This window comes from Panthera uncia, chromosome C2 (genome assembly GCF_023721935.1).
Source record: "Panthera uncia isolate 11264 chromosome C2, Puncia_PCG_1.0, whole genome shotgun sequence".
NCBI classification, from domain to species: Eukaryota; Metazoa; Chordata; class Mammalia; order Carnivora; family Felidae; genus Panthera; species Panthera uncia.
The window spans coordinates 103,636,381-103,707,729 of NC_064810.1; the positions used below are offsets into that span (position 1 = coordinate 103,636,381).

Below are 71,349 nucleotides of genomic sequence, written 5' to 3' on the forward strand. Positions count from 1 at the left end.
ACGGTCTGTGGGTTCGAGCCCCACGTCGGGCTCTGTGCTGACAGCTCAGAGCCTGGAGCCTGTTTCCGATTCTGTGTCTTCCTCTCTCTCTGCCCCTCCCCCGCTCATGCTCTGTCTCTCTCTCTCTGTCAAAAATAAATAAACATTAAAAAAATAAGATAAAAAAAAATAAAAACAGAACAAGTCTGCTTCAGATGGACTTCTCCTTTCCTGTAGAATTTTCAGTGACTTTTTTCCCATGCATAGTGCTTGCCAATGCTGGTATTAAACTCAAGAGAAATTCTAAGGATTTTTTATTATCAATATATTCTCCTGAATGAGAGCACACATCTGTTTTACAGGTACTGACTTAAAGATAATTCATAATCATGAATTCATGATTCCCTTTATATTAGGTGTCACTTACTAAGTAATACTAAATTTAGATATGTCTAAAAAACATGGTAGGAATTTCTATTAATCTGATAAGATAATTAACTTTATACCTATTATTGTCTTATGATAGCAAAAATGAAGCAAGAATAAACAGACATATCACCATTCGTAAAGAGGAATAAGTGGGTGTTAGGGTGCGACCTGATTCACTTAATCTCTACAATTCTAATTTCAGGTTAGTGAGAGTTAATAAATATGTATTGATCATGTGTCCTAGGAACTGTGGGGATCGAGCAGAGAATGAGACCAACACAGACCCCAGAGAGGGGGTCAGGGCAGATGTCTTTAAAGAAGCACTCAGAGCTGAAGGGAGATGAGGGATAAGAGTAAGCCAGGCAGAGCTGCTGACCTGTGAAGACACTGAAGGAAGAGAACAGGGAATGTGACAGGAGAAGACTGATGCCCAACAGGGAGGGGAGGAGACTGGGCCGGATGCTGCAGGGCTGCAGACTATCTGGGGCTTTATTCTGAGGACAAGAGGAGACCATCAGAGGATTCTGAGCATGGAGGCGGCACAAGTGGGGGAAGAGCCTCAGGTATGTATGCAACAAACCACTGTGAACAAAAAGGCCCGGACTGTCCAGCTCTTTTTCAAAACCAATCTCAAATCTGAGTTTGAGGTGATGTTTTTAAACTTAACAGAAAGAAGTCACCTTCTCCAAACCACGTGAAGTAAATCCGGTCCTCTAGAAGTTGTTTTTCACATGGAATGCTACTACATCTCTTGGAGGTTGGTAGGAGGAAGAGGGGGATAATGGGGAAGGGGGATGAACTGGGGTATTTCCCATATACCCAAAGTATAAAGAAATAATTAGTACCTTCATGCTCACCAGCAAGATTTAGCCAAGGTTAACATTTTACAAGATTTTAGGTTTCCTTTTTTTGTTGAGAAATAAAATATTACAGACATAAACTGATCACTCTGTGTATATCTTCTCCTCCTTCCCCAGAGGTAGCCATTATTCCAAAATTCTTGTGAACCCTTATTTTACATTTTATTTTTAGTTTTATTATAAATGTATCTATATATAATATGTAGTCTTGTATTATGTTTTTAAATGTTAAGTAAATGGTTTTATACTGTATGTATAATTCTGCAACTTGCTTTTTTTAACCCAACATGTTTTTGAGATACATTCATATTGATACATGTAGTTCTAGTTCATTCACTTTATTTTATTTATTTATTTATTTATTTTACAGAGAGACAGTGCGTGCGAGTCAGGTAAAGGGACAGAGGGAGAGTGAGAGAGAATCCCAAGCAGGCTCCACCCTCAGCGCAGAGCCCGATGCAGGGCTAGATCATGACCTGAGCCAAAATCAAGAGTCAGTCAATGAGCTAAGCCACCCAAGTGCCCCTCTAGTTCATTCACTTTAACTGCTGCATGAATATTGTAGGATTATAGTACAATATATTTATCAATTCTTCTGTTGATAGATATTTGGGCATTCTTTTTTTTTTTTCTGATCACAAACAATATTGCAGTGGATATCCTTGGCCTTATCTTTCTCCTGATGCACATGTGTGAGAGTGTCCCTGAGGGATAATATCTTTGTAAAAAGTTTTAACACATTAGAGGAAAGTAGTGCACGAAATTGAAGTAATATCCTAACTGCTATGGTGACAAGAATGTCAGCGATATGTTTAGGTTACAGGGAATAGTCCAAAGCCACCATTTTTAGGAAACCTATTCAAAAATGTATGAAATCACTTATATTGAGATGAATGAGCATGTAGAGGTCAACAAGAATGGTCAAGTTTTAAATTCAGTGGCTGAAGCTCTACAGAGTCTGATCTAAGCTGAAAACCTGGCTGAAAAGAGCTGAGTGTTTCTAATTTAAGACATATGCCAACTAGATCTAAATAGCAAGGAAAAACAGGAATAGATGTACTGAGAGAAAAAAATCTTGACAGGTTCAGGTTAGCTGCTCACTGAACAAGTCTCCCATAAATCCTGAAGCTCATCCAACATGAAGAGTTATACAGAATTAGCTGCAGATAGATGAGATTTTCAAAGCAAGGTTTCTTTTTTCTTAATTTTTTCTTTTCAAAAACTAACAATTTAGGGCCAGGATAGAGTCAGGATTTCCATTCACATCTTCTTGCTTGCTGCATTTTTTCATCATCACTCATCGACAATACTCAAACAGCCACCTTGTCAGAACTTGCCCTTTGGCTAAGTGAACTGAGAATGAAAATTCCTTTTAAACTGAACAGTAATCTCATGTGGGCAAGGGGCAAGACTTCAGTGGGAAGAAATCAGGTACAGGATCCATCCCCTCGAAGTTGGCTGAGGGTGAAGGTCTTAGATATCCTCACTTGCCAGTAAAGTGCAGAGCAATGCTTTTGAACAGCCCTAAGACACCCCACAAATGAGCCTTCAATACTGCCATCACTCAGACACACTACTCATCATGTACTTGGAACCAGAAGAGCATAGACATTTTTTGTTTATAATGAATTTGAAGGTCATCTAATTTAAACCCCTTGTTTTGCAGAAATAGGAATCCAGAAATACTAAATGTCTTGTCCAAGCTCACACAGTAAACTGTTGGTATACAAAGACTCCAAATTCTCCATTTCAGGTTCTTTGTCCTATATTATGTGACTTGCACATAATGCTAACACATCAGAACAGTTAAAAACATTCATTCTTTTGGGGTGCCTGGGTGGCTCAGTCAGTTAAGCGTTCTACTCTTGGGTTCTGGCTCAGGTCATGATCTCACGGTTCATGGGTTCAAGCCCTGCATTGGGCTCTGGGCTGACAGTACAGAGCCTACTTGCAGAGTCTCTGTCCCCTCTCTCTCTCTGTCCCTCCCTGGCTTTCTCTCTCTCTCCTCTCTCAAAAATAAACATTTAAAAATATATAAAGCATGATTTTAAAAAACATTCATTCTTTACTAAATGTTCATTCATTACATATTGCCAAAACTTTCCAGCAGCAGTATTTTAGGTCTTCATTAGAAAACTCCTGTGAAAGATTATATTAACATTTCCAATCATTTGCTCTACCTTTCTGCAAGAGGATTAAACCACCTTATTGGTATCAGGCTTGACTGTGTGAATTACTCTGACCAATGACATGTGACAAAAAGTGAAGCATGCTATTTCTAAACAGAAGCTTTAAAAGCTATTTCATGTTTCCTTTATCTCTCTTTTTCTCTCTGCTGTAAGATAAGCATGTCCCAGATTGGGACTACTCCTACAACCTGGATCCCAGGATGAAGAGGAGACACAAAGAAAAGCTGAACCTGACTCACAATTAACACATTGTGAGTGAGAAACAAAACTTAGCTGTTGTAAGCCAGGAAGATTTCAGAGTTCTTTGTTATTGCAGCACACCTAGTAAAAACTGACTGATACAGTTACCAACAAAAAGCAAAAACAACAAAAATGTTTACTCAGTCATCACAAACAACTCATAGAATTGTGAATAGAGAAACTAACCTCATACACCATTTCCAAAGATGAGAACAAGCCATAATTCATGTTTTCTACTCTTATGTATTCACTTCCACATTGCACAGAACTTCCTTTCCAAGAGCAGTGCTGAAAGTTGGTTATGGGATCACTAGTGGTGCTTTTTACTTACCTTTCTCAAGAATGCATATCTCATATCAAAGGAATCAAAACCTTTGCATGAAATTAAGATGTTCTATCTCAGCATCATTTGCTCTTAAAAAGGAGGCCAAAGAGTACAGGCCATAGAGAGGCCCAACACTCCCAGAGTCAAGGCCTTGGGGGCTGGAGGCTCAAGCTACTTCTCTTTATGCCTATCCATGATGGTAGTCATCCAACAACCACTGTCTTAGAAGCCAGCCTATCACCACCTGTATGAATCCAGCAATTAAGCCCATCCTGCTGGGGTGAGAAAGGTGGCATCACCCTCAATAGAGCAAGTCACTTGTATCCCTCCCTTTTAAGACAGTAAACAGAACAATCCCTCATTCCACTAAGATCTGTTGAATGCTAATTATGTGCAAGGCACTGCTAGGCCCAAGGATATAAAGAACAAGACAGACATAGTCCATGACTTCAATTAATTTACATTTTAGTGGTAAATGGACAAAAACCAAGCAAAACTATAAGCAAAGATTTTGTAAAAAAAAAAAAAAAATTTATATATTTTTATATATATGTATACACACACATATGTATATGTATATACACATATACATATAAACAAGGCGCTATAGTAAGGGATTACAGTACAAATTGTTTTAGATAATACAAAGCCCTCTCAGAACATGACATTTTAGCTAAGATCTGAAGGATAAGATGAATTCAGCCATGCAGAGAAAGAGCTGTGGAAAGTGTGCTCCAAGCAGGGAGGGGGATGGGGAATCGCAGAGACTCTGGGGCATGAATGAGCATGATACAATCAAAGAACACACAGGTTTTCAGAAAAATGGACTTGTGATTTGAGTCCTAGGACCAAACTCAACATCAGAATAATCCAGACGGAGTGAAAGTAATGGAATGGACTGTGGGGAAACAATGCTATTTACTGAACTTACGAAGAATGTTGTACAGAGACACAGATTTGGTGGGGTGGTGGGGAGGGAAGAGGAAATCAGGAGCTCACTTTTAGCCAGGTTAGGTTGGTGGAACCTGTAAATATCCAGGTAGTGCCAAACGGTCAGTTAGATACACAAGACTGGAGCTCACAGAACTGAGCTGTGAGTATGGACTGGGGACTTATCAAGACATGGGTAGCATGAAAAAAACAAGCTTCACATACTAGTTAGAAATTATTCTTATAGAGCCACAAATTTATTTTTCTCAAGTAAACTTATAATAAGAAAGCCAAGACAAAGGGTTTTAATGGTTCCTGACTAGAAACTGGGTTTATGAATTTATGCAGAAATGGAGTTATAGAATAAAGTTAGTGAGGTCATTAACAGTGCTGGTTGGCTTGTAACACCTTAGGGTGCATAAATCCAATCTCCTACTCAGACATACTCTAATATATACAATTTCTTATAATAGATACATAGTGAATAAATGCAATTCCCCACAACAAATATGTAAAACAAGTTTTGCAGTAACCACAGCCTCAGGGTTAAAGATTTTATTCCATGGACTGGATAAAATCACCTTGAGAGAGCAAATATAGACATGGAAGGGGAGAAGGTCTGGAGCTGGGCCCTGAGGATCAAGTTGAGGAGGGCAGGTGAGTGAAGTAGGAGGCATATTAGGGCACTGTCACATCAGAGAAGTTGTTGCAGGTATTTGTTAATTTTGCTGCCTGGTATTCACTCCCTTTCTTGTAAGAGGACCCCAAATATGCTTTAGGAGACCCACCCCTCCTTCAACTCTAAATACATGGGATTTGGATGAAGCCAATTCTCTCCTCAGGGTCCTAGGGTTGGAGCATTTAACCAAGGCCTGCTCCAATCAATGCATTCCATTCCCCTGGCCACAGTGGTTGGTTCAGAGATAGACACAGAACTTAGAACAAGACAATAGGACCAATCAGTGCTAATCCTAGGAATTCCTGGCTGAGGCATAATTTTTCCTGCTGGATCTGCATATCATTAAATGAAAGAGTAGAGTCTCTGACAGCCATCTTGTCACTATGACAAAAGAGTACATATGAAAATGGAGCCAATTTGGAGAAAATGGAGCCAGGAAATATAGAGAAAGCAGTCTTGGTAGCACATCTGTAACTAAAGCCACACTTACCAGGACAGTGATTATATGAGCAATAAATTATTGTTTTACTTGGTCCCCCCTATGGTACGGGCTTCCCTCACCAGCAATGAAATCCTAACTAATGGAGAAAGCAAGAGAAGACTGTTTCAACGAATGTGGCCTATGCTGATTAGAGGTTTAAATGGAGTCAGAAAGTTTCCATAGGATGTAGCAACATGGAGGCCATTGAGAGCCTTGACAAGATCAGTTGCAGTACAGTGGTGGGTTGGAAACCAGATTCAAAACGTCCTGTAGACTATCCTCCATGAACATATATTATCAGTCATGACTCCTATTTGATAAAACGGAACAGAAAGAGCACTGGACAGAGAATCAGAAGATCTGGAACCTAGACACAGCTCGGCCACTAACCATCTATATGACCTTGGACAAACTGCTCACTTGACAGTTTCCTCATCTATCAAGTGACTACAGCTGCCTGGCACCCAGGGGCCCCTCTGGCTCTAAAAATCTCAGCACTTTCTTATTTTCAGCAAACTTTATTCTGTTCTGGAACTTAGTGGCTTGGAACTCAGGTCTTACAAGCATACTCTCCTTTGCTGCTAAATTAAACTCTCCCTGGCTCACTCTCCATTTGGTAGAACCATTTCATAGAAGGTCCTATCACTCTTGTGGTTGGCTTGCACAGAACACAAGGGTGTATACCTGTCTCTGGAACTCCAGACTGAGTCTCTCCTCTGTGGTCACCCTTGGCCAACACTGTCCCCAAGTTCCTCTACATCTTGGGGCCTCATGCCACTCTGTTTACTGAAGATACAAGGTATGGGCTCCAAGGCATCTAACCCAGAGAGTTTTCCAGGCCTTTTGATCCTCTGAAAGGCAAAGATTCTTGCTGATTAGGTTTCATTCTTGTCAAAGTTCTTTTCAGAAGGAAGTCGAATATGAATATGCGTTGCTCTTTACTTCACACCATGGGCCAGTCCCACTGCAAACTAAACTTTGGCCATGAAGAAAAACATGCACAAAAGGTCAGCAGTGTTGAAATGCATCTGTCCTATTAGCTCAATCGGGAGCAGAGCAGGAGAGGTTAATTTTTCAACACGGTAACATACCATATATATCAGCACTAACAATGAGGTTTTATTTCCCTGAGTCAGCTTTAAAAATAATGTTGACTTTTATGGTCGATACATTATAGATCACCATATTTATGTCAGAACATATTGGCATGAAAATAAATCAATGAAAATATTAATACAGGAGCCTCGTGTTTAAATGAAACCCCTTGCAACTTCACATCTTCCCCTCGTATTTCACCCTAGTGCTTTCTGAGACATCACTTCTGACATGTTTTACTGAACATGACATCAAGGCCTGTTTTCATTCTCTATGACTACTGTTTTTAATCTGTCTTCATATAATAAGGTTCAAAAATATTCACTATGTTCTTTTACCATAAACATACATAGCTGCATTCCATCATTAATAGGACTATCAATTTAAATTTAAGGTTTACATATGAACAAAATATCTCAAAGTTCTGACAGGCATACTATTAACAAATAAAACACTCTGTGTTGGAGACGAGCTTCAAATTTTATATTTGCTACCATAATTGTTTTAGAGTCATAAGAAGCTTCTATTATAAGTATGTATTGTAGAAAGCAAGTTCATAGTTTAGACATTATTAAAGAAAAATGGGGTTTGGTGGAAAAGAAAACCCATTCTCACACGTGTATCTTCTCTTTCTGAATAACGATAAATACCTGGGTGAATCAGAGTCTCGGGAAAAGTTCTTTGCTTCCGGGTGCAGAGTTAGCCATCTGCAACAGTAGTAGAAGCCAAAGGATGCCCAGAGGGAAAGCCAAGTCAGAAGAAGCAAAGAAGAAGCAGAAACTAAAAAGAGAGAAGCAATAAAATAGAGAAATAATAGACAAAAGAATGAAAGCATTGGTTGGTAGCAGGAGATAATAAAGTCACTGGGGAAACCCTTAACCCCTCCCTCACTCCCATATTTAATTATTGCCAGGTCATGTTCATTTACCTCCTAAATATCAACTGAATCTGTCCATTTCTCTTCATTGCCCCCTCACGACTCAAGTTAAAGCTACCATATTCTTCCTCCTAAACTAGAGCAAATGCCTCCTAACTAATTTGCAATGCCCCTTGCTCTCCAATCTCCAAAAAGCATCTGATCTAATCATGCTTTCCTGTGTTTTTCACGCACACACACACACACACACATTAAATCCATTAGTAGGACAAAATCAATTAGATATAATTGGGAAAATCTTTCACATGCTAATATAGACGATTATCTTTATGATATCAAGATAGATTTTTTTTATTTTTGAGAGAGAGAACACAAGCAGGGGCTTGATCTTAGGGCTGTGAGATCATGACTTAAGCCAAAATCAAGAGTCAGACACTTAACCGAATGAGCCATCCAGGCACCAAATTAAGATTTTTAAACCAGATACAAAAAGCACAAACTGGGGCACCTGGGTGGCTCAGTCGATTAAGCGTCTGACTACTGGTTTAGGCTCAAGTCATGATTGCATAGTTCATGGGTTTGAGCCCTGTGTTGGGCTCTGTACTGACAGCATGGAGCCTGCTTGGGTTTCTCTCTCTTCCTTTCTCTCTGCCCCTCAAAATAAATAAATATCTCTCAAAATAAATAAAATAAATTTTTTAAAAATCACAAACCATAAAAGAAAAATTGATCATTGCAACTATGCTAAAATTTACAACTTCTATTCCTTAAAAAAAATACATATATATACATACATATATATACACACTTATATACAAGTCATTAAGTCAGCAAAGCCACAGAGTAGAAAAAAATATGTATAACATAAATAGCTGAAAAGACTTATCCAAAATATGTAAAGAACTCTTTAAATCTTAAAAACTCTTTAACTCTTTAAATCTTAAAAATCAATAACAACAAAAGCAAGACAACTCAATAGAAAAAAATGAGCAAGAAAAAACTGCAGAATGAGTTCACACAAAAGGATGGGGGGGATGAGACACAGAAGGAGTCCCTCATCTCCCATGCAAAAGCAACACAGAAATGTGTGTAAAGGAAGAGGTAACACCTCTTAAGGCAAAAGAAAAATGGGGCTTGGTGAGAAAATGCATTCTCTTCAGTGTGTCTCCTCTTTCTGATGTTCTCCTGTGCTCACAGGACATACCCACCAGCATGACCTGGCCAGTGGGAGATAGAAACTGGTGGACAAATGCCTACTTTTTTTCTGGCCCGGGGAGGGCCTTTTGGGATGCAGTTGATTCAGGTTTTCAGATGACAGTCTGTTGGGATTGAGTACTCAGTTGCCTTTTGTGGGGGCCAATTCAATAACCCACCTTTGAGTCCCCCTGTTAGTTCTCCCTCATTCACCAGGTTATTCTCCTTTGTCCCTCACTCCTGCTCCCTAGGACTGTACCCTCTAATAAAATGGTATCACACTAAACCTCGGCTCTGCTTTCTCGGTGACTCAAGCTAAGACAACAGCATTCTTCCACCTCCCGCATGTGCTGAGTGTCCAGAGCCATTGGGGATTGTTTCCACCACTGCCCCCCACCTTAGCAACATCCTAGCAACAGGAAAGGCTTTGGTAATGGACAGCATGTCTGCACGTTACTGCTTTAAGCAGCATTTTAGGCGAAGGCTGTGAAGGGAACTTGCTGCCTGAGGGTAAGAGTGGATGGAAGGAGGTATCCTGGGACACAAGCCCTCCACTCTACAGATGCCTTGGGCAACTTTACCACTAGTCAGAGAGCCCCAGGCTCTGTTACTGATCTCTGCTCTTGCCCCAAACCAAACCAGCTTTCTACATTTCTTGACACAAAACACAGGGAAAGATAGATTCGGTCCTGGTGCATTTAAAGATCTTTGTCTGATGCCAAATGAAAGGAAAAGGAAAAGTTTCATAAAGATCCCTTTCAAGGTTGGGAGCCCAAAGGCAACGATGAACTTCCACAACCACAGGACAATACAGCTACAGTTATTTTTACTGCATCATTAATGTTAAAAATTTGGATTTCAAAGTCAGTTTGAGCAATCACACAATTGTGCAGATGGAGTAAAAGGTTATTTTTTTCAACAGTGATTATTTTTCTAGACAAAGTACCATCAGTTTCAGAACAGCCACCTTCTCTGTTGTGATGGTACAATGTCAGAGCAATGTTTCCCTATCACTCCCCATGTTTACACTAATTTAAAGCTGCCAATTATGTCAGATCCTTGTCAACAGAAAACAAAAATGTGCAAGCTGCTATACAAATTAATTATTGAAATTAAGTACTCACTGTCTCTAGACAGTCCTCTAAATTATTTAAAGGATCCAATTTGCTTTCCTTGAGTGTGGGACGGAGGGGGGAAGGCCCTTGGTCTCCGGTGTGTTAAGACAATTCAAATACGTGAGACAGGTCCAGGTATATAGCAGGAGTCAGTACACTGTAAAAATATAGCATAAAATCATTAAAAAGCTAATGTCAGTGCCTTTTATCTTCAGACCCAAGGTATAGTTTAAAACCGGGTAGAGGGTTTCTATGTAGGTCCCATTCTTGATAGTTTTGTTTTTTCTATTCATTGTTCTCTCTTTACCGTTATTTTCAGATCATGCTGTTTAAACTGGGGCTCTATCACTTATAGCAAGGGCACTAGATATAGAACTTCAGGGATGATCTGCTCTTTTATTTCCATGTCTTCTTTCTGTGTTTTATGACCTGGGGGCAGGGAGAGGAGGTACGTAGGTAAGAAACCATTCCTGGAAATCTGGAAATGTGCTGAGTCTCTGCTCTGTAAAAGAAATGCAGGCTTTCCCCAAATCACAGCAGATAGGACTTTTGCTGAGTCTCTCTGAAACTCAGTTTGCTCAGCTGTAAAATGGGGTAAATAATGCCTGCCACTCTTTTTAAAAATCAATCACAATAACAGGGTGCTTTTGGCAGACTGTAACTCTGTATCATTGTGTGAACCTAGCATCCTTAACTGTAGACAAAAGACAAAAATAAGAGATGGTTTGATTGGTGGCGTTTTCTCTATGTCCTCGATGAATTGTACCTCATCCACAACTGCTATTCCTGGACCTGAGCCCAACCTCGATTCCTAATTCCTTGGGGGCGAGGGGGAGGAGACTGTAACCTGTCGGTCTTCATCTGCCACCCAGTGGTCTACTGGCCAAATGACACCAAATTATTGAGCCAATTTGAAACATTTCAGAAAAGCAATTCAAAGTAAACCTCCAACTACTTTAATCCACCACCAATTAAATGTACCTAGGGGACTCATATTTTAAAAACTTGTTAAAAAATCAGGGGCACCTGGGTGGCTCAGTCGGTTGAGCGTCGGACTTCAGCTCAGGTCATGATCTCATGATTCATGAGTTCAAGCCCCCACATCAGGCTTACTGCTGTCAGCACAGAACCTGCTGGGGCGCCTGGGTGGCTCAGTCGGTTAAGCGTCCGACCTCAGCTCAGGTCATGATCTCACAGTCCGTGACTTCGAGCCCCGTGTCGGGCTCTGTGCTGACAGCTCAGAGCCTGGAGCCTGCTTCGGATTCTGTGTCTCCCTCTGTCTCTGACCCTCCCCCGTTCATGCTCTCTGTCTCAAAAATAAATAAACATTAAAAAAAAAAAAAAGAACCTGCTTTGGATCCTCTGTCCCCTCTCTCTGCCTCTCCCCCCACTGGCATTTCCCAAACATAAAATTAAAATTAAAAAAAAATTAAAAACTTGTTGAAAAATCAAATAATTTTGTTGTGATATGAATAATAAATCCTGAATTTATCTTTGTAAATTAAGAAATACACATATTAATCAACAGTTTTTCAGAATAACCTGTATAAATGAACTTTTACTGCCTGAAGGCATTGAGACTCCATTACATAGCTTCAGCTATTTAAACAAAAAGTCTCCAAATATAGGTAAAATATTAAATTTTAAAATCGATTCAGTGATTTAAACATGTATAATACAATAGTGGCATTTTATTTAACATTTATTTTTAAATTTTTTAATGTTTATCTCTGAGAGAGAGACAGAGTGTGAGCAGAGGAGGGGCAGAGATGGAGACACAGAATCCGAGGCAGGTTCCAGGCTATGAGCTGTCAGCAGAGCCCAACATAGGGCTCAAACCCATGAACCATGAGATCATGACTTGAGCTGAAGTCGGGTGCTTAACTGACTGAGCCACCCAGGCGCCCTTGTTTATTTATTTTGAGAGGAGAGGGGCAGAGAGAGAAGGTGAGAAAAAATGGCTCCACACTCAGCTCGGAGCCCAACGTGATCATGAGATCATGACCTGAGTGGAAATCAAGAGTTGGACACTTAACCCACCCAGGTGCCCCAATAGTGGCATTTTAAAATGAAAATGAGCAATGCCCACTCCTTTGGCACAAAATCTTTTTTAAAGATATTCTCTTTCAACAACCACTCCTCCACAACTGAAAGGCAGTAACACTTTGCAGTTATTCACATTTATTCATAAATTTCCCTCTTCTGAACTCTTAAAATATGTATCTCATAAACACTTCTAAACACTAAAAGGAAGGAGAACACTTCTTTCATTGTAGGTGTGTCATTTTCCTGGGTGGTGATAACTATTTTAGACTACTGAGATGACAAAGACTTCCCCATCCCCTTTGGAAGATGTCCAGTGTGGTCCGCAGACATCACGACTGCTCCTGGGATGGCTTGCTGAGGCCCCTGTTCAGCAGGGCCAGAAACAGCCCCAGGCTCTTGGAGACTCACAGTGGGAAGAACCCTGGGCTCAAGGTCAGAAACTGTGGTACCCATTTAATAGCACATTGAGGACTCCTGCTTCATTCTTTCACGAGGTCCATCTTCCCACTGAGCCCATTTAAAAGAAACAAATTCCAAGTCTAAATTGTGTCAGTCTTGTTGAAAGTTCTTGAAGAAATGGCGACAAAGAGGGGAAACTGCATTATGCAATACATATATTGTAGATGTGTGGACTTCTCCTTAGAATCCCATTCATCGTGGCAAATGTCCCTCACGTTCCCTTCTGTTGCAAAACCCCAACCTGCCTCTCTTCCACTCTTTTCCTTTCTTCTATGAAGTTACATAGCCCTTCAGTTCTTCATCCCAGTGAATGGAGAGAGTTAGACGTTGTAGGGAGGCAGAGGAAAAGCCAGCGGATGACAGAAGCCAGAGAAGAGCAGCTTCAAGGAAAAGGAGGTGGTGAAGACTGTCACAGCTTTTGCCAAGCCAATTACCCCTTTATGGCCTGACTTTTTTCTCCCTCTTTCTTTCTCCACAACAGCAACCTCAGTAATGCACTAGTCCAAACACTACAGTTTTCTACACTTATGCCTTGACTAAGATGATAATCCTCTCACTTAAACAGCTATCCCTCCAGAGCAGGTTGGCCTTGAAGTCTAAGTAAGGTGTCTTAGCCTGCTCAAGCTGCTGTAAATACCAGACTGAGGGGCTTAAACAGGAGAAACCATTCTGGAAACTGAGATCCGAGATCTGGAAGTCCGAGATCAAGAACGAACTGCAAGGTTTGGTTTCTGGTGAGCGCTCTCTTCCTGGCCTGCAGGCCATCTTCTCACCATGTCCTCACATAAAGCAAACTCTCTGCTGCCCTTCATTACAAAGGCAATAATCCTACAGAATTAAGGTCCCACTCTTATGACCTCATTTAACCTTAATCATTTCCTTATTCCAACTGCAGTCACAGTGGGGGTTAAGGGGTCAACATATGAATTTGTAGGGGACACAATTGAGACCATAGCAGAAGGTAACAGCCATGAAGAAAAGTCACTTTCTCTAGTTACAGGGTAGCAAAGGCACACTTGCCCTCCCGTCCTCCCAAATAAACAATAGAGCTCAGGTTTTCAGAGCACTATAATCTCTAGGGCAAGAGGGAGGAGGGTGTGGGATGAGAACTAAACTAAAATGTGCCAGGTCCCTCCCTTGTGGCAGGCCTGTGGGGACTGTGTGCCTTTCTTCCAGCTAATTCTCAGCAATCTCACCAGAGAGACTGTCCCGTCTTATAGCTGAGGAGACCAGGGCTGAGACAGACAAGGTGGCTTGTTTCAAACTATACTAGCAGTTCCTGGGAGAGCCAGATCTGAGCACCTTCCACCACACCACAATGTGCTCTGAGGGAGCAGAAACCCACAATCCACATCAGGAACAAGCATACTAGATTAGAGGCCCTAGTGAGCCCTATAGGGGTGTCTTCTCTGACTCTCAATTTCCTCAGCAGTAAACTAGAGCTAATAACACTTCATCCACAAGGTTATTCTGAGGATTAAGTAAGATCACAGTGTGAACTGGCTGGCCAAGCCTATACTAAGCCAGGCTGGTTCCCTTCTTTGGCTTCCCTCTGACAGCCCACACCGAGCTGGGAAGGCAGCTTTGCTGGAAATAACTAAGCATTTTCCAGCCCCCCCCCCCCACTCACATGAAAGATTACGGGGAACAAAATGAGAGAAAATGATATTCTTTTCACTCACCTAGCCAGAAAGCTTTGCTCTGCTTTGCTCAAGTAGATTGTAAAGCTAGTTAGCAAGGTGGCGAGCCCGTGTGCAAGCTGCAGCATAGACAGCCACCGTCCTGCAACCTCAGAACATCAGTCCCAACCTTCAAGCTTCAGGCTTCGGCTCAGACACTGGCCTCACCGCCCACTCACCCAGTCTGAGGGACACCCTTAACTCCTCTTCTGGTGCATGCCCCAAGTCCACTCAGTCCTGTCATTCTTGCCCCAGCAGCATCTCCGGGGACAGGTCCTCCCCTCCATCCATGCTGCACGGCCTCACTGGGAGTACTGAGCATCTCTCACCTGCATGCATTGCTACAGTCCCTTACAGTCCGACTGCTCCAGGCCCAGTTCCAGGCTGCTGGGTATCTCCTTCAAACAGCCTATCCCATCACCATCCTGCTGAAGAACATCCATCCTCTTTATGATGGCATCCCCCACGCTGGCTCTCCTGCCACCCCAGGACACACCGTGCTCTTAAGCTCCATTCCCTTTCATGAGCTGCCTCCCCCACCCCATGGGAAGGCCTCTTACCCTTCTTTGTCTCTGTTCTTCTCCCAAGCAGCTCAAATGGCACCTCATTAGGAAGCCTTCACTCGACTCCCTTAGCAGAGAACTGCTGCATCCTGCTGGTCTTCACAGCATTTTGTTGACCACTCTTTACACTGTTACAATTAGCTGTATTGGTTTCTGTCTTCCCCACCAGACTGTGAAATCCTGGACAGCAAGAGCCATATTTTATTCATCTTTGTATCCCTAGTGCCAGACCCAATAGATATGCTCAATAAATGTTTGTTGACTGACAGAGTGAATGAGGTCTCTGCTCCTTTTGTTGTGAATAAAGCTGTGTTATATAGGCAACACTCAATTTATCCCAAAATTACCTATCTTAAACCTTTCTCTCTTGCCTTGTATTAACTTATCTTTCTGAATGTTAGACCCTAGAAATAAACTTTTCATTTCTGTAGACTCCATGCTGATTGGCTGACTGACCCACTGACTTCCCAATGGGACAGAAACCGGCAGGCTCCACACACAGCTTCCTCGGCTACATGGATCTATTAGGTCTGCTTTGTCAGCAGAAATGGGAATATGGAAGAAGTTGCACCTGGCTTCATGGCTCACATCTGTTTTCTTGGATGTTCGGGATGCTGAGATGGTTAATAAGCAAATCAGCCTCAGTATTCAAATAGGCAGTTAATAAATCCTGAAAGAGATACAAATAAAAATCCCCTTGGAGATTTCCTGACTCTATGCAAAGGACTCTAGCCAGAGGAGCAGTCACACTGTTCCAGGTTGTATGCCCTGTTTAAATGACAGGAAGCACCATGTGTGTTTGAGCCGCCTGTCACAACCCAGCCTAGAGCAGCAAGCATACAAGATAGTGTAGGGCCAGCCCTCTGGACCTGGTAAGTCTACAAGCTCGGCTTTTAAAGGCTGCTGTGCCCTTGAATTTACATTTTCTTTCCTGGAGTTAGCCTCTTTCAAACAAGGACTCTGACCAGACTTTGGGAACACAGAGTAAAATGCCAGATCAAGGGAGAGGCTGACACTCAGCCAAGGTCATGATGCTATGCTGCCCATTTTCTTTCCTCCCAGGGGAAGCACAAGCAGGAGCAGTTATGGTCCCAGAGGGAGCTTCCCAGGAGATGGAGATGCTGGATACTAATGCCTCAAAGGAACAGAGATTCTGCAAGTTCTCGGAGGACTACAAGCAAATCTACCTCTCCCTGACCTACAGTATCATCCTTGTGCTAGGGCTGCCCCTGAATGTCATGGTCTTGTGGCTCTCCTGCCGTCAAAGCAAGCGCTGGAGCTGTGCCACCATCTATCTGGTGAACCTGATGGTAGCTGACCTGCTTTATGTGCTGACGCTACCCTTTCTCATCATCACCTACTCGCTGGGTGACAGGTGGCCCTTCGGGGAGCTGCTGTGCAAGCTGGTGCGCTTCCTGTTCTACACCAACCTCTATGGCAGCATCCTGCTACTGACCTGCATCTCTGTGCACCGCTTCCTGGGCGTGTGCCACCCCCTGCGTTCACTGCCCTACCGGACCCGCTGGCATGCCTTCCTGGGCACTGCCACCACCTGGGCCCTGGTGGTCCTCCAGCTACTGCCCACACTGTTCTTCTCCCAAACAGACTACATCGACGGCCAGATGGTCTGCTACGACATGACAAGCCCTGAAAATTTTGATCGGTTTTTCACCTACGGCATGGTTCTAACGTTGTCTGGCTTTGTCTTTCCTTCTTTGGTCATCTTGGTGTGCTACTCGCTGATGGTGAAGAGACTGATCAAGCCAGGAGAGACCCTCATGAGGACAGGCAATGCAGCCCGGACCAAGTCCATCCGGACCATCTTGCTGGTGTGCGGCCTCTTCACCGTCTGCTTTGTGCCCTTCCACATCACACGCTCCCTCTACCTCACACTCCGCTTCCTATCTTCAGAGGACTGCCAGCTCTTGATGGTGGCCAGCTTGGCCTATAAGCTATGGAGACCACTGGTGAGCATGAGCAGCTGCCTCAACCCAATCCTGTACTTTCTATCAGTGGGGAACAATGGAGTCAGGCTCTTTCAGGAACTCAGGCATAACAAGGTGGGTGAGCACCCAGCTGGAGCCAAGGGAGAGAGACCCAGGGATGGGCAGATCTGGGTACTGACAAGATGAAGTTTGGAGACAATGAGCTCCAAGATGTTGACAATGACTGGTTTGAACACAGTCATGTGCTACTAGGAGGGCTCAAGGTCTCATAGTGGTGTCCTGCTACAAAGGATTTTATATTGATGTTAAGAAATTTTAAAATAAGAATATGGAAACAGCCACCAACACAAAAGAAAACTTTTTTATTTTAATCAAAGCTGATGTTTATCTCATCACTCAGGCCTCAGCTTAACTATCACCTCCTCAAAAGCCATTTCTACCCACCCTAGTTAACAATGACCTCTCTCCTTACAACCCAGTCACTCTCTATTTCCCTAGCTATTGTCTTTTTAACACTTAGTACCTGAACTTGTTAATTTTAGTTATTTATAGTGTGTCTCTTCCCCCTAGAACTTAGGTTCCAATAGGACAGGGACCTCATCTGTTTGACTCCTGTACCCCTAACACCAGTCTCCACAGCAGGGCCCAGCACACAGTAAGTGCACAATAAATAGGAGCGGAATGAATAAGTAATGGATGGATGGATGGATGGATGGATGGATAAGTGAATAAAGCCCTTACTATGTAAGAGCACTTTACATGAAGGGACTCATTTAATCCTCACAACAACCCTTGGAGGTGGGAGCTAATGTTAGCCCCATTTACAGATAAGAAAACTGAAGCACAGAGCTTTAAGTAACTTGTCCAAGGTCAGCCAGTTGGAGAATGCCCAGATCACAGTGCTAGATGGAAGCTTTGGACCCAGGCACTGACCTCTGAAGCATACACTCCTAAGACTGAAACATATATGGCCCAATCCAAACACTGGTCAAAAGCCAGCCAAGTTCTCCTCAATAACACCAGCTCATTGTTTTAGATCAGCTCACCTTTCACAGAATTGCTCTCATGGGCAGACCACTGGGGGTATACAGTAGGTGTTCTTTTCCTACACTTCTTACAGAGTTCTGATTAAGGTTAGAAAACGCTCTGCAGGATAAAGTGGGGAAAACAGGATAATGTGGCTGCATGAATGATAATTCACCTTATTCTTACTTGAACATAATGTCAGTTTATGACAGAAAAGTTTTACTACTATCTTTAATCATAATATGACGTTCATTCAAAAAAATAAAGATCCAAAGTAATCCAAAAAGATAACCTTAAAAACCTCTCATATTTGAACAATAATGATCTCCAAGGAGTTCTCAAATCTAAACATACATTATTTAATAATTCATTATAATCTCCCTATGAAGAGGTGGATAAGCCTTTTTAATAAAAACCAAAATGTAACCCCTCATTACTATCCTACTCTAATTACAGGAAGTGTCTGAGTAAGCCATGTAGATGTCTAAATTATAAAATTTTATTCTAAAAGTGCAGTTTATTGCTTTCAAGGGCACATAATAATTAGAACTAGACAAAGTGTTGCCTAGCAGAATTCCTTAGGATAATTAATTTAATGAATAGGCAAGGATGTTTTCTAATTAGCAGGTCAGCTGTTTCCACATAAGTGCCTCTGTTGCAGCTAAAAGAACTTACAACTGTTTGCTCTTTCGAACATTCTCTCAGTTCTCTTGCTTGTATTTTTCATTTTTGTCCCTTTCTTTGCATAGCAGCACACAGGGAAGAATCAGCTAGCCAACAGTCCCAATTATCACCCCTACAAATTAATATGGCTTATGTTAATGGAAAATTGGTGCACTAGGTTCCTCAATAAAAGCATAAAGCCACCCCATATTCCCCACTTAGTCCTTACCTCTAATGCACACCAGCCTGCCAACCCTGGAGGTGAGAAGAAAACTAATCTAAAATCTTCAGAATATATCACCTTCATCTAAAAAGCAAGTGTTTCAACACCCCTGACCAAAGTTTTCCAGCCATTAGTCTTTGTTAACTTAGGTGCTTGCAATTATTTCTCTGATCCATATAATGCTAATTTTGCTCTGCAGACCTTCTGACCTACTTAACAGCAAAGTGTAAGCATCCATTTTTAACTTACTTCTGGATAGTTGGGATCAAAAAAGTTTAACTTAGTTGATATTAAATCCCGGTTTTCAGGGACAATTATATCAAGACAAAAATCTCAAGACAAGAATCTAAGTAGATTCTTCCCTTTGAAAACAGGACCGCCTTGTAAGGGGAGCTGGGAACCCACTGCCCAACATAAGTCAAGGGGATGTTCCTGACTCCCTTGTGGTCATTGAAAACCCATCTATAGAAAGGGACAAGAAGACTAGAAGAAACGAAAGTTCTTCCTAGATCTACTCATTCAATGCCCACCACCCTGATAAAAGCTGGGACCTTCAAATGTGTTATTGCCCTGAGCCCCACGAATCTTGCATAATCTGCCTGGCTGTTTTGACAAGCTAAAACAAAACTGAAGGTCAGCAAATATTACCATGTTCAAAATACCATAACTGGGGCAGTAGTAGATACCAATATAATGGCCGTAGCCACCTACAAAAGGGTCAAGGATGTTACAGACTGTTGAAGAAACAAAACAAAAACATACAAACAACAACATGAATGCTAATTAAACAGTTTCTGCAGCTACAAAAGAAATGTCAGTTGTTGATTAATCAAAAATGAACAGTACACGCAGTAAGTATTAGGGAAGTTTCACAAGCAGGGGTAAGAATACTACTGGCTGAGAGGCCATGAAAGGCATTATGAGCATGCGGAAGATTGGTGAAATTTCAAACAGCACAATTTCCCACGCAGGTTCAAGAAAACGGAAAATCTGTATGAGAGCCAAATGTTGGTTCCTGAAGGGGAGGAGGTGGGCTAAAGTGTGATTACAAAGGCCACCCCAAACCCAGCAAAGAACCACTCAAGGCACAGAGAATCTTCGAGGTCATTTGAGCAGGAGAGTGTATGGTCAAAACTGTGACTCAGGAACTTAATCTGGCAGCTCCCGTGTTTTGAATGAATTAAGGAAGAGGAACAAACTGTCACAGAAGACTTCTGTGAGGTCTCCTAATTCCCTCCCTTCAAAGCCAGCCTACACACTACCTCCACATTTTCTTTACAAGAGCATTTTCCATACATCACACTCTCCCCAATTCTGTCCATGCCCCTCCTATACCCTCACTTCCACAGGACAAAGCCCAGACTTCCCATATGGGCGTACTACACCCATCAGAGTCTATTCCCAGCTTAACTTTTCAGCTCACAGCTCTCCTACCACTCCATGTGGATTTCTAGCCCTCACATGTTTACCACTCAACACCTTGCCCAAAACCTTCTCCACATGCTTAAGTGCTCATCTTCCCAAGCCTTGGATTCTACTTCCTCCAGCTGCCTCCCATCTCACTCTGCACTGCTGACTCTCCCACTGGTTTATCACCTTGGAGTTAATGACGGGCTCCTTTATCATCCCAGGTCTGTTTTCTCTCCCCCAGTACTCCCTTTTCCAGTCTATAGAACATGGCATGCTAGCAACATTCTGAACATAGTAGACACTCAGTAAGCAATGGTGACACTGATAATGAAGACGAAGGCAATCCACATTTAGAAGACCACTGCAGTGATCCAAGCACACAGATAATGGGCATGAGTAGAACTAAAAATATTTTAAAACATATTGGAAAGAATGAACAGAAATAAAATACTTATTTAGACAAGAGTGGTAAGGGAGACAGAACAAAAATGACTCTGAGACTCCAAGTCTGAGAAATCAAAAGAAGGATAAACTAGCACCTAGCACATGGTAGGCACTCAGCAGTCATTGGGGAAAGAAAGAGAGGGAGGGAGGGTGTGCATTGTAGGGGAGAGTTCAGATTCAGACAAATTAAATGTGAGTGGCTAGGGAGGCCTCAGCAGGAAATGCAGGATGGAGGTTCAGAGACAGCTTAGGCTCAGCTCTGAGTCTAGAGTTATCTGTCCAGCAAAGTATTCAAAGCTGCAGATGTAAATGGTACCTCTGAGAAAGGAGGAAAGAGAAAGAACAGAGGACCTAGGAGATACAGGAACCATAAAAATCCTGACAGGTAACACAGTGAGAGGAAATGGTACTGGATAATAGAGCACTGGAAAATCAAATGAGGGAACAGTTTGAAGAAAGGGGGTAATGAATCATGAGTGTCACATGAGGGGAACCTGGGTGGCTCAGTTGGTTAAGCGTCTGGCTCTGGCTTAGGTCATGATCTCACAGTTCATGAGTTCGAGCCCTGCGTCGGGCTCTGTGCTGACAGCTCAGAGCCTGGAGTCTGCTTTGGATTCTGTGTCTCCCTCTCTCTCTGACCCTCACCACGCACACTCTGTCTCTCTCTCTCAAAAACAAATAAACATTAAAAAATTAAAAAAAATTTAAAAAGAGTGTCACATGAAACAGACTAGTCAAAGAGAATGAACAGCTATCTCTCGGCAAATAACTCAATTGCCACCTCTTCCAAGAAGCCTTCCCTGATCATGCATCAGAACATCTTTTCCCTTCTCTGACCCATTATCCATGCCACAAGCACATATCCCTTCTACCAAGCATGAGTGGCAATGTTTAAATCCTCTTACTTCCCCTGCCACAGGATGTAGCAAAGGCTTCAACGTATGGGTACTCACTAAATCTTTGTAGAATGAACACAAAGCAAATGATTCTCCTGTGTATGCTTTTCTGGAATTACTGCCTAAATCCAATTTATGAATGTGTGCCTATAAAATTAAATCACAAGTTGCCTGGGATTTATTTGTTCTAACACTCACCAACTCCAATTCAAAGCAATTCCAGAATATACAATACCTGCAAGCATTCATACTTTGCAGCCCACATTTTAAAGACAATAAAGAGGGGAAATGTTTCACAAAGTTGTTTGCAATTAAACATAACTTAACCTAACCTTATAAAGTTATATATTCTCATTATCTTTTACTTTCTTGTAAACAAGCCAAATTCCTTTAGTATTTCAATTTCTCAACTTTTTGTTTTGTTGAGAGGTTTTGTTTTTTTTAATGTTATCAAACTTCAAAGATAATGGCCTCAAGAAGAAATCCATGATGAGAAGTAGAACTTAGGTTCTTGCAGCAAGCTGTAGCTGGGAATTTTTAGTGGTTAAACCATGAACAAAAACCAAAAAGTGCCACTTCAAGAAAATTAAAGAATTGCAGAGTATGAGAATGTTCCACTCTACAAGTAGAAAAACACATTAACAACAAGACCTTTCTAAAGCATTAACCTCACAATTAAAAACAAAAACAAAAACAGCTGCTGAAGACTCCTTATGTTCTCTCTTATAACCTAGTTTCTTCCAAGAGTAGGCTACCTTTTTTATCCTAATTTCTACCTTGGATTCCTATTCCAAATCATTACAAGCTGGCTGCTCTTTCTTGGTTAAATGGCACCACCGTCCATTCAAGCCAGAAATCTGGGAGTTGTCCTCAATTCCAGCCTTTCCCCAACATCACATCATGATCACGCTGTCAGTTCAGCCTCTAAGCATCACTAGAACTTGTCCTCTCCTGCCACTGCCTTAGTTCAAATCCTCATTACCTCTCGTGAACTTCACTGCTCCAACCTATTAAACATCCTCTTGACTCCAGATTTGTTCCCCTCAACCTCTACTTCATTTTCTTCCTTCTGCTTCTAGGGTCATCTTTCTGAAATGTAAACCCTATCTGAATCCCCAACAGAAAAATCTTCCAAAAGAACCTCCCATTTTCCTTCAGGATTAACATCATGCTGAACATGGAATGAAAGGGCCTCAGCAATCTGCCTTGTACCAAACAAAACTTTCAAGCTAAACTCCCCTGGCACCCCTTCACTCCATTTTCATTAACCAGCAAGCTCGCTCAGGATTAGCTCTGGGACCTCCTGTCCTCCCCATTCTTGCCCCACTCCTCCCCTGCTTAGGTGAATCATCTTACTCATTCTTTATGATACAGCTCAAAGACCATCTCCTCTGGGAATCTTGGAAGTATTCTAGGTCCTCTGAACCCCATTAGCCATTGCTCTATGACAGTGCTCATCACACTGTATCACAATCACAGAATCACTGAGCCTTTGTCTGTTTACTCCATGCATCTATGCAACCCTTGAGGGGGATGGTCTACATTTCCCACATCTCTGAATCGTCATCCCTAGTGAAGAGCCTTAGGATCAGTGATGCCAAAAACAAGTGATGACACAGAAGTCTGTCATATCTTACATCATCAAGCATCATCACGTTATTATAGCATCCTGCTTTGTTTTTCCCACAACTGGTTTTCTTTGAATTATAAGATGGTATCAAACATATCTCCCAATTTCAGAGATATTAAAGATGAAATATTGTAGTCTATGAAATACAGCATATTAACTTAAGTAACATGATCATAAAAACTTTATGTACTTAGTCAACAGACTAGAAAAGCATTTTAGCAGTTGAAGTGTTAAAAAATAAACCAAACAACTCTTAAATGAAGGGAACACGTTTACATTACCTTAAAATATTACAATATTTTTTCTTTAAAATGATAATTGAGGAATTGTTCTGTATCCTAACTGTGGTAGTCTGAACACAAATCTCTATTAAAATTCATAGAACTTTAAAATAAAATTAAAGCTATGGAAAATATTTCTAAACATCCATTAAATACGCCTGCCTTCTTAGACCCATCCCCCCCACTCTCCATTCACCAAGCCTGGATTCCACCTTCCCAGACCCCACTAGTACCCAAAGAGGATGCTTATTTCTCCTCTGACACTCTCCATTTCATGATCGGTGACTTTCAAGTCTGAGCTAACCTCTCTCCAGGCACACCTGCCCACTCTATGTCCCCGCCTGAGACATATGTTCCAGCCATTTCTCTCCCAAACCAGTGGCTGTTTAAGCCCAGACTCTCCCCTCTCTCATCCTCTTCCCACCTCACCCCATCAACTGTCCACCTCTTGTCCACCATACCCTGTGAAATCTAGGCTCTATTGGATTAAGGAGGGGAAAAAGAGAAGAGGGTTCACCTTGTGTCCTGACACTTTTATTTACCTCTTCCCCAGGGCAGATAGGGTCGCGCCTGAACATACTAAGACACTGAACCCTGAAATAATCAGATTTCCCTTAAAAAAAAAAAACGAACAAGCCTCAATATTGGGGCAACGGGCAGGAGAGTTAGACAAATCTTCAAGAAGCTTGAAAGTGTCATCAGTGCACAATTTCAGCTGTTTGTAAACAACCCACTATATCCTAGAAATTCCCAAGCATGCTCCATTTATTTGCCACAGTGTCCAAAGGAATCTGAGCATAATTGTAAGACAGTCCATCTTCTCCAATCTATCAACTAAATGCAAGGAATGGACAGATATTTCTCTCGACGGTGCTTTAGGTCATCCATCAATGAATATATATCTAACATGTGGCAATAAACTATATCTGTATGTTTCATACATTAAGTACGTGAGTGCCAGAAGGAATTCTAGTGATACTCCATTTCGCTAATCAGAAAATGGAAGCACAGGAAACTACAACCTAGTAAAACTTAGAAGACAAGCATGGAAGATGATCTTCAAAAAGACAAATTCCTACAAAGTACACACTAATCCCAAATGGAATGCCTCATAGGTCTACTGATTTTTCATTACACAACTGATGTGCAGTCAAACCTACGGGGAAAAAAAACATTTTAGGAAGTTGAGGGAGTTAAGCAGGGTTGCTGACAAGATGTGGGACTGATAAAGATCCACAAGGAAAAGAAGTGTGTACTTGAGTATGTGACCTTATATAGGAATACCTCATGGAAGTGGTAATAAGTATGTAATAAGTTTGGTTGTCACCTACCTGTATGACGTCAAGGACATTTCAGTATTTCTTACAAAACATCAGAGTTTTCCCCATTAACCTCTAGGTAGCAAATCTGTGTTCAGGACCTAAATTCAGTTTTCCCATGTTGCACTCCAAGAACATGCAAATGGAAGAAGGGGGATGAAACTGAGGTTAAGGCATTCCAGAATCATGGAGAGCTTGCAGACAATTTGAAGCTGTTCTCTGACACTACTGGGAACAGAATATGTGTTATTTCATTAGTCTTTACCCCATTCTCTATTCTGTCTCTCAAGGTTCCCTTCACATTCAATTTTTTTCCTGTCAATGCAAATTCTGTTTCTAACTCAGGGCCCTGTTTAACTCCCACCTACATCCCCAAAGTTCTTTGGGAAACTCTACCTATTTGTTACCTTTCTCCCTTCTGAACACCAAGTTCCACTTTTCTCAAAAGTAGCACTCAAACTTGTGCTAAATTTTGATTTTTGTGGGTTTCTTTCAACTTTTATTATATAATGTTTATTGTTGAAAAATTAGAAAACATAAATAAGCCAAAACAAAGTCATCACCCAGAGACATTTACATACATATCCTTCAGACATGTTTGTGTGTTTTTACAAAAATAGCAGCACTCTGAATCTTCACATAATAATGCCATCATTCCATGTCAATGCTCTCCAATGAAACCATTTAATGACTACTTTAATATTTCACTTTAAGCACATGATACCAAGTACTTAACAAAACTTCTATTCTTATAAACACGGGTGGTTTCCTATTTTAGGCTATTACAAGCAATCTTGCAATGAAAATACTTTCTTAAAAGACATTTATGTGTGTACTTGTCTAATGGTTTCCTTGGGATAAATTATTAGAAATGAAATTGCTAAGCCAAAAGGCACAGAGCCCATCACCATCCTTTTCAGGTCTTTTTATTCATATTGCCAACTTATCCTCCAAAAAGGTTATTCCACTTTACTCTCCTTTTTATTTATGCATTATTCAAAAAAATATTTATTTTGTGCTTACTTTGTGCTAGGCACTATTGACACAATCGTAATTAACATAATAGACATAGTCCCTGCCCTCATGGAGCTTACAATCTAAAGGAAGAGGTAGATAACAAAACCCACACTATCACAAATTCTTCATTATAAGCTGAGGTAAGCTAAGAAGGAAAAAGCACAGGGCTTTTCAAAGATCACAGAAATTTTAGAAGAACTTGATATAACCTAAAGGGCCTGGAAGAGTTTCCACAGGAAGAATGGTTCTGAGCTGGGGCTAAGGTTTTCTGTTGTGAATGAGGTGAAACCAGCCTGTGGAGAATTTTGAGTTAAATATTCTAGTCAGAGGGAGCAGCATGGACAAGGCCCCTGAAAAGGGGAGGAACACGACCCATTTAAAAAAATGTAATTAAGCAGCTAACTGTGGCTGAGGCACAGAGGTGGTGGAAAGAGTAAGGCAGAGGCTGGACCACACAAACCCTCCAGCAACAGTAGCAGCTGGCTTCCTCCACTCTCACCAACTGGTAAAGCCAACATTCAATAATCCGGGCTAGAACAGTCACAGGGCAATCAAAACCTAAAGAACTCACAAATGAATAATGACACAATAAACGGTAAATCAGAAAAATTGATGTAAATAAAACTTAACTTGAATCAGGAATGCATTTTCAATGTGTTCCAGAACTTTCAAGCATACAATGTCATATATTTCAAATAATATAATTAGCTAAATATGACAGTTTAATAGTTGTCTAAAATATCTGCATGCTCCTGAAAAGCAAATCACATGAAAAATTTCTTGACTTTAACATATAATATGCTAAGACTAAGTCAATTAAAAAGTTTTTAAGTTTGTCAAAGAAATTTTATAACCATATTTAATCTGAAATATATAAATGTGATTTAAAGTCCTACTCTGGAGAAAAAGGTGCTCCACTGACTTATAAAGACTTTAATTAAGCAAATTTTCTTTATTCCAACTTAGATCTTTTTTTTTAGTTTATTTATTTGTTTGTTTATTTATTTTTTAAGAGAGAGTGAGAGAGAGAGCACAACCTGGGGAAGGAGGGAGAGAAGCAGAGACAGAATCCCAAGCAGGTTCCACACCATCAGCACAGAGCCTGATATGGGGCTCGAACTCACAAACTGAGTACATGACCTGAGCCAAAATCAAGAGTCAAGATACTTAACAGACTGAGCCACCCCAGAGCCCCTCCAACTTAGACTTTCTTATAGAGATCATCTTCCAAATAATCAACAGTTAAAATCAGTGTTTTAATATTTTTTAAACAATCAAGTTTTAAAAGACATCAAGTATTCTTTTTGCAGTGTTTTAATCCATGTAGATATGCATAATTTCAAGGATACTGCTTAGTAATTAATTAGATTGTAAGAAAAAACTCTAGCACAAAATTACATCTCTAAGTGATCAGGGTCCTGAGTAATGGAGATACAAAGAAGTTCAAAAGGGTCACTGCTCATCAACCTCTCATAACTAAAGAGAGCAGAATTCAATCTGCTATTTGTGAAAATGAAAAGACTGCATAAAAAATATCTTTCAAATATTCCCTATCAAAATAGGGAATGCCTATGAACATGCCACTGTTTATTCTGTATAAAATATCCCTTCTACCCTTCAAAAGCCTTTTTTTTTTGCTTTAAGATTTAAAGATGCTTCTTCTGAAAATTATCTCAATACAAGATCCAAGTTTTCCACTATTTACTGTCCTCACTAAAGTTCACCTGTATATACCAGAGAAACTTTCTAAACCTCACTGTTGATTAGCCCATTCCAAAGTAGAATTCTTCAGCAATACACAATTCATAAGACAGAGGCCAAAATAGTCATCACAAATATACTTTGAATTAGGTATTTTTGAAATATAAATATAAAAACCTTCCACACCATTATTTTTCCTAATGATTAATCTCTAGATTTAAAAAAAAAATAGAAGTTTTCAAACCAATGATGTGTGCAGCCCATCTCATGACACAGTCATTTAAGCTTCTCATCTGCAAAACACAATGCAGTAAGTTATCAAAAAGGAGAGGGAAAACACAGGAGGTCTCAACTGGTTTACAAAATAAAAACCATAAGCATTACAAAACATGTAGTGCCAAATATTGAAGGCTGCACACTTTGCTGAATATCTCTTAACTCCTCTTGATTGTAAAAGTAACATAAGATCAATGTAGAAAATCTGGAAAATATGGATAAAGGAAAATGTATGCCTGTAACCTTACCATTCAAATGGAATTGTTAGTATTTGGGGTTTTTCCTTTCAGTATTTCTTCTATCATATACAAGTAAGTAAGTAAGAAATACACATGCCTGCATACTTTTTCTTTAACAAAACTGGATATTATGTTTTCATTTTAATCTTTTGCCTACTTAACATGTGGTAGGGTAGGTATCTCTGACTTGGTGCAGAGACGGAAAAAAAGTCATCCTGACTTTTAAATTCTTTCTAAAACATGATTTTAACAACATATTATATGGATGTGTCATAATTTATTTAACCATTTCCCTACCTTGGGACATTCATGTTCTTTCCAACTGTTTGATATAACAAACAAGGCTGTCATAAAGACATTTAAAACCTGTAATAGTTTTGATTATTTTCTCAAGATGTATTTCAAGAAGTAGAATTACTATGTTAAAAGGGAATTTGAAATGGCCAAGAATCACCTCCTTAAAAGACAGCTTTGTTCTACAAGATTTTAAGCTATACAAAATTCACAAAACTTATAATTACATGGCATATGTTTATAAGTACATTTTTTAAATCATAAAAATTTTAATATCTAAAAAATCAGAAATTATAGTAACAGGAAATAGAATCAGTTATGTTTTAGCATACACTTGTGGAAAAAATTAATTTAACTTAAACACCACACTATATACTTAATCTGTTCCAAATGAGTCAGAAGACACAGAATGTTAGTAGCAGAAGATGAAAAATTATCTCAACTAATTAAGAAAAAGACAACATCAGAGAGAATGGAAGGGTAAGCCCAGAGCTTAGGACAAAGACCTTTCCTCCAATAAATGACAAATACTGCAAGTCTTTCTCTCTCTCTCTCAGAAAGCAATTTAAAGCCCAATTCTTCTTATCCCCCTTCATTTTAACCCTTGACATCGACCCTATTTAAATTTCCTGAACAAGTAAGAATTTTGTTACACTAGTTCCACAGATAATTTCTAGCTCTCAAATCTCAAGAAGACTAATTTCTTAAAAGTCCAAACCTCATACTTTGAAATAAAATGCTAACGTTTGAGATTTGCAAAAGAAAGACAACTTTTCTCTTTTAATACTTACTCAGCATGAGCAAGTTTTACTTCTTCCCTTTGTCTTGCAGAATAATTTAGGTTCCCCCCTAAAACACAAATAAGCACAGAACCTTTTCTATAAAACTACTAAAATTAAAATTCAAACATTCACACACATTCACACACACACACACACACACACCCCACATTTACATTGGTATACCTTAAAGTAACACAAAAGGCTACAGAAGATGAGAAAGAAATAGTTCATCTCCTGGAACCTTCCCAAGGGGGGGCAGGGGAGGAATGTACTTTAAGAATCTTTATATGATACAAATACAAATAATCACTGTATAATGTGAGCTTTGTTTTTTTTAAGCTTGGACTTACATATTTCATTACATCTTGTTAACTGGGACATTATATTAATATTCAATAATAGCGAAAACTAAGAGAAACTAAAGGAAGTGACCTAAAATAATTTCATTAGCAAGTACACACATTTTTCTAGGTACATAACAACCTTTCAGGGCAAGCAAGTTAGAAAAAGTAATAAAGGTAACATCAAAATCTTATAAAAAACAAAGAAAATGGGGTGCCTGGGTGGCTCAGTCAGTTAAGCGTACAACTTCGGCTTAGGTCATGATCTCAAGGTTCGTGAGTTCCAGCCCTGAATTGGGCTCTGTGCTGACAGCTCCTGCCTGGAGCCTGCTTTGGATTCTGTCTCCCTCTCTCTGTCCCTCCCCCGCTCACTCTCTCTCACTCTCTCTCCAAGATAAATAAACATTAAAAAAATTTTTAAAAAGAAGTACGAATGCATGTAGAAGATACAGCAAAAGAAAAATTGTGTAACACCTCATTCTGTATCAAACACTTTCAACCTTAAAATGCAAACTGTAGCTATAAATATGTGTACTTTTTTAAAATATGAGACAATAACACAATAATGGCTTTAAGTTACTTTAAAAATGCCATACTTTTTTTATGCTAACATAAAAAAGAACATCTAAAATGTTATATTACAAAACTTAAACTGGCCAGAAAGAAAACGACAACAATTTTAATAAATCTGAAGTTCCAGAACACATAATTATATGTTAAATAATGAATTGTGTTTCTATCACTACAAATGGAATGTCATTATTACATAACTAAAGCACTGGGCTCTAAAGAGGCATGTAGACAATCCAGTGACCCCACAAGATGATCCACGGTGGTTTAAGAAGAAAATGCCTGAATTCTACTTACCTCGAGCACGATTCACCACATAGAGTAAGACCACAGATAAAAGTGACACTGAAAGTGGAAAAAACACAGGTCCTTAAAAAACATGTACTTCTTCCCAATGATTCCTATGTAATCATAATTACAAAGTAAAACTTAGAGAAATCTTTACTGACCGGCATTTAAAAATACAAACGCTACTGGGGTACCTGGGTGGCTCAGTCAGTTAAGCGTCGGACTCTTAATTTCAGCTCAGGTCATGATCTCAAGGTCATAATATTAAGCACATATTGGTGCTGAGATTCTTTCTCACCCTCTCCCCTCCCCCCATACTCCCTACCCCATACATGCATTCATACTCTCTCTCAAAAAAATAAAAAAAAACCACTATTCACATTAGTTTTCAAAAATCACTAAAAATTATTTACACACCATTTTTTCCCATGGGCTACATGAGAACAGGCATGGCAGGCCAGAAACAAAGAAGCTGAGACAGAAGGGGCTGATCTACCCACGGATCATCCCTGTAGCTCTTTCCTCTCCCTTTTAAGTGGTAGTCCTTCCTTACACTTCCAAAAAGTCCTGCCAGCACCCTACTTATCTTTTTACAGAGAACCAAACAGAAGTAATCCTTCTAGTCTGAAAACATCATATCCATTTTACAAATTCACCAAACATGAGAACGTGGTCATTTGAATCCCAGAAGCCCAGACCCAGGGAAAACCTCAGAAAGTCAGGACTTGGCTTTTTACCTTAACAGGTGAGGCACACTTAGTTTACTTTAAGTTAATATGGCAACAAAAACATTTTTAAATGGCATGGTGTCAGGTTTGAGAATCAAATATATGTGGAATTGTGGACTGAAATTAAACCACATGTTGCAGCATCAAAAACAGACAAAAATACTTTCATTACCTAGTTGTGAATTCTGTATCATCTACTTTTTAAAAACAAATAATACATTTTTAAAATATGATGTGCTTACTCTAAGAGTATGAGATAATATAATATAGTCAGGCTTTGCATAACAATTATCTACAAATACCACATTTCAAGTATAAATTGTCTTTAATCCCTGTAAATGAGGTCTGATAAAAATCATCACTAGGGTTTGCCAATTAAACACATGTTGGGGCGCCTGGGTGGCGCAGTCGGTTAAGCGTCCGACTTCAGCCAGGTCACGATCTCGCGGTCTGTGAGTTCGAGCCCCGCGTCGGGCTCTGGGCTGATGGCTCGGAGCCTGGAGCCTGTTTCAGATTCTGTGTCTCCCTCTCTCTCTGCCCCTCCCCCGTTCATGCTCTGTCTCTCTCTGTCCCAAAAATAAATAAAAAACGTTGAAAAAAAAAAAATTTTTAAAAAAAAAAAAAAAAAAATTAAAAAAAAAAAAATAAACACATGTTAAAGCATAATGGATGGATAAAGAAGATGTGGTTTATATATACAATGGAATACTACTTGGCAATGAGAAAGAATGAAATCATGCCATTTGCAGTAATGTGGATGGAACTGGAGGGTGTTATGCTAAGTGAAATAAGTCAGTCAGAAAAAGACAGATACCATATGTTTTCACTCATATGTGGATCTTGAGAAACTTAACAGTAGACCATGGTGGGGGGTGGTAAGGGGAAAAAAAAGTTACAATCAGAGAGGGAGGGAGGCAAACCATAAGAGACTCTTAAATACTGAGAACAAACTGAACGTTGATGGGAGTGGGGGAGAGGGGAAAGTGGGTGATGGGCATTGAGGAGGGCACCTGTTGGGATGAGCACTGGGTGTTGTATGGAAACCAATCTGACAATAAATTATATTAAAAAAAAACAAATATCATGATGAAAAAAATAAATAAAGCATAATAGACAACTTGGTATGTTATATAAGAACTTTTTTCAGGTAAATACAACTATATGTATGGTGAAGCCTACCACAGGAAAAATACTAGTTTATTTTTGTAGTTTTCAACAGTTTCCTAGTATTTCCTATTTTTAACGAATAAATCATTACAGGTAAAAATTAAATTATAAGACTAAGAATAAAAGCAATTAAAAGCTGCCTAATGAATAAACCATGAGCACTCACACCTAAATCATACCAAATTCTATACACTCACACCAGGAACATACCTGGCACCCTTTAAATGGTTCCACTTCAAAGAGGATAATGTTTCCTAAAAACCGTATTTAAAACAGAATATGAAGCAGATTCCACTACTACTTTTAAAAATAGGCATCTCCTTAAAAAATGCTTGGGAATCCTCATAGAACTAGAAAACCACTGGCTGGAAAACTTCGATGTACAAACTAAGAAATAGGCAAATCTGAGAGGTACATATTAGGGATTTGGTTTAAAAGAGGGAAAATGAGAACAATAACAACAAAAACCTAAAATTATAAATAAAACATTCTGCTACACTTTATAAGAAACTAAATGTTGCCACATCACACTTACAAGAAACACAGGCAATGAAGAAAACTTCTAAAAACAAATATCCCCGAGTATCCAATATCATGCCAGCAATAATGGAAATGATCGCCAACCCAAGATTCTGAATGGACTGCATGCTACAATTCAAGAAATATAAAAACACATTTCAATTTAGAAAGTCTTCACACACAGAATAACAATTCACTTTAAACATTAGTATCTATGTTAGTGTCAAAAGATGTTTTCAACCAGGAACGACCTGATTAGAATTGTTTTTTATCCCATGACTGTTTCTGCTACTAGATGTTATGCTCAAAGGTAAGGGAGCCTGTCTTATAAAGTGAAGTATGAACTCAATACTTTCCTGCTGAATGAAAGAAAGAGCTAAGTGAATACCAACATGGGAGCAGTTTCCCCCTTCTGCCTTTTGGGCCAGAGACCAGGCCTCAATTTCTCACTCAGAAGGCCTCAGATAAACAGGCAGCCAATGTCAATGTCAGAAATCACTTCTAATGGGTTAGCTTAACTCCAGCTTTCTTGTGGAGGCTTGGAGCATTTCTGTTGCCACAATATCACCCATAGATTAAACCAACTTCTCCAGTGATTTCCAGGTTCAGAGCTGTCCCAGAAGCCTGAAGGTGACTGGATTCAGGAGACGTAGAGTTTTATATACGATAATTAAATTTATACAGCAGAGAGAGACATTATGGTGCAAACACTTACAAGCCATATGCGGTTCCTAGCTGATGTTCAGGAACTACAAACGCCACCATTGGCCACAATGCACAGGCAAGTAACGAATAGGAGATTCCCAGGAGACACTGTAGAAAGCAATACCAAAAAGGAAAAAAGCTTAACATTAACCAAAAGGTGATTTTCCTTTGATGCAGATTAGCTAGAGTGACATAAGAGCAAATATATCAACATTCATACAAAATTTATTGCAATTATGCTAAAATTCACATTTGATACACACACACACACACACACACACACACACACACACAGAGTCTTAACCATTTTATATTACATACCTATATAACTGACTGGGCCCAGGGTACAATTAAGGAGTAAATAAGAAAATAAAGGTAAATTGCAAAAAATTATTACCAATGTTTCAGGGAAGCTAATTTTCCAGTACTGATTAATTACGAATTAAGCAATCAAGGCAACATCACACCAACAATCCATTATCTTACCTCTGGGTAACCAACACCTAACTGAACAGCATGGCAGAGAACTATCTATCACCTAATGCAGACTCTTCTTTAGTTAAAAAGAAACCTTATGATTTAAGTTTAAATAAGATTATCTAAACCTATCATACTGGCAAAGATTAAAACATGGCCAGCACCTAACATGGCTAGGATACTAAAAAACACACACATTTGTGTATTACTGGTAAAGCTATAAGTGGGTAAAAACTTTTTAGATAAGTTTAACGATGTCTATCAAGATGTTACATGCACAAATCCTCTGTTACAGCATTTCAACTTCCAAGAATCTGTCCTATGGAAATCTCACTAAGTGTGCAAACATATACACTCATTAAGCCTGTGGTCTTTAAAATGACATTCTGGGGTGCATGGGTGGCTCAGTTGGTTAAGTGTCCAACTTCAGCTCAGGTCATGATCTCACAGTTCATGGGTTCAAGCTCCGCGTCAGGCTCTGTGCTGACAGCTCAGAGCCTGGAGCCTGCTTCGGATTCTGTGTCTCCCTCTCTCTCTGCCCCTCCTATGCTCATGCTCTGTCTCTGTCTCTCAATAATAAATAAAAGTTAAAAAAAAAAGTTTTAAAATGACATTCTAAAGAACAATAACAAAAATCTGATGAATTCGTTGTCACTTTTTAACCTTCTAGGAGTTAAGGACAAAAGAATGCAAAATCATGAATCCTGGGCTGATAGGTTTTTTGTATGTTTCTTTGTTTTTTTGCCACCTATGATGAAAGTACAGAAAAATAAATGAAACTAATATGCATTTTGGCTTTTATAAGACTACTTTATTTCAAATTCAATTTCAGCATTGAGATTACTGTTAAATAAGCCAAATAAATTAAAAATACCTTATGCATTAATAATTAATATTTACTTTAAAAATAGTTATTTTGTAGAAATTAAAATCAAGGCATGTTTTTTCTCACTGTCACAAGCTCTGCTATCAGAAGAGCTGAGTGTGGCTCCGGACCTGCACTCTACAGAGTCTTCCCTAAAGCCCTGATCCCCACAAACATCAACAATGATATTACCATAGCAATCCAAGGATTCCACAGTGTGAAGGCCAGCAAGATGTGGGCAGCAAGAGTGGTAACCACTGCACACAAAACCCAGATGATGTTCTTCCCTGTTTTATCCACCAGGAGCCCAAATATTGGGGACATCGGAGCTGATATGACATACACAATACTGTCCAGAGAATATAAAAGATATTTAATGAAATATATCACATCCAGAAAGTCCCTAAAATCACTAGACAAAGCAAATCCTAGCTCATTTTATTTAGCATTCTTCTAAAATGGTCATCAACAAACAGAAATTTAAAGATATAAAGGGTGGTCCAAGATTTCTTTGGTTTTCCATTAATGCAAAGATGGCCTCTCAGGATCAAGTACCAATATAATCTTGGTTTCACACTATGGATGTTAAGTCGCATGTCTTTTTTATCTATTAGGACATTTGGTTATAATTACAGACCCACACTAAACACACAATAAGCACTTACAGAATTAATGAAATACCTGTTAACAGCACTTGCTGCCTGGGGAGAAAATCCAAATTTCTCCGTAAAGAAAACTCTAAAATAAAAGAGAGAGAGAGAAATAAGCACTTTAGAGTGAACTATTGTTTATAATAATTAAACTAAATAAAAACTCAAGTTTAGTCAACTTTTCCTTCTTGATACTACTTTCCCATCTTATTTAACATTCATCTTCAAGCAACTGGAGCTAAAGCTTTAGTATTTATATAAATACTTCACTAACTAAATAAAATATATTGATGTCAATTTTTTTCATTTTATTTTATTTACGTCCTTTTTCTAAGTGTATTTATTTATTTTGAGAGAGAGAGAGAACCAGTGGAGGAGGGGCAGAGAAAGAGGGGGAGACAGAGGATCCGAAGCAGGTTCTGTGCTCACAGTAGAGAACTCACGAACTGCGAGATCATGATCTGAGCCGAAGTCAGATACTTAACTGACTGAGCCACACAGGCGCTCCATTTTGTTTTCATTATTTTTATTTGAAAAAATGTTTTTAATGTTTATTTTATTTTTGAGAGAGAGAGACAGAGCATGAGCTGGGGAGGGGCAGAAGAGAGGGAGACACATAATCCAAAGTAGGCTCCAGGCTCTGAGCTGTCAGCACAGAGCCTAATACAGGGCTCAAACCCACAGACTTAGAGATCATGACCTGAGCAGGAGTAGGATGCTTAACCGACTGAGCCACCCAGGCGCCCCCAATTTTTTTCATTTTAAAAATACAGCAAACAGTATACATAAGTTTTCAGAAAATCAACTGTATTACTACATGATATTAAGAGTGCTTCTTTCCCTTAAAGTAGGACCGGATAGGTTCTTTGCAAAATAATGTATGTGACTTTGTGTCAAAGTCACATAGTCTGAATTTTAAAGGTTCTGATTACAAAGACACTCAGTACATATACAGTCATACACTGGTCTGTTTAAGCAGCTGCCAATGGAAAGGGAGAGCCAGGTGACAGAGCAAAAAAGGATGATTTTGAACCCTGGCATAATTATAATCCTAGCAAATGGAAATGTGCCCAGGCACAATGAGCCAAAGTACTGTTTCCATTTCCAAGAAAAAGCTTCCAAACAAAGGAATAAAGAGGAAATAAAAAAGAATGCTAGTCCAATATAAAGCATTAAAACAAAGCTGTATTATGAATCAAAAACTATCATTAAGTATTTCATCAAAAAAAATAAAACTATTAAGCCAAATACTAAATCTTAAAGCGAAGAAAATCAGTTGTATGCCAGGATGTAAAACAATTCCTGTGTAAACATAAACTGTAACTGGAAAAGCAAGATTCATAGCTAAAAAAATTACATTTATGTGATTAAATTCTCATTATAATTTAGCCAACAAAAATGGAATCCTAGAGAATACTCACTTCCCAAGTCCAATGAAAGGGAAGACTGCCACGTAATAGCAGACACAGATGATAAATATCAGCCACAGGGGTAAGGAGAAGTCCTTCACATCAGTTAACTTAATAACTTCACCTTAAAAAGAAAGGGAAGAAACTATCAGCATAATTTTGCATATCTAGGTCAAGATTATTTTTCTTTTATCATGTGATTAACCTTTACCATTCAGTTTACAAAATACTTTTCTCAGTAAATTACTGGAACATAGTTTCTGGGAAAACTTAAAAAGACATTAGAAAAAGCAAAATCTAAGATTAGTGTCTACTTTCCTGCTCCCCTTCAAGAACACTCATCATTTTGCATTTAAATACAAGAATGTAAATGCTGTCAATGCTTAAGGGGAAAAAATGTACCCCAAAATTTAGACAAGTAGAAATACGTTGGGAAATAAAAGATTAAAAGAAAAAAAACATGTATTAAGCCTCACTGGGATATAACACTACATTAGGAATTTATCTCATTGTAAATTATCCTCAAAGGTGTGCAATTCCCAAAGCTCCACTTTTCTTGCGTTTAGACCCACCTGTTTTTCCTTGTTCTTTATGAAGGATTCGTTCTGCTCTCTGATCCAAGTAAGCGAGAACCAAGGCACAGATTAGTGAAAGAACACATGTTATACCTCCTATAATAGAAAAAATAAAAAAAAAAATTTTTTTTTTGACGTTTATTTATTTTTGAGACAGAGAGAGACAGAGCATGAACAGGGGAGGGGCAGAGAGAGAGGGAGACACAGAACCGGAAACAGGCTCCAGGCTCTGAGCCATTAGCCCAGAGCCTGACGTGGGGCTCGAACTCACGGACTGCGAGATCGTGACCCGAGCTGAAGTCGGACGCTCAACCGACTGAGCCACCCAGGCGCCCCAGAAAAAATTTTTTAAAAGACGTTTTTAAAAGAGAATCAGACTGAAGGTTCCCAAGAGGCAGCACCTTACCTAACAGCAGAAAACTTAGCAACTAAAAGGGATAGCATCTAGACACATACAAGAAAATCCTACAAGTACTAAATCAGGACAAAAGAAAAGGAATAGCATGTGGTAAGAACTCAACAAACAACAGTCACTCTTACTAATATTATTTCCCAATAAAAGGTTGGAGACTAGAAGGAAAAGCCTAGAACATACTAGTCTAGGCTTATAAAGCAGAATACAGACTTAAGAAAGTGGATGACCAACTAGCAAATCAGTACTAATTCCTTAACTCAGTCTAAGCACTGATTATTGACAGATGCCAGAGGGAAAAAATTATAAAAGCAAAGTCTGATTCTGTGATCATCTCATCTTCCTCTAGATTCCTTCTCAAGTCTGTAAGCCTTGATCCTACCTCTGGCAGCCCAAAGGGCCCACCCTCCCCACAGCACAGTTCACCCAGGCTCTCTTTCCTTTACATACTCAGCATCACTTGCTAATGCTAATCTTATATTATTTAAGCAAATCAGGATAAAGACTGAATAAAGTTTATACTTCTCAAGATTTTTAAAAAGAAGATCAGTAAAATAAATGAATCTTTAGTTTCATAATGTGGTCTAGCTGAAAATTGCTAAAATGAGAGTCAGTAGACATGGGTTCTACTTCTGCCACTAACAAGCTGAATGATCTTCAACACAGAACTTAATCTCTCAGAGCTTCAACTTCTATTTGTAAAATCAGAGGCTTTGACTTGATGGCACTGATCTTTTCTGGCTTAAAATTTTTTAAAATTCTCATATTCTCCATTGTGGAGAGGACTAGAAGGAATCCTAAAGAGCATCTGAGAGTAAAAAAGAAGTTTTATTCTTTTTATTTTTATTTATTTATTTATTTTTTAAATATATGAAATTTATTGTCAAATTGGTTTCCATACAACGCCCAGTGCTCATCCCAAAAAATGCCCTCTTCAACACCCATCACCCACCCTCCCCTCCTTCCCACCCCCCATCAAAAAAAGAAGTTTTAAATAAAGCATGGGATTTGGGAATGCAGGGAGGAAAAGACGAATCCCTAGGTATAAGCTGCATGTCCAAGATTTCCTCTCCAATGCCCTCTTTCTACCAAGCTATTATCAAGGAATTATAAGGAATAAAAGATGGCACAGAATGTTCACCTCACCATCCCACAAGTCTTTGTAGGACTCTGAAAGTGGACCTCTTACCCATCACTGGGCTCAGTTACAAAAATCTGCTGCTCAGAGAAAAACCACAGGTGGTAATTCCAGAAGGCCTCATATGTTTCCCAGTGACCCACCAAACAACCAGCATAACCCAAGCCTTAGCTAACGGAACTTAGGGCCAGAAGGGACCTACACAGCTTTGGTCAAACACTTGCAATTTTACAGAAAAGAAAGCTGAGACACAAATTTTAACTTCCTTGTCCAAGATGACAGAACTAGTTAGAGGCAGGACTAGAACCCAGACTCCTGACTCCCAACTTAGTAGACTTCCCACCATATGATATTACCTCTGACTTCTATAAAATCTTAGCTCTACAGGTATACAATTGAATTTGATCAAAAGGAAGTAATTATCTCTCTGCTACAGACTAGTAACACCTTACAAGCATAAAGTCTCTGTTTTCAGAGTTTTCAGACACACTCTCTTATTTGCTCAGCATGACAACACTAAAGTAGACAAGGTGGGACAAGATCCTCCATTTTAAGTAAATGGAAAGGGTGAAGGATTCACTATTTCTAATTAGGTCCAAGAACCAGGGAACTGTTCAGGTAAAACTATAACCAAAGTGGCCTATCCCTGACGCCGGTGTTCTTCCCTCTCTGCCACAGTACTTCCTATGACATGCTTTCAGAAGAGACAAAACGTGGGACATCAGGATCCACTCACCAATCAGAAGTGTGACCCCAAGGGTTGTATGACCAGCAGAACCCAACGAAGCTTCAACCTTAGAATACAGCCATCCCATGAGGTTCATGTTTACTGTACTTCCCTGAAAGAAAAGGAAAAAATACGTAATTTTCACTTGTATATACTCTGCCTTGTTCCAAAAGGATGTGAAGTGGCTAGGAGAAACAGATAAAACAGGATTCAGATTAAATAAGAGATAGATTTTTTTTTAAACACTACTAGGAAAAAACTAACAAACTAAGATAAAGCCACAGATAAGATTACTGCACACAAAAAAATGCCAGTTTATAGAAAATGCTAGTATGGAAAACAACACAATGCTAGAATTTCCTAGCAGCCAAAGCAAAAATGAAACACAGTGAGTGACAAAATTCATACGGTACCTATGAATAAAATAAACTTTAGCTCAGAAAAAGCACAGCTTTTACTGATATTGACATCTAAAAAAAAAAAAATCATCCTGTCCATAAGAAGACAGTAAAGGTTACAGAAATATAAAAATATAGAAAATATCATCTTCATTCACTTCTTCATTCAGCAATCACTGGGCCCTGATTGAACCAGTCACTACTCTAGATATTGCAAATATAATAAAGAATAAAACAGAAAAATCTCCAGCTCTCATAAAGCTTAGACTTCAGTGGGGTAGAAGAGGAAAATATGAAGTATATTAAATTGTGAAAAGTACTTCTAAAAATAAGGAAAAAATACAGCAGGGAAGGAGAACAGAAATCTCACTGAGTAAAACTTGAGTTTTTTTTTTTTTTTCCTTTGAGTAAAAACTTGAAGGAAGCTAGCTATCAGGTGAACTGGGAGGGACAGCACATTCAGGCAGAAGGAATAGCCAGTAAGTGCACATGGCATGCTCAAGGAACAGTAGGAAGGGCAGAGACTGGAACAGTGTAAGTGAACAAGAAAGAAAATGAGATGAGATCCCTGGAGAGGAAATGGTGGGGAGACAGGCTATAGGTTATAATATGGACTTTTGGCTTTTATTCTGTGTGAGATGGGAAGCCACTGGGGTTTTGGGTAGAGAAGTGGCAGGATTCCATACGTTTTAACAGACTTGCCCTGGCTGTTGTATTCAAAAGAGACTACAAGGGGTGATGAAGGCAGAAGTAAGGACAGGCATTAGAGGGCTAGTGCAATAATCCAGAATGGAGATGAAGGGTCTTGGGACTAGGATGTCTAGCAGTGGGTATCATAAGAAGTGGTCAGAAAATAGATGAATTTTGATGGTAAAGCTATTCAGGTTTGCTATTGGAAAATGTGTGTTGAAGGGCAAGGAGTAAGTTAATATAACATCTAAGGTTTTGACTGAGCAACTGGAAGAAAAGAGTTGCTCATAACTGAGGATGAGAAAACTACAGCATAAGCTGGTTTGGGGGATAACTGGTAGAAAAGCAACAGCTGGGTTTGGCCATGTCAGGTCTGACATGCCTACTAGATATCTAAATGGAAATGTCAAGTAGGAAGTTGCATATAGGGGTGTGGAATTCAGGGGAAAGACCTGGACAAGTGATATAAATTCAGGAGCAAAGACATGCTATTTAAAAGTTCAAAACTAGGCCAACCATAAGAGACTCTTAAATACAGAGAATAAACTGAGGGTTGATGGAGGGGTGGGAGAGAGGGGAAAATGGGTGATGGGTACTGAGGAGGGCACTTGTTGGGATGAAGCACTATTGTATGTAAGTGATGAATTACAGGAATCTACCCCCAAAACCAAGAGCACACTGTACACACTGTATGTTAGCCAATTTGACAGATTATATTAAAAATAATAATAAATAAATAAAAATGGTAAATAAATGCTATTGTTTGTATTTAAAAAAAAAAAGTTCAAAACTAGATAAGATCACCAAGGAGGTGTCAAAAGAAAAGAGAAGATGTCCAATAACCAAGCCCTGGGGCACTCCCACATTTACAAGTTGAGAAGACTGAGATGGAACCAGCAAAACATGCAGGAGTAGATAGTAAGGCAAGAGGGAAACTATGCAGTGTCCTGGAACCCAAGAGAAGAAATCAAGGTAAGGGGAATGTTAACTATTTTAAATGCTGTTAATAGGTCAGACACTGAAGACAGAGAAATGAATATGTCCTCAACAATATTCTCACAGCAAATACAATAGCAAATTTCATATGGCTATTCATTTCTTTTTAATTTTTTTTAAAGCTTATTTATCTTGAGAAGGGGGGGGCAAGGCACAAGCAGGGGAGGGGCAGAGAGGGAGAGAGAAAACCCCAAGTAGGGTCCGCTCTGTCAGCACAGAGCCCCACATAGGGCTCAAACTCACGAACCGAGAGACCCAAGATCAAGATAGGATGCTCACCCAGGTGCTCTACACATGGCTACTTCTTACAGAATGCTAGCTTATGGCATTACTCAAATGAGCAACAACGTATAAATGGGGCATAGGTATAAAACTGGAAACTTTCCTAGAATTATAGTAGAAAATAAAAGCTTCTCGAAGATAGGGATGTCACCTTAATAATCCTTTAATTCTAAAATGCTTAACACGACATGGCTTAGCAAGTACTCAATAAATATTTGTTGAAATAATGAGTTTAAAAGTAACACATTACAAATGAACATCAAAAGGGTGCTGGACTCCCAACCCCCAGTAAGAGATAAATAATAAAAATGAAAAGTCCACGGCCTGAAGGTGTAATGGTAACAGATCAAGTGTCCAAAACCAGACAAACTCAGCTCAGGCTACAGAAAAGGAGAAGTAAAGCCAGAACCTCTCTGACCATTCTGAATATGCACAAGGACAAGGGAAGTGCAAAAACACTGAAACTCCATCTACCCCTACAGCTCTGTAATGGAATCCTTTGGTCTCATGCATCTCACAAGGACCCTAAGCGCAGAAATCAGGTCAAAGCCGAGCCATTCTGGCTGAAGAAGAGGTGGCTGCTTGAGGTCTGGCTTGCTTCACCTCTTCCTCAGGTCCTCCCATTACTCCAGTAACCCCCACCCTGCATCCTAGAAGCCCCTGAGATTCCTATCTAGAAACTGGGGGCTCCTCAGAATGCAGCTGGGAAAAGACTGCAGCTGAGTGGACTGCACAGAAAAGAACCTGAAGATCACTAGTAATCACACTGGTATCACAAAGATTGCATCTTACATCCTTGACAAGTTATTAGACAACAAGACCCACAAACTGCCACAGACATGTCTTGGCTTGCACAAGATACATAATGAAGTACTCAGAATATCCTTGTGGATATTGTCTAAATATGGGAAACCACACTAAGTAAAATTACAAATTAAAGTAATATTTAGGTGTTTCTAATCAATTTGATAAAATGACTTTTTAAAATTTTTTTAATGTTTTATTTATTTTTGAGAGTGGGAGCAGGGAGGGACAGAGAGAGAGGGGAATAGAAGATCCGAAGCAGGCTCTGCGCTGAGAGCAGCAAGCCCGGTGCGAGGCTGGAACTCACAAATCGTGAGATCATGACCTGGGCCAATGTCAGACGCTTAATCAACTGAGCCACCCAGACGCCCCTAAAATGACTTTTTTTAATGTAATAATAGTCTGTACTATCAAAGCTGTAATAAAAAGGATCCTTCCATATCCCATAAATGGGGATGTAAATATCGCTGGAAGGATAATATGAGAATATGTCCTAACAAACCCTAACAAATCCTCTATACTCAATTTCATTCCTAGCAACCTAGTCTCAGGAAACAATCAGAGATGCAGGCAAGTTTTACGCAATGTCACACAACAACTGCACTGTTGACAGTGGTGAAAAATTAGAACTGCATGCACAAAATCACAAAAATGTTCTATAGATTACACATACGTGTCATATACTTCATATAATGAAGCAGTACATTAAAAACTTTTTGTATACTCGATTTCTTCTTTTCTAAGAATATATTACAAGCATTTTCATGCCATTTTTGGAACCTTGGTCTTTTGAACCTTGATTTTCAATGGCAAGGATTTTTTAAAAAACCTCCATTCATAGGAGTTTATGAGGGAAAAAAACCTAACAGGGTTTGGGACTGCCAAACACCTTACAGGTTGCACTAATAAAAGTATAACGTTTCCCATCAAACCAAACCTGAAACACCACAAACATTTCCAGGTTTCAAATGCTGGGAAAAGTATGACCACCTGCAGTAAGCCCAGGCAGGCGGGAGCACCATGGTCAGGGAGCTGAAACCCATGTCATGTGGCTTAGACAAGCACAGGAAATGAGCACGTCTGATCAAGAACTTAAGAGCTGTCTTTACAAGAAAGGTCTGGTGCACAGTAGAGGAAATAAACATTAACTGGAGGCCAAAAGTGGGAGCAATCAGAAAAAACTTGTGGAGGCAGATTTCATCTCTACATGAGATTGAACTTTATAAAGTTAACTGAAGTAGATGAGCTGCCCTATCATACAGCAAGCTTCCAATCACTGGAAATGTGCAAGGAGAGTCTGGATGACCATATGTGAAGACTTTCATAGCAGGGATGCCAAAGGTAGGCAAAGAAATTAGATAACAAAACCTGTAAGATCCCTCCCAATGCTCAGATTCTTTGAACTAACGAAAACAAAATTAGTCTTTTTACACTGTTTTCTAAGTGAAATAAGGTTAGAAATGCCTTAATTAAAGGAAGGTAAATGCTATACTGTAGTCTAGAGAAATACAGAAAAAATCAATACCTAATTTATCAAGCAAAAACATACTTCATCCTGTTATTTTTAAGAGATAACTAAAGGGGCACCTGGGTGGCTCAGCTGATTAAGCATCGACTTCAGCTCAGGTCATGATCTCGCAGTTTGTGAGTTTGAGCCCCCCAGCGGGCTCTGTGCTGACAGCTCAGAGCCTGGAGCCTACTTCGGATTCTGCGTCTCTGTCTCTCTCTGCCCCTCCGCTACTTGCACTCTATCTCTCTCTCAAAAATAAATAAACACTGGGGAGCCTGGGTGGCTCAGTCGGTTGAGCATCCAACTTCGGCTCAGGTCATGATCTCGAGGTCCGTGAGTTCGAGCCCCCGTCCGGCTCTGTGCTGACAGCTCGGAGCCTGGAGCCTGCTTCGGATTCTGTGTCTCCCTCTCTCTATGCCCCTCCCCCACTCATGCTATGTCTCTCTCTCTCTCTCTCTCTGTCAAAAATAAATAAACATTAAAAATAAATAAATAAACATTAAAAAAATTTTTAAGTGTTTTTTTTAATGTTTATTTTTGAGAGAGACAGAGCGTGAGTGGGGGGTGGGCAGACAGAGAGGGAGACACAGAATCCAAAGCAGGCTCCAAGCTCTGAGCTGTCAGTACAGAGCCCAACGTGGGGCTCAAACTCATGAACTGTGAGATCATGACACGGGCTGAAGTCGGATGCTTAATCGACTGAGCCCCCCAAGTGCCCCTAAAAAAAAAAAAAAAACAAATTTTTATGAGATAACTACAAGATTAAATCCCTTGCATCGCATTTGGCTTCATTAGTTTGTCATACTTACAATTCTAGCCATGCTAAGTTGGAGTCCAAACACCAAGTTTAATTCTTTGCCTTTAAACCAACTCACAGCATATGTATTTTGGGCAACTGCTAAAGACTCCCCACCAATCCTAAAAATGAGGAAAGGAAGAAAAGTCACAGCTTTTACGGAAATACCACAATGAACAATCCAAGTTTAAATTTTGACAACCCTGCTAATAAAAGATGGGATCTACGTTCCCACTCCTGAATCTAGGTGAGCTTGAGACGGCTTCAAGCAACGTAATATGGTGGAAATGGTGCTGTGCTCTCAAAGGTGACATCTGCCTTTTCACTCATTCATACTTGGAGGCCCCGAACCACCTGGTGTGAAGTCCAACTACCCTCAGTACGCCATGCTATAAGAAAGCCAAGCCACACAGAGAGGCCACACTTAGGCACTCCATCCAGCAGTGCTAGTCTTCAGGTCATCCCAATGCCAGAACTAGACATATAAGTCAACAAGATTTCAGATGGTTCCAGCCCCCAACTTTACATGAATGTTTCAAGCTGAGGCTCCAGACATCAGGTGCATAGACAAGCCATCTATGCTGTATCCTGCCCAAATCCACAACGTGATCCACAACGTTCACAAGCACATTGTAATTGCTGTATGACACTGGTAAATTTGGGGGAATGTGGTGTGCTGCAATAACAACCATGACCTGTAATAAAATATCCACCTATGCTATACAAAATGTCTATGTGGGAAGAGTGGTTCATACTTTGTGGAAACACAAAAATTCATTTTTCAGGCCAATCGCTTCCATATTCGACATTTTCTTATTTCCTGGGTTTTAACTTTCCCTTCTGTAAGTTCTACATATTGACCACGCCCCCTCTAGGCTTTCAGTTAGGAGATTCTCCTCCATATCCTAATACTGACTCCTCGCTCTGTCCTAATCCAAAATTTTCCCTCTCTCTTCTACTAATCCAAATCCTATACTGATGCCAAAACATACTTCGTGTCTGAGGCCATTTCTGACCACATTTCCATCTCTGAATCCCTTTCTTTTTTCATATACATTTTGTTTCCTTCTCTCTCACTTAGAGCACTTTGTCTACATATGGAATTGCCACATTAGTCTACATGTCTCCAGTACTTCTAAAAGCTTAAATAAGTTATGTCATTTGCATCCTCAGGGCAGGAAGCCCAAGGCTGGACTCAGAATGGAGTTACTGAACAGACACTGAAATTCATGAAGAATAATCAATCTATTGGTATTTTGCCCATTCAAGCCTCTTTAACAGGTTTCAAAAGGACCTACACATTACCCACTAAGAAACAGCAAAATCACCAACCTACAAATTGATGGTCTATACTTTTCTAAATGAGGTTTAAATCAGTCTTCAATACAACAAAAAACAAAACATTCAGCAAAAATATCATTTCTAGAGAACTATTTAATATTCAAACCCCAGAGTTAACAATGACCACTCAAAATTGTTGCTTAGTTTAAAGGAAAAGTAAACAGTCTTGTGTATATGTAGTTAGATTTCGAGGATTTGAGGTAATTCTCCAGAAGAGACAACAACAGATTTTTGTAAATCTTCAATAAATTGATAGGTGAACACTAAAACTATAATATATTAGAATGAATGAAATTATATATAGCTTACCCAAACACAAACCTTCCAAATTCCATCAGCCAAAAAGCATTAAATATTCCACCCAGAGCAAAAACTACCTATAACGTAGAATATAATGTAGAATCAATGAAAAAGTGAATTTCAAGTATTCAAGAGAAATAAGTAACTTACAATGAATAACAACTTCTATAATGGTTTTAACATCCCTTCTCAGTAAATACGTGAAATTTAGATATTAATGTTCCTCTAGCTCAAGGCTTAAAATGGACCATGTATTATGCCACATGAGCATTTCTGGACCCTGCTTAATTAAGCCAGGCATTCAATAAACACATTTTTGCTGGTAGAATTAGACAAGAAGTCACTGTTAAATAAATAATCAATGAATGTTTTGGATTTTCTTACCTGTCCAATGCAAACAAAGCAGCTAAAAATAATGGTGCCCCATCTGTTAGAGACAGAGAGAAAGAGAATGAATTAAGAGTATGTCACCAAGTCCTTCAGTAATAATTCACTTCAGTTTTCTTTACCCCCATACATTTCCTCCAAGGAAAGAAAAACAAAGTGCTGGTCTGCCTCTTAAGTCAGCAGCTTCCCCAGCTAAATACTAATCTACAGAAGTCTTGACTTCTAAGGAGATTCCAGAAGTTTTAGCAATGGCATATGTTAGTTTAAACCATTTTCATCTCTTAAACAAATAAAACTTGTTAAATAATCTTTAAGAAGTTCCCAGGGTTCCCACTTAAAAATGGACATTCTTTACAAAATTACTACTAATAGTTTAGAATTTATTCCAAGATTAATTTTAAGTGGTTACAATTCCTGATAACTAAAACTATTTTTATTTTGTTTCCTGTTTGTGTTTTGTTTTGTTTTGTTCTTTTAGTATAGTTTGACCCAGTGTTATATGACTTTCAGGTATACAACACAGTGATTTCACAAGTTTATACATATGCTACGTTCACCACAAATATAGCTACCATCTGTCACCATACATCGCTATTACAATACCATTGCCTATATACCCTATGGTGTGCCTTTTATTCCTGTAACTTATTCCTTCCATAATTAGAAGCCTTTATCTCCCACTCCCTTTAAGCCATTGTGGCCAACCTTCCATCCCCCTCCCCTCTGACAACTATCAGTTTGTTTTCTGTTTAGGTAAGATTTTGCTTTTTGTTTGTTTATTTATTTGTCAGTTTTTTTTCTAGATTCCACGAGTGAAATCATATGGTATTTGTCCTTCTCTGTCTGATTTATTCCACTTAGTATAACTATTTTTAAAAGGACAAATATCAGCTAAGTTAATACAATTACAAATCGGCCTACTTACACATTCTACACTTTGAATATCTGATTAATGTTTCCCCAGAGTAATAAAACACCAGTATTATAACAGTTCCTAAAAATCCTATGAGGAAATCATACTTCTGAAACTCAAGTCCCTCTCAATCTACTGAATGTTCTCTAGCACTGGAAAACTTGCTATGGTCCCAATGCAATTCATGGTCCCTCATCAACCTTGACCAAGCAAAGTCTTCATCATAATAAGTAGAATCTGTCCCCCTGAAGTTTCATGCTAATTCCATCCTTTTACCAAGCAAAATAAATTTAATTTCTCCTTTATACTTAATCTTTCAAAATTTTTAAGTCCCCAAGTCTAAACACTTTTAGTCTCTTCAATCCTTTCCCATCAGATACGATTGGAAGATCCTTCATCATTTTCCACTCTGCCTCCTGAAAATATTCCCAGACTACATCCCCCTTAAAGTCTCCACTAACAATACATACATAATCCTAAGGATGAAAAGTGACAAAGCTTATTATGTTATTCCTTCCTCAGCCACAGAAGTGGCCACAAAAATTTCAATGCCCAAAGGCAGAAAGAGAAAATATCACTGGGACTGGGAGAGGCAAATACTACGTATGAGCCAAATGCCATACGTGTATCTCTTTCAATCCTCATAACCACCCTGTAAAGCAGGAATTATTACCCATACTTTACCAATGAAGAACCTAAAGCTCAGGAAGCCAGGACAGCTCACAATAAGAAGTTGAGCAAGTGGCAGCAATGGGATTCAGACCTTGGTTTGCCTGGTCCCAAGTGAGGACATAATTTACACTTTTAGATAACTGAGTTACCATATTCCATTAGTAGCATTACCAGTCCCAACCTTAACTGAAATACCAACCAAATTTCAAAAGTCAATTCCAGGGACATAAAAAAAAAAAAAAAATCATAAAATCATAGTCGGTACAGAATTTTATTCATTTCTTCCTAGAAATATTTTAACTAGTTCTGTGTTTTCCTAATAATATTTTACCCACAGGTGAGATGTTTTTCAAGCTTACCGTATTCCAAATACTCGGTCTATCAAAAAGCCACCAAAAAAACACAAAACTACATTGGGCCAAGAATACCAGGCATACAGCAGCATGAATTTCGTGGTATTCACCTGCATATCCTATATGAAAAGAAAATAAAACTATTTTTTTCCAAACAGTTAAGTTTAGCAACAAATCAAAACATTATTTTTGTGTAGGGCAGGCGTTTCTTAATCATCCGTAGTCACTAACTGCTTTGAGAAGCTCATGTCTGCTATGGCCCCTGCCTCAGAAAAAATGGTCACACGTGGGCTCCCTGGGAACTTCCTGGGTCCACATGCCTTTTCAGAGGCTTCATGGTGTCCAGGGTTAATTAGATCCCCCATTACTGGGACCACCTCCATCTGCATTTGCCTGTATCTTCTACACTCTTATTCCCATGATACTATCTGCATTGGTGCCCCCCACCAACACGTGGAAAAAAATTATCTTAACCTATCCATACCCCTTCCAACTAACTCCTATCTTCTTTCCCTTTCATTCTAGAATGTGAGGGGCAAATCTATTTCTTCCTGTCCAAAGGCAGAAATCTAAATACACAAGAAAATAGGGGCTCCTGGGTGGCTCAGTCAGTTAAATGCCCAATTCTTGGTTTCAGCTCAGGTCATTATCTCACAGTTTGTGAATTCGAGCCCCATATCAGGCTCTGTGCTGACAGCGTGGAGCCTGCTTGGGATTCTCTCTCTCCCCTTCTCTCTGCCCTTCCTTTGCTCTCCCTCTCTCAAAATAAATAAGTAAATTTAAAAAAATTAAATACACAAGAAAAGGGAAATATCAAATGTGTTTTTACAAAACCAGACTAAAAATACTGACATGCAGAATCCTCTGCAATCAGCATCCACATTTAAAAAATGAAAGAACCAGGCGCCTGGGTGGTTTGGTCGGTTAAGTGTCCGACTCTTCGTTTCAGCTGGAGTCATGATCCCATGGTTTGTGAGTTCCAGACCCACATCAGCCTCTGTGCTGACAGCGTGGAGCGTACTTGGGATTCTCTCTCTCCTTCTCTCTCTGCCCCTCCCCTGCTCTCTTTCTCTCTCAAAATAAATAAATTTTTTAAAAAATATACGAAAGAACAGGGACACCTGGGTGGCTCAGTTGGCTAAGCATCCAACTTCAGCTCAGATCATGATCTCACAGCTTAGGAGTTCCAGCCCCATGTCAGGCTCTGTGCTGACAGCTCAGAGCCTGGAGCCTGCTTCAGATTCTGTATCTCCCTATCTCTCTCTCTGCCTCCCCCCACTCTGTCTCTCTCTCTCTCAAAAATAAATATTAAAGAAAAAAATTTTTAAATGAAAGAACAATAACAAAGACATATTTAAGAAAGTAAAAACTTATTGCTATCAAATCATTTGCCATTCAGATGATTATGCAACTGGAAAGTGAAATGCAAACAAAAATCTGCTAATACTTTTTGGCATTTCTATGGAAATAGCACTTAATTATTTATTTAAAGTATAAAACAATATCAAGCGACAAGTGCTATAAATGAAGTCTTTGTGGCCACTCATTCTAACTCAGGAACACTCCTTGCTACATATGGATTTGACTACAGATGTTAACATGGACTCAATGAACAATGTTTCAGACTAGGCAATCTGAGACCTGACCATGCCTCAACAACTATACTTATTCCAAAGCCAAGGAAAGAAACGAGGTGAAAAGTCAACTTACCCGTTTGACTTGAGTCTGAAGAGCAGCAGGATTATCATAGCAAAAATAGCTGCCTAGAATAAAAAACGACAAATGTTTCATAGGTGATAATACTGCCCATACAGAAGTTTCAAGCTGCAAATACTACTCAAATGGTGATTTTCAATGTTTATATGAGGGGCTTAAGGATTAACACTGTGGACCACTTCCTTTCCACTAATATTTTTTAAGTTATAGCCAAACAATGCAGAGAAAACATGCCAAAACATTTGCAAATTACTTGTGTGCATATATAGCAAATATTGGGACCTTAGATTAAGAAGTTAATCGGGGCACCTGGGTGGCTCAGTCGGTTAAGCGTCCGACTTCGGCTCAGGTCACGATCTCACGGTATGTGAGTTCGAGCCCCGCATCGGGCTCTGTGCTGACTGCTCAGAGCCTGGAGACTGTTTCAGATTCTGTGTCTCCCTCTCTCTCTGACCCTCCCCCGTTCATGCTCTGTCTCTCTCTGTCTCAAAAATAAATAAATGTTAAAAAAAAAAAGAAGTTAATCAACAACTAATTGTTCTTCCATTTTACTATTATCATGCTCCATGTCTATTTTTTTTTAGCATTTTCATGAAGCAGCTATATTTTCCATATTTAAAGCTACCAAAACACACACACAGTATCTAACAAACATCCTCAGCAGTTTCCTAATAATGCTACCTGAGTTCACCACTTACCATGAGTGCACAGGAATGGAGTTTAACTACTCTGTTTGTTTGAAGTAAGAATCTAACTCTGCAAACAGAATACCCAAGATCAAATAATTTAGTGAATACAGCACCAGGATTGAAGAAGAAACAGAGTTCTAAAAGATTAAATTAAAACATGATGATAATGTCTGTATGGATATGAAAGAAGTGTAGAGAGGTTTGATATACATGCACTCAGATTTAAAGTAATATACCTAGGGGCATCTGGGTGGCTCAGTCAGTTAAGCATCCGACTCTTGATTTCAGCTCAGGTCATGATCTCATGGTTCTTGAGCTTAAGCACCGCACCCAGCTCTGTGCTGGTGGTGTGGAGCCTGCTTGGGATTCTCTCTCTCCCATCTTTCTCTCCCTACCTCTACCCCACTTTCTCTTTCAAAATAAATAAACTTAAAAAATAAAAATAAAGTAATATAACTAACAGATTTTTAATGGGATACAAGATAATAGTGAGTTCACTTCTTCACTTTCTAGAAGTACACATTAGAAGCTACCAGTTCAAAAGAAAGCAAATTATCAGTATAAAGATATGAATCTGGCTTCTGAAACCAGGCAGTTAACCATAATTTACCAAAAATAATCTGTCTGCTTGAGTGGGGCAATTCTAAGTGTTTTGTATTGTTCTTCTTTTTGGTTTCTAAACCCAGCAAGTTGTGATTCCTGCTTTAACTGCGATAAAGGATACCAGTGTCATGCTTTAAAGCTTTGATGGGCATCATCTTTCCACAAAGTGTGGGGAGAGGGGTGAACAGAGTTACAAGGAAACTAAGGCCAAACCATCCTTCATGCCTGTTTACTATTCCAGCAGCAGCATTAAGCTATCCACCATAATAATGTTCTAAACCTGTCAATGACACCAGTTTTAGCCAATCCCTCCGCAAAACACATTATTACTTCCGTACCAAGCTGACATTAGAATGCTACGGAATACATCAGTTGCTGGAATACAAGATGTTTTAAAAATTATCTTAAGAAACTGCTTTCAGAGTCTTCAGATATCGTAACTGAAACCAAATACCGCCAAGACTACCACACACAAATCTACTCCAGTAGGATTACTTCACTAGTGGCAGAGCGGGAGACTAACCACACATCTACTCACTGAAGCTATCACCCAGACACACTCCTACATGTTACCCAAAGACGGTGAGAAACAAACAATAGACTGCTAACGTATTATTTATTTAAAAGGCGGGTGGTGGGTGCTTACGGGTGGGTAAATCTTTTTGAATCCCTTCTTAACAAAAAGTATAACGACAGAAGCTTGGACGACATAGGGATTCCTTCACATCTATGGCCCCAGGAGGCGAGCTGCTAGCCTCTGGGACTTCTTGCAAAGCAAAAGAGTGGGTCAAAACTCGCCCAGCTCAGTCCCGACTCCCACCAGCCAGATGCCGAAGAGCTGGCAACATCCACAGGCCTGAATTCGGTTGCGAACGGGGGGAGGGAGGGGCGCGAAAGGAAGCCAGAAGCTGCTCTGAGGCCGTGTGGCGGCTGTCAGCTCAGGGCGGATCTCCGGGCTCCGAGTGAAAATCGGAAATTTGTTGATTATCAGCCACACCCTACCCAGCCAGAGGCTCACCGAAGCCTAGGAAGCACATCAGCAACAGCACCAAAAGCCGGTGCGCCAGGCGACTGGGGTCGCAAAGGGCCGGCAGCGCCCGGGGGACAGCGGGGACGGCCGAGGCACCTCTGCCAGCCTCACTGGGGCTGCCTTCCAGCAGCGCCCGCGCTTCCTCATCGTCCTCTCCCATGGAACCGGGGAAATACCGACGCTAGAGTGGTAACTCCGAGATAAAGCTCCGCGGCCAAAAGCCCAGTGAAGAAGGTGCTCACTGTGATAGCTCACGTGACACCGCGGCAGGTCACGTGGAGCTACGCTCACGTGAGCCGCCCTGATCACATGGTGGGCAGAACTGGCCTGGTAGGAAACGAAGAGGTGGGGTTTTCGCCGCTCCTTTTCCCCGGGGGAGCTGTGTGAGGTGCTCAGCTCCGGCCTTCTACCACAGGCAGCGCTATCTTTTTGTTTCCTGCCCTGCTGTTGTTGCAGACTCTGCGCAGCTCCACCGGGAGATAGTGCGGGACTTGCATCCAGTTCGATGCCAGGCTCCTCCTGCGTGATCGGATGTGGGCTGGAGACACGAAAAGAGGAGCCGCCCTTCTCGCAGCATTGCTTTCCGCAGCCACTTTGGCTGCTCTTAATACTCACATACTTGATTGAGCGCCTAATGATGTGCCGTGACATGCCAGGTACTGGGAATACAAAATGTAATGAGACAAGCTCTTGGACCTCAAGGTGTTTACGGTTTAGTTGGAGATAGTGCCAAATACTGGTACTTTAAAAAACTAGAGGAATGGATGAACGTGATGAGAACAGTGGCTGAAATAAGCCCTGAATTTTGTTGAAATGCCCAGGAAGGGCATTTGGGAAAGGAGAACAGGTGCACAGTTTAACTAGTTTTGGAGAAAGTGGCCATAGGGGGAGTGGGAAAATGCTGAAGCTGCTTGAAGGTGGTGTCTAAACTAGTATTGGTAAAAATGAGCCAGTAGTGCTGCCGGTTCCAGGGAATGGGTTACTGGGAGGTAAGGGATGGGCAGGAGGGATAATAACGTTGCAAACGTGAAACAGAACTGGGTGTGTGTGTGTGTGTGTGTGTGTGTGTGAGAGAGAGAGAGAGAGAGAGAGAGTTACTTTGGGATTAAGGGAGAAGGAACTCAAGAGAAGGGACACTGAACCTGTTGCATGAAGAGCCATGCAAAGTTTTCTAGCAGAATAGCAAGGATACAAGATTGGTGTTTTTAAAAAATCAACCTGGCAACATCACTCAGTCTTAACCCCCGCCCCCTTTTTGCATGTCTCCAGGCTTTGCAAAAAGAATTTTGAGGATGACAATCCTAGAGGTATAATTACAGTGAGGATTACTAGGTATTAGGAAGATTAGAAAGAGGTGGCAAGGGCCTACAATGGGGAAATACGGATAGAGCAAAGAAGACAGAATAAGTATTTAGGAGCTGAAATCGGGATGACACTGTGAATAATAGCATATGAGGTCTGAAAGAAAGGAAGGACTGGAGAATGTCTCCTGCATATCCAGCATAGGCCCCAAATAGAGATCCAAAGTAAGAAGAGAAGAGAGTGAAGGAGAGTATCGTAGGAGATAGATCCGTTTGGAACTTGTTGCCTTGGAGATAGCTGTACATGAGGCCTCCACTTAACACCTCCCAGTCTCTCTTCAGTTCCAAAAGAGGAGCCCCCAGTCTAATGAAACTGTCTTGCCAAGATGACTAACAACTCTCATCTTCCCAACTACGGTGGTCAATTCTCTGTCCTCATCTCACTTGACTTCTCAGCATCTGTTGATGCAGTTGGCAGTCTCCTTCTTTGACCCTACATTTGCCTTGTTTTCCTACTAGTCTACCGGGCTCTCATTTGCTGTTTCATTTGTCAGCTCCTCTTCTTCAGCTTGAATTCTAAATTTTCGAGTGCTCCAAGACTCAGTCCTGGGCTCTCTTTCTCTCATCCAATCCCATAGCTTGAAAGATCATCACTATCTCTGTGCTGGTCATTAAGTAGCCATCACTGTGTATGGCTATTTAGCATTTGAAGTGTGGCTATCTAATTAAGATGTACTGTACCTGTAAAATACACACCAGATTTCCAAAACTTAGTATGAAAAAATATATATATCTTGTTAATTTTTATACTGATTACATGTTGAAATGATAACAGATGTATATTGGGTCAAATAATACAATTTTACCTTTTTTAATATGACTGCTAGAAAATTTTAAATTGTGTATGTTGTTTACACACATATATGTATACAGAGAGAGAGAGGAAATGTGGTAAAATGTTAACATTTAGGGGATCTTGATTCCAGATATATGGAAATTCTTTGTATTAGTGTTACAAGTTTTCTGAGTCATATTACTGTATGACCTTTTACTAGTCAAGTAATTTGACTTACTTTATAATTATAAAGTGATGGAAAAATAAGAATGAGGGCATAGACACAGTTGGACTGACCAGCCGTTTTCATTGGTGTGGGGATGGCTGCAGTCTTCAGAGTAAAGTTAGCCCCACAGAAAGAAGAGAGGATAGAGTTTTCTCGAAATCTTAAGGTCCAGATTCAGCCTTCACATGCCTTTACTTCTTACCACTCCTCCAGAGGGCTGTGTGGTTCAGAATATTCTTCTTACCTCCATCTTATGTGGAAGCCAAGCTGGAAATCCCATAGTCCTTTTCAGTGCCGCCTTTCCCTCGCAGTGTGAGTTTCTAATGTGGGACAAGAGTGAAGAGTGTCTAGTTCTGCTTGGGAGCCCAAAAGCAGTAATAAGTGAGCTTGATCTCTTAACCCCCCTGTTAAAGTATTTACAGCAAAAAGCAAAAGCAACACCATATACAAAGACTAAGAAAGGGATACAAAATCACATCAACTGCCATATCAGCTTCATTATATTCTGTGTGGAAGATGTGTAAATGAAAGCTTTGGAAGTCTGGTAAAAAATAATTACATTGATTTAAACCATGGGACTAAGTAGCGTAAGATAAAATTGCTCTTATATTTTAGAGCTGAATTGGCAAAACTACTGGCCCAGATAATGGGGAGGCACCCACTAGGAGGTCTGGGGGAGCCTTGGCTAATTCATCTCCTAATCATTCTTTACCTGCTTCCTTTAGCTTTTTGGGGGTTTTTTTGTTGTTTTTTGGGGTATTTGGGGGCATTACCATTTATGGTCTGAGAATCTGTGTCTCCCACACATTTTGGTACCTGCCTTTGACTGTCTCCAGTGTAGAGAAAGCTCTTCCTCACCTTTCAACTCTGGGACTCAGGTATTGCTCTTTTTCATTCATTAACATTTCTCTCAGCAGTGGATTGCAAAGAAGTCCATTCCCAGTATCTACTTCCTTTGTCCAGAATAAAAAAGTTGAAATGATGTTCTTCCTTAAGCATGATTTTAAAAGTTGATTGAAATAGAAATGATTTTTCAGTGAGAAAAGATATGCAGTATGTGATGTGGACTCATTGCACATTTCTGCACCTTAATTTTTCTATCAGTAAAAATCATATTTGTGCCCTGCATACTTTATTTGAATGTCAAGGTGACTGTGAGAATTTTAAGCATGTTAACATCTTCATATGGAAAAAATATGAATGACAATGAGCAGTAAATACTAATCTTAATGTTTTTTAGATACAGAGTCTTGCATTTAAAATAATTAAAGCCTAGGGGTGCCGATGGCCCAGTCGATTAAGCCTCCCACTCTGGATTTTGGCTAAGGTCATGATCTCACAGTTGGTGAGATCAAGCCTCGCATCCAGCTCTGTGCTGGCAGCGTGGAGCCTGCTTGGGGTTCTTTCTCCCTCTCTCTCTGCCCCTCCTCCATTTGTGCACACATGTGCGCGCTCTCTCTCTCTCTCAAAATAAATATTTTAAAAATAATAATAAAATCATAAAATAACCAAAGCCAAACAGTAGTCTTCATGGATCTGACCCTCTGTGGTCAAACTTTTTTAAAAGATCTGAAAGAATGCTTACATGCTCAATAAATAATGTTTTTTATCATGTAGGAAAACACCTAGAAAGTGTTTAGATTTATTTTATTACCTCCGATGGAATAATTCTGTTGTTTTCCTCATTTGTTTATGGCAAATTTGAGTCCTGAAAGAGCAGAATACATAATTCACTGGGGTTTCAACACAAATTAGTAAGTAAACAAAAATTAGATAGTAAATTGCTATCTTGAAAGAACTGGTTAAAAAAAGGAGAGATTACAAAAGCTACTGTGTTAATATTTATGGCTATCCCACTGAATGAATATATTTATTACAAATAAAAAAATTATAGAAATATTGGAAATATATGAGGCAATATGACAAAACAATAAAGAGAAATGCAATAAAGAATAACAAGATAAGAGGAAAATATAAGAAATTAATAACAACAAAATCAGCCCCATGGAAAAACAGCATTAGAAAGTAAAGATGAGCATGCCCCTAAAGAAGCACAAGAGATTTCTTACTGGGAAAATTAGAAAATGGAAAGGAGAGAGCTCTTACACTAAGAGGTCAGAGCCACTGACCCTCAGATCCCAGTGTGACTGTTAGAGCTGCATGTGCAGGAGTGTGAAGTGTTAAGAGTAAAAATATGTTTCTATTCACATGAAGATCCTCAATTGGGTACATTCTTATTATGTTTTGAAAACTAATTAAAGAGAAGGGACCTCCCCTTAAGATACGAAATTCATAAGTATGTCAGGATGAAGAGGAGAAAGGCTGGCATATTGGGAACACAGATAGGTACCATGCCCAAGATGAGAGACCATCCCAAATTTCCCTAAATTTCTAATGCCAATGACTACATTTATCCCCTACAGACTTCAATTTTTAATAAAAATATATCTATCTTACTGTAATTGTCTTTAATCTATGTATTCCTCTTTCAACCTATTTCTATGTTCTCCTCTTTCTTTGTGTTTCCAGCTATGCATTCATCCATATGCCTACCTCTTCCTATACATTTGTCTATCTATTTATCTACCATGGTTATGGAAGTCTGTTTTATAGACTAATTGCAAAAATTAACTCACCGTATTTTTCCTCATAACAGGTGAAAGGGCTCAGGAAAGAATATGTAATATTAAATTTTATCATGGGAAAAACTCAAAAGAACCGGGGAAAATATACATGCATACATACTAAGCAACAAGAACTTTGCACATAATTATGAATTACATATTGGAGAAGAGAAAGACAAAGAATGAGAAAATATTTTAAAAATTAAGCTATTGGAGGAATAGCCATAGGAAATGTATACGGACCTTCCTTACACAGGTTGTGGATTTACTGTCTTCACCTAGTCTGTGATAATTTAAAGGTTTCCATTGCAGAGGTGCCTGGGTGGCTAAGTCGGTTAAGCATCTGACTTTGGCTCAGGTCATGATTTTGCATCGTGTTGGGTTGGAGCCACGCGTCCGGCTCTGTGCTAACAGCTCAGAGCCTGGAGCCTGCTTCGGATTCTGTGTCTCCCTCTCTCTCTGCCCCTCCCCCACTTACAATATGTGTGTGTGTGTCTCTCTCTCTCTCTCAAGAATAAATAAACATTTAAAAAAAAGGTTTTTTTTAAAGAAAAATGTTTCCATTTCAACTCGCACAATGTGAAGTTTTGCCGGTAGATGGCGCAGGAGAGACATCTCAAGCTGGAAGGATTTAGCCAGCAGTTGGCATGTGCTTGTTTCAGGGCTTGGTGTGTGCATAGCCTCTCCAGCACCTGGCTCCTGCAGCGCAGGTAAAAATATCCAGGAACCTACAGCTTAATAGAACAAATCTATAAAATTATTACTGTAACAAAAGTATACAACAAAGATACCTCTGAAATTTAAAGAGGAAAAAGAAAAAAAGGATGAGTAAAAATTAACCAGCCTGTTAGAAGAACAGTAAGGACATATTAGCATACCAGTACAGAATCAGGGAAGATTTTATAATTTGGGAGGTAATAAGGTCTTCTCTAGGGTTGAAATTTAAATCAACACACACCTATGTCAAAGAGATCATTGTAAAATCTTAGAATGAACAAACTTACTAGACACTGGACCATCTGCTGTCATCTATTCAAGTGTGATTTGTCTGTGAATACTGCAACATTGGCAGAGTCCATGTGTGGTTCAATTCATACATCTAAGCCTAAACACACTTTTATTATCTGTTTCAGATCCCTATGTATGTGTGTGTGTGTGTGTGTGTATGTATGTATCTCTTTTTTGAAAGAAGTGATCTCCATCAAAAAGAATGAAATCATCCCATTTGCAGTGACATGGATGGAGCTACAGTGTATTATGCTAAGCAAAATAAGTCAGTCAGAGAAAGACAAATACCTTATCATTCCTCTCATGTGGAATTTAAGAAACAAAACAGGTGAACATATGGGAAGGAAAAAAGGGAAGAAAACCATAAGAGACTCAACTATAGAGAACACAAATTGAGGGTTGATGGGAGGGGATGGATTAAGGAGGGCACTTGTGATAATGAGCAGTAGGTGTTATGCATAAGTGATGAATCACTCAATTCTACTCCTGAAACCAATATTATACTGTACGTTAACTAACTAGAATTTAAATTAAAATATGGGGGAAAATCACAATGAGAGAGAGAGAGAGCAAGAAAGTGACCTGCCACATATAGAGTACATTAGTGAATATGTCAGAAGGGCTGGCCCATGGAAGGCAAAGACAGGTATACCTGTCTTAAAATGCCTTCCTCATCCATCTCTACCATTCCTGATTCACCACAAATTTCTACTACTAAAAATTTAAATTATACCTGGGTTAGGTCAAAAAACAGCATTGATACTGATGTCAATTGGTAAAAGTTGTTCCTGTCTAACCACATGTCCTGAAAAGTCCTCCATATCAGTTCTTATAAGATCTTACTTATTCTTTTTCTATAGCTGCATAACACTGTATTGTATATACGTACTGTAGTTTATTCAACCACTATTCTGTATTTGTTATTTATTAAGCTTTCAATATTTTGCAATTACAAATCATGTTACAATGAATAATCTTGTGCGTGTATGTTTTCATATTGTTGGAAGTGTGTGTTGGAAGTCTGTTTTCAGGCTAACATGAAATTGTTGATCAAAGGATAAGTGTATATATAGTTTTGTTAGATATTCAAAATTTCCCTTTAGAGGGGTTGTAACATTTTGTGTTGTGAAAATATGTGTTTTCCCACAGCCTAACCAAGGGAGTATACTGTCAAGCTTTTGAATTTTTGCCTATCTGGTTCAGTGTATGCAACATAAGACTTATAAAAATAATATTAATAAATGTATACAGTAGTAGATATAAATTCTTAAAGGCAGAAATCATTTGCTTTTGGATTGGCATATTCAGCTATTTAGAGCATCTGTCTCCCAATGTTCTTTCTTTGTTGCTCATCAGAGATAAGCTGTCTCTCACAGCCACTAATGCTTTTTGGCCAGTGGGGGTCACTGTAGTGCTACTTTAAAGGATAGATTCTGGTACAGCCCTCTCAGTTCAGGTATCTTAGGACAGTAACTCTAAAACTCCACTGCATGTATTCACTACATAAACTAGGCAAGAGTTTCCAAGGGATAAGTCTTTTATAAAAACCCAAGATTAATATGCTTAGCAGGAAAAAGCTTTCTGAAGAGCTAAAGAAAAATAATTTAGCATGTTCTGATTAAACTGTGTGGTAAGTTTTGATCTAATAACTAAAATTAGCTAAATTAACAAAATTCATGGGCAATGAGAACTAAACCATGATCATGTGGCTCATTAATACATATAAATATTAACAGATTTGAGGGTTTTGTCCTTGATGAAATGACCTCTACAGGTCCAGAAAAACTAGAGGGTGGCCTTACCTTCACTCAGCAGACTCCTCTCCAGCCGAACACAATGGGTTTTTCACTTAGAACAGTCTCCAAAATAAAAAAAAATAAAAAAAAAAAAACAGTCTCCAAACATGAAATGCAAATTTCTTCGCTCTTGCACTCCCTCTGCTAACACTGCCTTCATAAAATTGATCTTGATGTGAATTCCTAAAGCATTTATGCATTAAGAAAAATTGGCAAGGATGATCTTAAGGACCGGAGAATCCTTGCATTACTTGGTGGACTAAGAGAAGAGAGAAATCTTAGCAAATCTAGAATGTTAAACTATAGATTTTGAATATTCATTACTTCAAAAAGCAGGTAATTTTCAAATCAAAAGAAAAGATATAAGTTCACAGATTAGAGCTGTTATCAGGCATATTTGTTATCAAAATTAATCACATGTCATATAGATTGTATTTTTAAATAGATATTTTATCAGCAGAATCCCACCAGAAAAATGAGAGCATAGGACTAGAGGATATATCAAAAAAGGTTCTAAGAGTCTTAATAAAGATCGCCAAAGATGAGTTGAGAATAGCCAAACTTCCCATCCTAAAATAAGCACAATATTCAGTAAACAGAACCATGATCAATAAAACTGGCAACATGATACACACTGAGTTCTAATACCAACAGTTAAATCTCTTATAACCTTCAGCCAAGCGTGCCTAAGAAATCATCTCCATTCTGAATTTCTCTGCACTGTGGAAGTTCTGCCACACGCTGTCACCTGCTGGCTTAGTACCATTTGGGTGTTACAGCCTGTGTTCCAGTTGCCACACAGTCCTGAGTTCCTGCTTATGCTCTTATTCCAAGGTCACCTGAAGTGCAGTTTTCAAAAAGGAATTCCCAGGAGTGTCCTCTTCCTTCCACTGTGCTTGCTGAATGTCTGTTGCTCATCATACATGACCACAGGAGTGGCTCATCTCCTTGTCTGTGTGTAGCCCTGTGGCTTCTGTGTGTGTCTAATTTGAGAATTCTCAGTTTTCTGGCCATGGCCTCTATGTTCTCCCCACAAGCAGTTATAGAAGGAGGTGTTTCTGCTCTGTAAATGTTGAGCTATTTTTTTAAAGGGAAGATTAAATTGTATAGGTGGTAGAAGATGACAGTGAGCTTAGAAGAGTTACCATTTTATTACCTTCCATTTCTTGAACAAGAATTTCACTAAGTCTACCTAGCAACCTTGAATTTAGAAGTTGAACTGCTAAATCATTCACAACTGTTTGAGAGGAATAGTATTTTACATAGAACTCTTGAAATTTTTCAGAAGCTGAAATTGAAAATCAGCTGAGTTCCTGAAGAATCTATTGCCTTTCTAGTCTGCGAATGCATTTCAATGAGCAGGTTGAAGCAATCTAGGCATTCCAGTTTTTCTAATAAATACGCATATGCCAACTATTTATACATACATAATAATATTAGGTGCTTACTGTGTTCCAGGAAGTTTTAAGCACTTTACTGGTATTATCTGACATAATCCTCACAACAACCCTATGAGATAGGTACTTTTAATATCTTCATATTATAAATGATGAATTTCTAGTAATCATAAGGAAAATGCAAATTAAACTCATCATGAGATAACATTTTACACCTGTCAGAATGACTAAAACCAAAACCCCAAGAAATAACAAATGTTGGTGAAGATGTGGGGGGGGAGAAAGGAAGTCTCATGCACTGTTGGTGGGGATGCAAACTGGTATAGCCACTGTGGAAAACAGTATGGAATTTCCTCAAAAAATTAAAAATAGAATTACCAGGGGAGCCTGGGTGGCTCAGTTGGTCAAAAGTCTGACTCTGGATTTCAGCTCAGGTCATGATCTCATGGTTCATAAGATTGAACCCCATATCAGGCTCTGCACTGAGAGTACAGAGCCTGCTTGGGATTCTCTCCCGCCCTCTCTCACTCACTCTACTCTTCCCACTCGTGCTTGTGGTCTCGCTAAATTAAACAAACAAACTTTTAAAAAAAAATAAATAAAAATAGAATTATCATATGATCCATTAATTCCTCTATTTACCCAAAGAAAATGAAAACACTAATTTGAAAAGATATATGCGCCCCTATGTTTATTGCAACATTATTTACAATAGCCAAAATAGGAAAGCAACCCAAGTGTCCATCCGCAGATAGACGGATGAAGAAGTAGTATATATATTATATACTACTATATATAATACTATATATAGTATATACTACTATATATAATATATATACACAAGGAATATTATTCATCCATCAAAAAGAATGAAATCTTGCCATTTGCAACAATGTGGTTGGACCAAGAGAGTATAATACTAAATGAAATAAGTCAGAGAAAGACAAATGCCATACGATTTCGTTCAATTTAAGAAACAAAACAAATGAACAAAGTTTTCAAAAGAGACCAAAAAAAAAAAAAAAAACAGACTCTTAAATGCAGAGAAGCTGGTGGTTGCCAGAGGGGAGGTGAGTGGAGGGATGGATGAAATAGATAAAGGGGTACACTTTAAATAGATTAAGAATGCACTTATCGATGAGCACTGAGCAATATATTGAATTGTTGAATCATTATATTGTACACCTAAAACTAATATAACATTGTGTTAATTATACTCAAAAAAAGAATTTAAATAAATGATGTATTTCTGGCTATGTAAGTAATAAAAGGTAGAATGAGGAAACTAAGTAATCCAGAGGTTCTGGGAAATGTAGGGACTCTACCAAGAGCAGGCAAGATGGATCAGCCCAGTGGACCTACACAATACCCAGATAAAAGAGTATCCCTGAGTATGTGGCCTAATGGAGGAGCCTATGTTCTGAGGATAGAAAGCCAGAGGTTCATGCTAGGTGCCCCTTCTATGGGAGAAAAAGCCTCCGATTGACCCTACTAATTAGCCTGGGCTAGTAAAGAGGTAAAACAAAAGAAACAGGAAACCCTAGCAGAACTTCCTATGACCAGGACCTCAAAGCAGAGAGGGGAGAATAGAGACCTTATTTCTGTCTTCTATGGATAAGGCAAACTCTCCCTTATGTTCTCACTATACTGGGCCAGATTGCAGCTTCTAAAGGACTCTCCTGGGAGGCAAAGCCTCCCTCATGGGAATAAGGTACAAGAAACTCATCCTAGGGAAAGCAATGGGCCACATGTGAAATAACTGGGCAGTAGTCTTTCATTCATGTTTGATTTCATGCCTTTTAGGGGCTGTGGGAGAAGTGTCCCATCATATTCTCCACAAGAGTATACAGTTTCCATACATGCAAATCCAACCTCCAACTGCAGCTCTTTGCTTCAGGGCTGGTTATGGACACCAGAGCCCACTGGGCCTGTGCAAAGGGTGGACTGGAAATTCCAGACAATTAATACCAGTTCTTTAGTTGGGTGATAAATATCACATCCTTCTTGCCACTTGAGTGGATAACTCTGAAGTACATCTTCTACACTTGTTCCAAAATTCCCCAGAAGAATTTTGCTCTGATTGCCCATTCTAGTAATATATGATAATATATCCTTTTAAGGGCCATCATTTCTTCCCTTCTTAGTGTCTTCTGGGATCACCTCCTGTGTTGAGGGTCTCCAAGGCCACCCTTCTCAGGTTCAGCATTTCTCTAGGAGGATTCACACAGCTCAGTATATGGTCGTACTTAATGGTTATGATTTAATGCAGCTAAAGGACAAAAAGCAAAAAAGAAAAGGTGCGTGAAATAAAGCCCAGAGGAAACAAGCTTCCAAAATGTCTCCTCCAATAAATCACACAGGATGTGCTCTATTCCCACAGCAACAAATTGTGACAGTGTGTTTGAAAAGCTGTCTACCAGGGAAGCTCACTAGAGACTCCATGCCCAAAGTCTTTAACAAAAGTTGATCATATAGACACCCTCTGCTTGCTATGTGCCCAAATCCCAGACTCCCAGAAGGAAAGGTGTTTAGCACAAATCACATTGTTTGCATGCAACTTAGGCACAGTGAGCCACTTATCAGGGTTTTGGGAACCGTCTCAAAATCCTAGTTCCCTGATGCCAGCCAAGGGCCAACTTTGCAAGCAGAATAGCAGTCTTAGGCCTGGTGTGTTAATGCTTTTATCCACATAAAGTGAACCCTGATACAAAGATCTGAGGACAAGAGATATCCCAAGTAAATTTCTTGTCCTCAGATCTTTGTGTCAGGGTTCACTTAATCCATACTAATCCTGGAGTATGCTCCTCCTCTGAGATTACTGGGCAGTAATCATGTCATAAACTCAATATATTTGATTTTGAAAGTTACTAATGTGTCACTCTTTTTAAAAATTCTTTGGATTCATATATAATAATAATATACAAACCAAAAAGAACTGAAAATGTAGTATAATGGATAGATCTCTATTCTGGGAGTAGGGATCTTGACTTTAGTCCTTTCATGCCTCACATAAGGATTGGCTAACATCAATGGATTTCAGTTTGTTGCCACCAAAGACCCCTTGTTAATTCCTGTTTTCATTCATTTGGGCTGCTATAACAAAATGCCGTAGATGAAGTAGCTAAAAATTATGTAAATTTATTTCATACAGTTCTGGAAGCTGGCAAATCCAAGATCAAGGTGCCAGCAGATTTGGTGTTGGGTTAGAGTCCACCTCATGGTTCTTTTCACTGTGGCCTTACATGGCAGAAGGGGCAAGCGAGCCCTCATGGTTATCTTTTGTAAAGATACTACTCCCATTCGTGGGGGTTCTGCCTTCCTGATCTGAGCACCTCCCAAAGGCTCTCCCTCCTGATATCATCACATTAGGGACTAGATTTCAACATAAGAATTTTAGAGGGAAAGCAAACAATCTACAGAAATCCTCTCCCACAATAAACCTCATATTTCTTTGATTTTTTTCTAAAAAATTGTAATTACCTTTATTGAGGTATAATTTACGTTCAATAAAATTTATCCCTTGTCAATGTGCAAATCAATGATTCATGATAAATTTATACAATTATGTGATCACCATCCCCATCAAGACAAAATAGACATCTCCCCAAAAAGTTTCTTCATGATCCATTACGGTCAATCTTTTCCTCTACCCCTAGCCCAAATACTAGACATTGACTGATCTGGTTTCCTTCTTTATAGTTTACCTCTTCTAAATTTTCATGTAAATGGTATCATAAAATATGTAGTCTTTTTTGTCTATCTTCTTTCACTTGGCATAAGTCATTTAAGATTCACCCATATTGTTGTGAGCACCAGTAGTTTACTCCTTTTTATTGCCGAGCGGTATTCCACTGAATGAATATAGAATGGTCTGTTTATCCATTCACCTGTTGATGAATACTTGAGTTCCTTCCAGTTTGGGCTGTTGTGAATAAACTTGCTAAGAACATTCTTGGAAAAAACTTAGTAAAAACATATGTTTTTATTTTTCTTGAGTAAATCCTATGAGTAGGATTGCTGAGTTGTGTGGTAAGTATATATGTAATTTTTTAAGAAGTGCAGGACTACTATGCAAACTAGCTGTGTCTTTTGCATTTCCAACAGAAATGTATGAGAAATCCACATCCTCTTGGACACTGTATATTGTCAGGTGTTTTTCTTTTAGTTTTAGCCATTCTAATAGATGTGTAGTAAGCGCTCATGGTGATTTTACTATGTATTTTCTTGATGATCATTGATATTAATTAAACAACTTTTCATGTATTTATTTGACATGCATGTAACTTCTTTGGTGAAGTATCTGTTCAAATCTTTTCCCCATTTTTAAAAATTGAGTTGTTTGTGTTCCCAATATTTAGTTGTAAGAGTTCTTTACTTATTTAGGATATAAGTCCTTTAATCAGATTATATTTTGTAAATGTTTCCCAGTCTGTAGCTTGCATTTTCATTTTCTTAATGAAGTCCTTTAAAATAGCTTTATTAAAATATAACTCACATATCCTACAATTTACCATTTAAAGTATATAAATCAGTGGATTTTAGTGTATTCACAAAGTTGTGCAAGCATCAGCACAATCCAATTTTAGAATATTTCAACACTCCAAAAAAATACCTAGTACTCATTAGCATTCACTCTCCCATTTCCCCTTACTAATCCCACATTACCCCCACCCCAGGATTCTGTAATCCCTAGTCTATTTTCTGTATCTCTGGATTTGCCTATTTGGAACATTGCATACAAGTGGAATCATGTAATATGTAATATGTTGTGATTAGCTCCTTTCATTTTGTAAAATGTTTTCAAGTTTCATCCATGTTGTAGCATGTATCAGTACTTCATTCCTTTGAATTGCCAATAATAATCCATTGCGTGAACATATTACATTTTCTTTATCCACTCATCAGTTTATGGACATTGGGTTGTTTCCGCTTTTGGACTATTATGAATAAGCCTGCTATGAGCATTCTTATACGAGTTTTTGTGGACATATGTTTTCACTTATCACTAGTAATATATAAGGGTTCTAATTTCTCCACATCCTTGCCAATACTTGTTATTATCTTGTCTTTTTTATTTTAAGTCATCGTCATGGGCATGAAGTCATATTACTTTGCTTTACATTTCCTAATGGCAAATGAAATTGAGCACCTTTTCATGTGCTGATTAGACCTAATACATCTTCTTTGGAGAAATGTCTTTTCAGAGCCTTTTCCCATTTTTAATTGGATTATCTTTTTATAATTGAGCTGTAAAAGTTCTTTATATATTCTGGATATAAAACCCTTATCAGATATATGCTCTGCAAACATTTCCTCTCATTCTGTAGGTTTTTCTCATACTTTTTGCAGAACAAAAGTTTTAAATTTTGATGAAATTCAATTTATAAACTTTTTCTCTTTTCTCTTAAAGTTTTGGTGTCATATCTAAGAAACCATTACCTAACACAAGGTGACAGAGATTTACTTTCTTCTATGGGTTATAATTTTACCCCTTACATTTATGTGTTTGATCTATTTTGAATTAATTTTTGTGTGTGATACAAGGAAGGATCATAACTTAATTTTTTTTTGCATTTTTTATATGTAGCTTATCTAGCACCATTTGTTGAAGATCATTTTCCCCCCATTGAATTGTCAAAAATCAATTGATCATAAATGTAAGGGTTTATTTTTGGACTATAAATTCTATTTCAATGATATGCATTTCTATCTTTCTGCCAATACTATACTCTTTGTAGTAAATTTTGAAATCAGGAAGTGTGACTCCTCTAGTTTGGTTCTTTTTCAAGATTGTATTAGCTGTTCTGGGTCTATTGTATCTCTGTATGAATTTTAGTATCAACTTGTCCGTGTCTGTAAAGCAAACAAGCAAACAAAAAAAGCCATCTGGGATTTTTAGTAGTGGTTGCACAGTATCTGTAGATCAATTTGAGGAATACTGCCATCTTAACAATATTGTCTTCTGATCCATGATTATGGGATATCTTTCTATTTATTTTGATTGTATTTAATTTTTTCCACGTTTTATACTTTTGAGTGTACAAATCTTGTACTCTTGTTAAATGTATTTATTACTATTCTATTATTTTTTATGATATTTTTGATGATATTAGAATTGTTTTCTTAATTTCATTTTCAGATTGTTTCTGATGTATATAAGTATAATTGATTTTTATATATAGAACTGATACTTTATCCTGCAGCCTTGCTGAACTCATTTGCTAGTCCTAGTGTGTATTACTGGATTACTTAAGATTTACTATACACAAGATCATGTCATCTGCAAATAGAGATCATTTTACTTCTTCCTTCCTAATCTGAATGCCTGTTATTTTTCATGCCTAATTGCCCTGACTATAACCTCCAGTAAAATGTTGAATAGAAGTGGGAAGAGCAGACATCCTTGTCTTGTTTTACCATTAAGTATAATGTTGGCTGTAGGATTTTTTTGGTAGATGTCCTTTATCATGTGAAGAAATTTACTTCTTTTCCTGGTTGTTGTGTTTTTATCATGTTTTATCATGTTTTGTCATGAAAGGATACTAATTTTGTCAAATTTTTCTGTGTCTATTGAGAGAATCATGTGATTTTTACCCTTCATCCAATTGATAGATTATATTACATTAATCAAATTTCATAAATTAAACTAACCTTGAATTCTTAGAATAAATCCCATATGTACATGATTTATAATTATTTCTATATGTTTATGGATTCAGGTTACTAGTATTTTTTTGAAGATTTTTGCCTCTGTATTCATAAAAGATATGGGTCTATAGTTATCTAGTGATGTCTTTGTCTGTTTTTGGTATCAGGGTAATCCTGGCCTCATAGAATGAATTGGAAAACATTCCATCCTTTTTTATTTGAAAGTTTGTGAAGGATAGTTATTAACTCTTTAAATGTTTGGTAGAATTCACCATTGAAGCCATTTGGGCCTAGGCTTTCCTTTGTGAAAAGTTTATTTATTTACTCAATGTTTATTTATTTTGAGAGAGGGAGAGAGACAGAGTGTGAGCAGGAGAGAGGCAGAGAGAGAGGGAGACACAGAATCCAAAGCAGGCTCCAGGCCCTGAGCTGTCAGTACAGAACCCGATGCAAATCTTGAACTCACAAGCCATGAGATCATGACCTGAGCCAAAGTGGGACACTTAACTGACTGAGCCACCCAGGCACCCCTGTGGGAAGTTTTAAAATTACTAAGCTTTGGGGCGCCTGGGTGGCTCAGTCAGTTAAGTGTCTGACTTCGGTTCAGGTCATGATCTCACCGTTCATGGGTTTGAGCCCCGCGTCGGGCTCTGTGCTGACAGCTCAGAGCCTGGAGCCTGCTTTGGATTCTGTGCCTCCCTTTCTCTCTGCCCCTCCCCCGCTTGTGCTCTGTCTCTCTCTCTCTCTCTTTCTCTCAAAAATAAACATTAAAAATTTTTTTTAATTACTAAGCTTTTATTTATTGTTAGTCTATTCAGATTTTCTCTGTTGAGTTAGTTTCAGTAGTTTGGGTCTTTCTAGGAATTTTTCCATTTTATCTCTCTAATTTGTTGGCATGCAGTTTTTTAAGGTATCCTCTTATATTTCTTCCTATTTCTTCTGCATGTAGCTGTCCACTTTTCCCAACACCATTTGTTGAAGAGGCTGTCTTTTTCCCATTGGATATTCTTTCCTACTTAGTTAAAGATTAATTGCCCATATAATAATTTATTTCTGGGCTCTCTATTCTGCTGTGTTGATGTTGTGCCAGTACCATACTGTTTTGATTACTATAGCTTTGAGTTTTTTTAATGCTTGGAAAGTTGTAATAGTTTAATCTATCAGCAAATGCCATCATTCCCAAAAACAAAACCAGACTCTTTAATTATTAGTGTTAAAGCAGTTCATATTTAAAATCACATATTTACAGAATTCAGTCTTTTGTGACTGATCATTGTGTCATGTAGATGAGATATGCCCTTGATAATTTGCTACAGTACATAATGAAATACATTTTTCTATTAAAAAGAGATCATTTCAATCTTTTTGGTTCACATTGCCTTTTTAAATCAAGATATAGTTATTATTGATAAAACAATGTTAACTTATTAACAAAAAAGTATTTTCATTGATCGAGTGAAGAAAACTATATGCACCATGATAGTCTGAAAACCTGGAGGGTCTACTTAAAGCACTCAAAGCCTATGAAGCTGAAGAACCTATATTGAAAAAAAAAAATAGTCACACTTGGGATTTGTGTTTCTTTGGACAGCAGGTAGTTGAGTCTTCTTTTTTTTGTTGTTGCTCCATTTAAATATACACCAATATATTTTAGTATGTAATTTACATATGAACACAATGTAATAACTATTTTGTTAATGGAGATGATCACTGCAGCTTTGTAATATAACTTGAAGTCTGGAATTATGATACCACCAGTTTTGTTTTTCTTTTTCAAGATTTCTTTGGCTGTTCGGGATCTTGTGTGGTTACATACAAATTTTAGGATTGTTTATTCTACTTCTGTGAAAAATTCCGTTGGTATTTTGATAGAGATTGTATTATATGTGTAGATTGCTTTGGGTAATGGAGACATTTTAACAACATCTGTTCTTCCAACCCATGAGCATGAAATGTCTTTCCATTTCTTTGTGTCCTCTTGAATTTCTTTCATCAGTGATTTATAGTTTTCAGAGTACAAGTCTTTCACCTCTGGTTAGGTTTATTCCCAGGTATTTTATTATTTTTGGTACAATTGTAAATGGGATTATTTTCTTAATTTCACTTTCTGCTGCTTCATTATCAATGTGTAGGAATGCAACAGATTTCTGTACATTGATTTTTGTATCCTGCAGCT

General features: G+C 38.9%; 1 protein-coding gene and 1 pseudogene across 2 annotated transcripts; one reads left to right on the forward strand and one right to left on the reverse strand.

Annotated features, from left to right (window-relative positions):
- Window positions 1-12,714: 12,714 nt before the first annotated feature.
- LOC125921625 (type-2 angiotensin II receptor-like) lies at window positions 12,715-17,264 on the forward strand (annotated as a pseudogene).
- Window positions 17,265-25,672: 8,408 nt separating this feature from the next.
- Window positions 25,673-53,612, reverse strand: MFSD1 (major facilitator superfamily domain containing 1). Of its 2 annotated transcripts, XM_049629638.1 has the most exons (16): window positions 53,327-53,610; window positions 51,011-51,063; window positions 49,307-49,419; window positions 47,360-47,402; window positions 46,985-47,052; window positions 45,348-45,456; window positions 39,868-39,970; window positions 37,579-37,677; window positions 37,019-37,130; window positions 35,629-35,685; window positions 35,140-35,296; window positions 33,616-33,713; window positions 32,917-33,029; window positions 30,496-30,543; window positions 29,297-29,354; window positions 25,673-27,989 (listed from the first exon to the last, which is right to left on the reverse strand). In XM_049629638.1, exons 1-16 carry the CDS (start codon window positions 53,496-53,498, stop codon window positions 27,986-27,988), a joined length of 1,407 nt encoding a protein of 468 aa, XP_049485595.1. In that variant the 5' UTR covers window positions 53,499-53,610; the 3' UTR covers window positions 25,673-27,985. The 2 variants fall into 2 exon arrangements, with proteins under 2 accessions (XP_049485595.1, XP_049485597.1); XM_049629640.1 differs by lacking the exon at window positions 25,673-27,989 and having other exon boundaries at window positions 29,293-29,354; window positions 53,327-53,612.
- Window positions 53,613-71,349: the final 17,737 nt, after the last annotated feature.

Coding starts and splice junctions, on each gene's coding strand:
- MFSD1 (XM_049629638.1), bottom strand. CDS start 53,498: ATGGGAGAGGACGATGAGGAAGCGCGGGCGCTGCTGGAAGGCAGCCCC. Junction 49,420..51,010: donor TTCAGACTCAAGTCAAACGG/GTAAGTTGACTT, acceptor CTTTTCATATAG/GATATGCAGGTGAATACCAC. Junction 37,678..39,867: donor TGGGGTCACACTTCTGATTG/GTGAGTGGATCC, acceptor TTTCTATTATAG/GAGGTATAACATGTGTTCTT.